Below are 72,089 nucleotides of genomic sequence, written 5' to 3'. Positions count from 1 at the left end.
ATATATATATATATATATATATATATATATATACACACACACACACACACACACACATACTTTTGATACATATCTATAGCTAGATTTTTATATCTTTATATAGATAATACAAATTCATTGAAGTACAAACTATATATGGAAACTTAAAATTAAATAGTAAGACCAATAACTTTAAATATATAGTGTTTTTAATGAATAAGCTACAAAATCTAATGTATTAATATAGTAACAATTAATTCTTAGTAGACACTATGTATTCCCATTGTAAATATTTATAATTTTAATGTTATATATATATATATATATATATATATATATATTCTTTTACTGATACATATATCTATTGATACATTTTTATATCTTTATATAGATAATACAAATTCATTGAAATACAAATTATCTATGTAAACTTAAAATTAATTGAAAAGTACTTGTTTTAAATCTACAGTAGTAATTATAAATATATTAATAAATATTTGAAAAAGATTAAATTTTAAATATATAAAAAAATTAAAAACATTGAGTTCATCTTCCATTAGATGTAATATATTAGTATTTTTTTTTAAATTAATTATCTTAAATAAATAGTATTTATGTTATTATTATCTTTTATTTTTTAAATATTTTTAATAATATAAAGATAATAAAAATCTACTTATAACCATTTTACTTATGTAAATCAGCAAATTTACATAACAACAATAATAATAATAAAAAATTAATATTAATAAAAATTATTAAACAGAACTCCTGCACGCTTGTTAAAAGTCTAACAAACTGGATATGTTAGATGTCGAAAATGATGGGTATGGAAATGACATCACCGGCCGGTGCAAATATGTTGCACCGTAGTCAGTGCCATACAAAACATGCCCCATTGGCTTTAAGTGACAATAACTTTGCACAAGCACGTGTATGGGACCGGCTATTTTTTTTTTTTGGGGTTTTTAATTTGAATAATTAGGTAAATAAAATATTATATGAAAGGAAAAGTTTATTTTAAAATCAAAATCAAATAGAACTAATCAAACAATTGTTATATTTAAAATAAATAAGGATAAATACTCACTAGAATTGTTATAATTATATTTAATAGCAATGATACAATATATATTAAATTTGTTTCCTATTTAAAACAAAAATAATCAATTGTCCACATAATTTTTTTTGATGGAGGGTTCAAACCTGCGAGGCATGAAGCTTCTCCCAACCAAAGCAGATGCACCTTTAATTTAATTAGAGATAATTAAAATGTTTCAGAGCTACATAGTATAAGTTCCATTGCTACAAGACCTATGCAAACTACTCACTAGAATTGTTATAACGATACTTAATAGCAATGATACAATATATATTTAATTTATTTTCTAATTGAAACCAAAAAAAAATCAATTGTTTGCATAATTTTTTTCTATGTTAGTGAAGGCAGATGCATAATTTTGAAATTAAATTCTACATTCATTTTCCTCTCACATACTCATGTAAAAATTCAAACAATGATCTACTTTACAAATCAAGTAAACACTAGACATAATAAAATCTATCATTTTCTTTCTTTCTAAGTTTGTTTGATTCATTTCTTATACATTACAAAAAATATAATATAAAATTATTTTATCTATGTTGAATTTTCTCAAGTTCCATATTATTTCATCCAATTTTAAATCTAAAAGGTAAGAACTTTGATACTTTGTTTATATTAGACTAGTTGTAAAATAATTGATTTTTTTTCATTAATAATATTTGTAGAATGTATGTGCACTATTATAAATATTTTGAACATGTTTAATGATATAAGTGCTACCTTTCTTGCACACAATTCTTAGTAACTTTTTCTAATGTATCTTATGATGATCTATTATTTTTATTTAAAACGTCACACTTCATCACTTTCAAAAATTATTTAGAAGTCATTTTATTTAATAATTTATTTGTGAAAAAAATTAAAACTCTCAATAGTGTTAATACTAATGATTCAGAGGTTCGAGGAGAATGTGGAGAAGCATTGGCTGCTGGCTAGGCTAGGGTTTTTCCCCTAGCCTGTTCTTGGTGTTTGATCTTTACTATTTTTCTGTTCTGTTTGGATTGCTAGCTACTGGACATAATTTGCGTCGGTGTTTTTGGAAATCTTCTGCAGTCAATTTTGGATTGGGTTTTTATTGTTTGCATGGCAAGGCCTAGGATTTCTTCTCCGGTGGTGAGAACAGATGGTTCTTCTCCAACTATGCATGCAATGTGATCTGAATCGTTTTATTCAGGGGAGAGCTCCAAGCTGAAAAAAGTTAATGGTTATTTTCCGCGTAGCCATGATCGCCCTGTTTTCGTTATTCCTCCAACGGTTGTAATGGAGGACATTGATTATTGGACCAAGCATGCTTTGATATGCAAATTTCTTGGAATCTGGATTTCTCTATCCGCTCTTGAGGCATGGATCCGTTGCTCATGGCAGGTGGAAGGCGATATGGAGATTATGTTGGCAGGGAATAGTTATTTTTTTGTTGTATTCTCTTGCATGTCTGATCGGGATCGTGTTTTTGAAGGAGGCCCTTATTTCTACAACCATGTGGGGTTATTTGTCAAACCTTGGCAATCAGGTTTTAATTCTGCTGAGGATCTCCCTTCAACAGTGCCAATTTGGGTTCGCTTGCCTTGTCTTCCCTTGGAATTTTGGCGTGAAGACATCCTTCGACAAATTGCTGCTTTGTTGGGGAAGCCGGCTGCGATCGCACATCAATCCCTCGATAAAAAGGTTATTTCTTATGCTAGAATTTGTGTTGAAATTAATTTGAATAACCCATTACCAGATTCTTTGGAAATTTGTACGGGGGATTCTTCTTGGGTGCAGCAGTTAGATTATGAATCCCTCCCTTTTCGTTGTCAAATTTGTCATGAGTATGGTCATTTACAGCGTCAGTGCCCCCGTAACTCGAGTTTCAAAGGAGTGGATGGTTCTATAGCTAGCAATGCTGGTGGTTTGGCAGATACTACAGGGAAAGGACAATCTCAAATGGCTAATACTACCAAGGGGATGAATCCGCAAGATGCTACAGGTAAGGGTAAGGCTCAAATGCGGGATAAGGATGGATTTACCCCTGTTCTCCCTCGAGCTAAGGGACGTGGTCAAAAGAGGCCTTTGAAAGAAAGATTATCTGATTTAGGTTTTAACCACTTTGAGGTGCTAGATAGTATGGTTCTAGAGGAGGGTATTCCTCCTCCTATCTCTTCTGATCTAGTTTTCCCAGATGAGAGATCTGTTCCTAATGATGCTTGTGGGGCATCCCAAGTTGTAGTATATCAGAACTGTGAGGTCCCTATAACTCCTGTGACAGAGGCTCTGGTGACTCCTGCAGTATTGGAGGATAATGATGTTGTTTTAGCTGACTTGGTTAAGGATGTGCTACCATCAGGTAAGGGCAAGGGATCTCCTCTCCCCTTGGGGTTGATGTCTCAACCCTTTAAGTGGGCTTCTTCTACTCCCCCTCTAAGGAGTGGGCGCAAAACAGACCAAGAGAAGATTAAACTCATAGGAGATATATTGATTGAGTCTGGTTCAGTGAAACCTTTGGATTCTCATTTTCCCAATTCTACCCAATGATGATTATTCTCTCATGGAATGTAAGGGGGTTTAATAGCATCCCTAGACAAAAGGCTATTCATAACTTGGTGGTTGATCATAGTCCTGATGTTTTTTGTATCCAAGAGACTAAGCTCTCTATGGAGTCTATGGTCCAACATGCCTCTAGTATTTGGTCTCGTGGCCAATGCCAGTGTGTTGGGGCAATAGGCAGTGTGGGTGGTTTAGCTATATTTTGGGATCCTTAAAAAATTTCTCCTCTTGGCTAGATGTCTTCTCGCTCAGCTCTCTCTATGGTAGCTTCTGCTCTAGACTCAAGAGAGGTAATCATGGTTACTAATGTGTATGCACCTGTTGATCTTGTGGGAAAGGAGGAACTTTGGGAACATATTCAATATGTTAGAAATTGTCATCCTTATCATCCTTGGGTGTTAGCAGGGGACTTCAATTCAGTTTTAAGTCTGGAGGAGAAGCATGGTGGTTTGGCTAGATTGGGGCCTTCTTCTGCTCTTCTTCGGCAACACATATCTCTTTTGCATCTCTCTGACGTTAAGCCTTCTAATGGTCTCTATACCTGGAATAATCGTAGGACTGGTGTTGCTGCTATCTCAGAACGTCTGGATAGATTTCTTGTTTCTTGCTTCTGGGTTAGTGGCACCCTTACTATCTCTTCAGAAATCCTTGATTGGAGGGGTTCAGATCATTGGCCAATCAAATTTTCCGCTATAGGGGCTTATGTTCCGAAGCATCCTCCTTTTAAGTTCCATTTGATGTGGCTTCATGACTCCTCTCTTCATGATTTTGTTTTTTGTTGGTGGAAAGATGGTGCTCCTGCATATGGTATTGCAATGTTCTCATTTTCTAAAAGGCTTCAATATGTTAAAAGGCAGCTCAAGATATGGAATAGGAAATGCTTTGGGAACCTTCACTTTATGAAGAGGCTTGCTCAAGAAGATCTTGATGTCATCACAAGGGAGATTAGAGATCGAGGTTTCTCAGAGGATCTTGGCAAGGCTGAATCCCTTGCTTCTAGAGCTCTAGAAGAATGGGAACTTCGAGAGGAAATTTTTTGGAAGCAAAAGGCTAGAGTTGATTGGCTCCAGGAAGGTGATCGAAACACTGCCTTTTTCCATAAAACAGTGCAATCTCGCTGGAATTAGAGTACTATCTCTTCTTTGGTTAATTCTCAAGGTATCCAACTGAATTCCTTGCTAGCTTTGTTCCAGGAGGCTATTTGGTACTTCTCTACCCTCTTCTCTGAGGACTCTCCTCCTACTGATAATGAAGAAAATCTTATTTTGTCTTGTATTCCTTCCCTTATCACTCAGGAAATGAATGGTTATCTCATGCATCCTATCTCTATGGAAGAGCTGGAGGAGGTGGTCTTTGGCATGCCTAAGGGGAAGGCTCCTGGTCCTGATGGCTTTCCAGTTGAATTCTTTCAAGAATTTTGGGACATCATTAATCATGATTTTTTGGAGGTGGTTAAAGAATCCTATGCTAGCAAGCAGATGCTTCAAGCTTTGAACTCTACATTTTTTACTCTTATTCCTAAGAGAGAGGGTGCTAATCAATTGGAGTTTTTTAGACCAATTGCCTTATGTAATGTGGTTTACAAATTTATTACTAAGTTGATTGCTGAGAGACTGAAAAGGTGGCTTCCCATTATTATCTCAGAAGAACAAGGTGGTTTTGTTGCTGGCAGACAAATTTTGGATGGGGTGGTTATTGCTACTGAGGCTATTCACTCTATGGCTACTTCAAGGGAGAGAGCCATGTTTGTTAAGCTGGATATGGCTAAGGCCTACGATAGAGTTAAATGGAGCTTCCTAAGGAGTATTCTTCTTTCTTTTGGATTTAGCTCTGACTGGGTGAGTTGGATTATGAGTTGTGTTACTTTTGGCTCTTTTTCTATTCTTATTAAACCTTCTCAACTATTTGGTGCTTCTAGAGGCCTCCGCCAGGGTGACCCTCTCTCCCCATATCTATTCATCATCATGGTTGAAGGCTTGGGTAGATTCATTAAGTATCAGGTGTCCCAGAATTCTATTCAAGGCTGGCGGTGGGGTAATGGCTTACCTTCTCTTTCCCATCTTCAATTTGTTGATGATTCTGCTCTTGTCGGTCTTGCTAGGATCAAGGAAGCTGAAGCCTTTTGACATGCTTTGGACGTTTATTTGGAAGCTTCAGGCCAGAAAGTTAATGAGCACAAATCTTCCATTTACTTTTTTAACACTCCTGATTCTATTCAGCACAGGATTGTTGGTATCCTACGGTTTCAGATAGGATCACTTCCTTTGGCTTATCTTGGCATTCCTATTGATGTTTCCAGGCAGCCACGTCTCTTCTGGAAAAATTTGATTACCAAGCTTCAGGATAAGGTAAATCATTGGACTCATAGATGGCTTTCTACTGCTGCCCGGGTTACTCTTCTTCAAGCTGTTATCCAAGCTCTTCCTACTTATAGAAGCATGGTTCACGCTGCACCTATTTACTTTCTCAAGGAGTTTGATGCTCTTTCTCGACAATTCCTTTGGAGTGGCAATTTGCGTAGTACTAAATGGAGCTTGGTTAATTGGGCAACTGTTTGTAGGCCTAAAAAGGAGGGTGGTCTTGGTCTTCGATCTGCTCTATTGAGTAGTCAAGCTTTGGCTGCTAAAATTTATTGGCGATGGTGCTCTGGACAACATCAAATTTGGGCTCGTATTATCACTCATAAATATTTTCATGGTGCTGATCCTTGCTCTATTTCTGCACTTCCTCTTGACGGTTGTGGCTCAATGGTTTGGCATACTTTGAAGACAGGTGCGATGTTGGTGAAGAGGGGTCTGTTATGGATATGTAAAGGAGGTTCTCAGGCTTTGTTTTGGTTTGATGCTTGGGATGGATTCCCTTCCATTTTATCCATATACTCTCATCTTCAGCCTCTTTGTGACTCTTTTCTTGCCGTTGGATGGGATAAAGTGGCTCATTAGAAGACTCCTTATCAATTGGGACCTGTTGTTGGTTACAGATGGAAGCATTCTTTTGATTGGCCTCCTAGAGGTACAGACACGGATCGTCAGGAGCTTTCTCAAATTCTAGCCTCTAGAGAGTGTTCTTCTTTGCTTGGTCCAGATGTTTTGGCTTGGGGCAGTACCTTGTCTGGTAAATATCATGTCTCTGTTGGGTATCAAGAGATAACTAGACAATTATTTGGGGATGTTGAGATCCCTTGGTGGAAGCAAGTTTGGAATAAATTTTCTTGGTCCAAGTGCAATTTTTTCATGTGGCTAGTGGCTCACAACTGTTGTCTTACCTGGGATAATCTTTGTAAACGTGGATTTCAGGGCCCCTCTTATTGTGTTTTGTGTGGTAATGGAGAGGAGTTTGTCTCCCATCTATTCTTCCATTGCTCCTATTCTACTCAGATATGGCACCTTTGGTGGAGCGCTTGGGGTTGCTCTTGTCGGCATGCTTCCTCTTTGCCTGAGTTCTGGGCTCGCTTGGGTAGTGCTCCCTCCAAGTCTTCTTCTCTCCATGCTGCTTGGATTGCTAGCCCATCTTTCATGCTTTGGCATATCTGGTTGGAGAGGAATCGTCGCATATTCCAAGATGTTTGGCTTGGTGTTTTGCATCTTTGGTGGAAAATATCACATTCTCTTCAAGAAACTATTCTTGTGAAGTGTGAGCTTGATGGGGGTATGGATCCGGTTGATCTTGCTATCATCTGCAGGATGGGGCTGCAGCTCATAGGTTTCCTTCTATGTCCAGGCAGCTTCACCATCAAAGGAAGGGTCGGGTTAACCAGGATGGGCACTGGACTCCTCCTCCTTGTGGAGTTCTGAAAATTAACACTGATGGTTCTTCCCGTGGGAATCCTGGTCCGGCTGAAATTGGCGGAGTGGCTCGTTGTAGTTCTGGGGATGTTAAATTTTTCTTCTCAGTTCATAAGGGTGATTATACTAACAATCTCATGGAAGCTCGGGCTATTTTATATGCTGTGGAACAGTGTTGCTTGCGGGGATGGAGTAAGATTATCTGTGAGTCTAATTCACAGGTGGTGGTGAACATGCTTTCTTCGCAAGAGCTTAAGGATGTTAGTTGGCAGTTGGCCACTGTTGTTAAGCAGATTCTTTTCTTCTCTTCCTCTTTTCTGTTCATTAGGTTCACGTATATTCCTCGTGAATGGAATAGAACTGCTGATTGTTTAGCCAAATGGGCTTCTAGTCATGATCCGGGTTGGAATATTAGGGATAGGAGGCAACTGTCCTTTGAGATGGTGCAAGAATTTGATGATCTTGTTGCTCAGGATTGAGCTCCTTGTTGAGCTCTCCTTGTTGTATTCCTTTCTGTCTTAATAAATTTTTACCCCTCTTTTTGCCAAAAATAATTTATTTGTTCATGTTAGATTGTTATTTTTGTGCTTATTCAAGAAACAAGTAATGTGTAGAAGAAAAAACTTAGACATGTGAGTGCCTCATTTTTCAAAATAATTTTCTATTTATCTTAGAAATACTCTTTAAATGATTTTTCTTATGACATGCCATTATTATTATTTTTTAATGTAAATAGTATCAGTATGGAAATAGCACCTTTTTTAATTAGAGATAAAATGCTTCAATGTTGCAAAGTATAAGTTCAATCACTACAGGGACTATGCGAACTACTCATTTAGATTACTAGTCTCTCCTACATTAAACAATATGGAGAGAAGTTGTCAAGCCTACCGGTGAATATTGTACTGAAAAAATAAATAACAAAGCTAAGAACAAATTATCTACAACCATTTATACAAAAAAAAGTGGAGGACTTGAAAAGTGAGATCTCCCAAATTGAAGACGATTTCAGTGGACCACTCTGGTAGCCACCAATCATTCGAGTCTTTCAGCACCTTAAACTCAAAAAGGTCTCCCTCCATTGCTCCTCCTTTAAACATAACCCATGCCTTGTGGATGATGTGTTCATGTTTGACTTTTACTTTATTTTCCTCCATTCCTTCGCCCTCATCTTGGATCACCCCCAAACCTGCTAAAACCCTTTTGCCTAATTGTGAATGATCATTATTTTTTGCATTCAAGACAAGATTGAATCCCATAGTTTCATCCATTGGGTAGTGACATGAAGGGTAAAAATAATAATTGAGCATACTATTCTATTAGCCCTGCATTTAATTTGAGCACTGTCTAAGCCATAGTGTTCCCATTTACTGGTTTCATAAAACTATCTATGAGTTCCATGCATCTTTCTTGAGTGGCGAATAGATCTATGAACTGTCATTCTAGGGGCTCCTCACAATTCATGCAGCTTAATCCAATGAAGGGCACCATGACTTTGAGTATTTGTTGAATGAATGTTGAGGAGTGATTAAATAGTTATCAAAGAGTTCTCCAAGGATCCAATCTAGATTGCATCAAATCTTTGCCAAATCTTCCATTTGGAAAGAGTGTGGATTAAATTATAATTTTCCAGTACATTTTGACCAATCACTTTAGGTCTTTATCTTGTCATATGGAAGATAGTAGTGGAGGTGGGAAGGACTAAAAAATTAGTTGATGCCTTCACATAGTAAATGAGATTTATCGGAATAGATGATATTGGTGATGGCCTCTGAAATACTGCCCTATGTGAAGTGAATGGTACCTTCTCCTAAGATGATCTTGGTGATCCTATGAATGTAGAGTGCATGAGTTCAATTGGTTAAGTAGATATGAAATATTGAGAATTCATTTTCCCATTTTCCAATTTCCAATTTAAGAATCTAGAATTGTGATTCCATTGATGATACTTTTTTTATCTCCTTCAATCACTACTTTCAAGATTTTTATATGAATATAGAGAGCAAGCCCTTCTTCAAAATTATTAAAAATTTGCATCATGGATGTTTTTAGAAAGGATAAGACTACCAAACTATCCTCCCAGAATTTCAGCCAAAAAACAAAGGTCAAGGTCACCTCGAGTAAATTTGACTTAATTGGCTTGAATTTTTAGGGATGTGAGATAATAGGGTTTACATGCCCGAAATACATTTTTTTGGAAAAAAGTTATATTTATATGTTGCAAACCTGTCTTCAAAATTTAAATGGGGCAAGGCATTAAAAAAATAGAATAGTATAAGATAAAGAGCACACTTAGAATTAAGGGCCCAAAGAATAAAGTGTCAATGTATCAAAGTGGAATATGACTCATAATTAGCCGATAGGCTTTCTTTTGGAGTTCACTCCAACCAGGTTTTGTCTCACACCATTCAAATTTTGTCTCACGTCATTCAAAATTTTTGGAATTTGCTAGATTTTGAATCACGCCCACGGATAAAATGCTTTCTAACGGTCAGGTCATTGCCCTAAAGAGAATTGAAAATTGCTCTATGGAAGTAGACGTAGAATTCTTGAATGAAGTGAAGATTATCAACAACATTAGGCACAAAAATTTGGTAGTTTTGAGAGGTTGTTGTGTTGCCAACGATGACCTAGAAGGGCACCAGAGGTTTCTGATCTATGATTTCTTGCTGAATGGTAACTTGTATGATCACATTTTTGGGCGAGAATCCAAGTTACCGTTGTCATGGCCATAGAGGAAGAATATTGTGCTCGGTACAACCAAGGGTTGGCTTATTTTCACTATGGTGTTTAGCCTATGATTTATCACAGAGACATTAAGGCGATGAATATTTTGTTGGATGCCAATTTGAGTGCTTGTGTCTCTGATTTTGGACTAGCTAGAATGAGCGTGGAAGGGGAGTCTCATCTGACCACAAGAGTTGCAGGTACTCATGGTTACCTAGCTCCAAAGTATGCTTTGTACAGGCAATTGACGGAAAAGAGTGATGTTTATAGCTTTGGTGTGGTTTTGTTGGAGATAATGAGCGACAGAAGGGCTCTGGATACTTCTGTGGAGAATGCTTTTGATTATCTGGTGACAGATTGGGTGTGGAATCTTGTGAAAGCGAGCAGAGAAATCGAAGTGGTGGAGAAGGGGATGAGGGAAAGTGGGCCTGCAAGTATCATGGAGAGATTTGTTCTTGTGGGAATTATGTGTGTGCATGTTATGGTGGCTTTCAGGCCTACCATTGTCAAGGTTGTCAAGATGTTGGAAGGGGATATAGAGATTCCTGACATTCTAGACCAACCATTGCCCCTCACGCACCAGTCTATTAATTATGAGGATGGATCATTCATGATCTCTAGTAGCTATACTTCTTACCAATAAAAGATCAGTTTCGACTTCTTCAATTGAAGAGATTCTTCATAGACGGGTGACGTTTTTCATGGAGCTCTTCTGTGGGTCCACTGTAAATGGCAACGATAACAAAGTGCTTCAAAATAGCAAGATTGCAAGATCGATTTTGCTTTTTTCGACTGTTTTGGCATACAACTAGGAATTAAAACTTGACGAGATATGAAGTTCAACACAAAAAAATCAAAGTGAAAGTGACTAACAAACAATTTAAGATGTATTACGAGGCACCTGGGGAGCACACACATGGCTCACCTCCATTGATGGGGTTTTACAAGGGAAACAATGTTCTTGTTTCCCCTCAGATCTGTAAAATCTTTGCTCTGACGAAATAGGCCGCTTGTTATAGGGTTTCTGTAAATTAGAAATTCTGTGAGGGTCCCATTTTATTCCTTCATGTTTGGTATATTTCAGCTTTCCTTCCGCCAACTTCGCCTGTGATTTCCCTGAAAAAACCTTCTACTATCACCTTATGGCAACAGCTACCTAGGCAGTAGCATCGACTACCTGGGTATGCCCCATCCTCATGCCCTCCGATGCATGGCATGGCATCCTATGGCCGTACTCTGACGGAGCGTGACAGACAACAAAACGCAACAAACCCTTTACTGCGACACTTTCTTTCTCACCTCATCATTCCACTGGTATTTAAATGCAATTTAATATCATTACAGGCTTTTACGGCGCAACAATCTGAAGTTCATACCTTCAAATTTAGTTTTACCTAAATGTAGATGATGTCAATTCAATGATTGCAATAGATTTATAAAATTATAATATTTTAATTTTTAAAAAGTTAGTTTAAATATATATAAATATAAATTTTAATAAAAATTGATATCACTTTTGTATTTAATAAACTTTTTTTATTTTTTATTTTATTAAAATCTATAAATTTTAAAAATTCAAAAAAATATTAGATTGTAAATTAATTAATTAATTAGTATATTTAATTTATTTAAAATATATATAATATAAATATTAGTATAAAAGAGTTAAAAATATTCTATCATGCAAATAAATTATATGTGATAAATCCATTTATTTTTAAATTGAATTAATTATTTATTAGTATATTTCATTATTTATTTTTAAATATGTAATGTAAATATTAGTAGAAAAGATACTTAGAAATTATTATTGAGCTCTAACTTAAAATTTTATATATGCTTTAAATTAATAAAAAAATTAATTTAAAATAAATATTTTTTGCTATAAAATATTACAATAGATTGTATAATTTTGTCATAATATATCTAAGTTTTTTATAGATTGTGAAAATTTAATTCACAATTGTTAAATTTAATCACATTATCAAATTTTGTACAAATATATATAAAGTGGGCAATTTCTTTTAAAAATTTATTAATTATTTTATTTTGCAATTAATTTCTCCTAAAACAAGTGCAAAATCTTGAAATAACATATTTTCTTCTTAGTTTAATAGTTCTTTTTTTCTACTTATTTTTATTAAAAATAATTATATGATATCAAACTATAGAAAATTCTATACACACAAAAATAGAATTAATGGTGAAAAATTGGACTCTATTTCTTGTTGGTACCCTACATATAATTATATGATATCAAACTATAGAAAATTCTATACACACAAAAGAGAATTAATGGTGAAAAATTGGACTCTATTTCTTGTTGGTACCTACATAAAATATTTAGTAGTGGATTTAAATTATATATTTTCATTAAGTCAAATTTAATATTATTTTAAAAAATTTAATCACAATATTAAATTTTCACAATCTATAAAAAAAAGTAGATATGTGATAACAAAATTACACAATCTATTGTAATATTTTATTTATTTTATAGTAAAAAATATTTATTTTAAATTAAATTTGTTATTAATTTAGCATATATAAAAAATTTAATTGGAGCTCAATAATAATTTCTAAGTATCTTTTGTACTAATATTTATATTACATATTTAAAAATAAATAATGAAATATACTAATAAATAATTAATTCAATTTAAAAATAAATGGATTTATCACATATAATTTATTTGCATTATAGAATATTTTTAAATCTTTTATACTAATATTTATATTTTTTATTTTTTTAAAATTAAATATACTAATTAATTAATTAATTTACAATCTAATATTTTTTAAAAATTTTGAAATTTATAGATTTTAATAAATAAAAAATAAATAAAAGTTTATTAAATACAAAAGTGATATCAATTTTTATGAAAATTTATATTCATATATATACTTTTTAATATTTTTATATATATTTAAACTAACTTTTAAAATTAAAATATTATAATTTTAGAAATCTATTACAATCATTGAATTGACATCATCTACATTTAGGTAAAACTAAATATGAAGGTATGAACTTCAAGATTGTTGCACCGTAAAAGACTGAAATGATATTAAATTAGATTTAAATGCCAATGGAATGATGAGGTGAGAAAGAAAGCGCCACAGTAAAGGGTTTGTCGTGTTTTTTGTATGTCATGCTCCGTCAAAGTACGGCCGCAAGATCCCATGCCATGCATTAGAGGGCATGAGGATGGGGCATACCTAGGCAGTCGATCCTATTGCCTGGATAGTCATTGTTGTTGCCTCATACTGTTCATTGCTACATTCGACAACGTTCAAAAGCAAGATTCTTAGCTCAAATTCTTACGATTGTGAAAATAAAATAATTTAAAATCAAGTACGGCTCAAAAGATTCAACACCCCTGCCAATTGTTTGACTTAAGTTTAATTTTATAATTCAAATTTATTTATCTTTTTTGAAATAAATTATTTTACATTTAAAGAGAAATAACAAAAATTAAGTCCTTTTATTTAAATTTGATTTGGTTCTTGAACTATGACTCCAAGATTTTCAAGTTTTCTAATGAATGAGAAAAAATGGCACCAAAGAATTTATTTCCACCTATGCATAAATTATTTTAGTCAATCTAAATAAAATACTTTTAAAAATTATTGTTCCAAACTAACTTGATGGAATATGAACAAAATAAATTTAATATTTGTATTTTGTAAGATAAATTAAAGTAATCATTAAATATAATTCATATATGTTATCTGTATGAAAGTTAGATCTTGATTACATATTTTTTATTTGATTATCTTCAAATATTTATGCAAATTTATAGAAAAATTCTAAATTCTACTCAAAATTATATTTGTTAATAATAAAAAATAAACAAAGTAGATATTAAAAATATTTTTGAAAAAATTATTATTATTCAAAAATATTATCTTTCTTATTGTTAATTTTGAAATATTTTTGAGCTCACTAATATAAAAATAAAATTATATTTATACTTATTATATTCAAAATATTATGTTGTTTAACAAATTATATTAAATATCATCTAAAATACATTTAAAAAATTATGAAATACATCATTAACTCAAAATTAAATTTAATTATCAATGAATACTAATTTACTATGTTTGCAATGGTTTAAATTTGTATTCTAAAATTATGCCGAAAAAAATGAATATGGTGGATGGCTCCAATAAAGGGGTCCCAAATTGATTGAGCAATCATAATGAGAATAGTTTATTTATATAACATTTATAATTAACGGATATTTATTTCAACTTTCAAATGAGGAAGAAATACTTGTGAGTGGTTTGTTTGTACAAAACTATTGAATAATTGAATAGAGGTGAATGCAATAGTATTTTCCTATGGCAAGTACAATAAGAGCTTTAGGTTTTCTTTATACATTATTTAGTTCAATAGAACTAGACATTCAATAGCATTTTAGCTAATAGGTGATCATATTTTGTATTTTTTACAAAATATAATGGTATAAAGAAAAGAGAAGAAAAGAAAATGTATTCACATCTTCATTAACTACAGCAATTATGTGGTTTAGGTCTCTTGTTTTAGGTTTCTTATGTTCTTGTCTTCATTAACTACATAGACAATATGGTATAAACCATTATTATTTGATACACATTACCATTACCTATTAAATTTGTGGTTATCATGATAATTAATGATAATAAAATGAAAATATATGATCAAAAAATACCTTGTTAATAAAAATTCTTACATAGCATCAATTGCATTAATTAAATATATTTCATTAATATAATATTTTTACAAACTTGATATAAATAATTTTTATATTTAATTAAATTTACATATTGTAATGTGTTTAAATTATGTAATACTTTAATAAGATATATTATTTGGAAAAAGAATGAAAATTTAACTTAGAGGCAATGGAGCATCCAAATTATATTTGCAATATAGATATGTAAGTATGATATTAGCTATATAAATATCAAAATATATTGTTAAATGTAAATTTAATATATATTTTTCACTAAATTTGAAGTTATAAAATCCTCACTCTTTTCACTTATAATATTTTTGAATAAATTATGTGTGATGGTGTTAGTTATATAAATATAAAAATATACTATAAAATGTAGATTTGATATAAAAATTTTACTCTTTTCACTCTACATTAAGTTTACCATAAAGTATTAATCTTAAAATATTTTTAAGAAATATTGTTTCTCTATATTGAAACACACAATAAAACATAGAAGCACCATTACTCTTTTTCCTTTATGTGGGGTCAAGTACAACCATGGATGAGTATTGATTGTATACATTACAAATGAATAACAAGAGAGAAGGTTCTAATCATGCACATGAGTTTAACATTTTCTTTTTACATTTGATCTAGTTTTGAAAGAATGAAATAAAAAAGTTATCTATCAAATAGAATGTACCAATAACTTTTTGTCTACAAAATCCATCGTTGGTGTTGAAGATGTTCCTACAAAATAATATTTAAGAAGACCTCGAACAACCTTAGTAAGTTCTTATCAAGTTGTTCATTTGAAAGATATTAAGTCTATGCTTGTGACTTCATATCAATCAATTGACTTTTGTCTAGCTTTGAAAATGTGGGATTTTTCTTGCTTTAAAATTTCAATATGATGGATCAAACTATTACAAATATTTAAGTTCTAATCTTTAGAGAAAAACATATATTTGAGAAAATACATTCTAAATATGATTGTTGACAATATTGTTATACTTTCTATTTGGCTCCTCTCTTCAAGTGCCCACACCCTCTCCTTCATAGCTACAAAGTCTTTCACAAAGATGTATGGGTACCACGTCATGGGTGTCCTCATGGGGTTATAATTATTTGACAGCCCATCCTCCACTATGTCCATTGCTTGAGAATTATTTGTCTTCCCTTTACCTTTGATATCATTAAACTACTTAACTATTTTGGAGATTTCAGTCGGCCTCAAACTCTGTTCCCCCATCTTTGTATTGTCTGGGACATGTGGTATCTAGAAGTATAGTTGTGAGTTTCCCTCTTTTTGTATATTTAATCTTTCATATCTTTCTCTGTCTGATTATTCTTTTATACTGTTTGGCATTCATTTAAATGTAGTTTCCTCCTGTAGGTAGTTCACTAACTTGTGGAAAGCTAAAAATGTTTGTAGGTAGATTTCCATTTGTTCCTCCAGGACTGAAAGGACTCATGTGTCCGATTAGGGGTCCTAGAAGAATGAGGAAGCTCCCTTTTCACCTTTTGAAGTGGAGACAATTTGTAATTAGGAATAAAACAATTTTTTTCATGTATTTTAGTACAATGCTTTCATAGAACCTACAACAATCACAAACTCTATTTGACGCTACTATTTAATAGATTGCTTTCTATAATTTTACCATGCAAAAGTTCAATTATACTTTCAAATTAAATACCTATCGGCGTACCTCTTGCACCTCTTTCTGGTGCAAGTGCTAGTTTAAATCAATATTTGGGTCTTATATTGCATAAGGAATGGGAAATACTAAAATAAAAGCTAAGAGAGTGTGAGATTGGACACTCTAATTAAAGGTGTACGATTAATGAAGATACGCCATGCTTTTGACATTTTAAAATAATATTCAAATATTCATTGAAAATATTCCACTTCTACCAAAAGAATCAAGACTACTAACTTGACCTTGAGGCTTATAATTATTTTATGTTTCTGGATTCTCTCTTATTGCCTCCACTAGTGGTTTAATAAGCAACTAATCCAAATCTCACCTAGTGTAGGCAATAAACCAAAAAGGATTTATGTGGTTTTCCAATCTTCTAATTTTGTTTATTTATATTTTGCAATAGATAAGGAATCTTCCACCTTCCTTGAATCTTTTCAAACCTACAAGTCTCCCAACTGAGCTTAGTTATGAAAATCAATTATCAAGCATATGTATTTTCCACTATCTCCAAAGGGAAAACCTTCAAAGATGAAGTTAATTTGTTGTTTGTATCTTTTCAAGAAGGAAAACATAAATTTTGTCTTGGTAGTGTTTACTTGCACTCGATATCTTTACAATAAAAATTCAAGTGCTTCCAAATGGTCTCTTTAATCGTTTAAAGTTTTTGCAATTAAAACAAGATCATCTACATATAAAAGTAGCTTCACTACATACCCTGCAAGTTGAATACCCTCCTCAATAGTTTTGTTGAGTCATGCTTTCAAGTTTATCAATGTGCAGACCACACAAAGTTAGGGAAAGAGGGAACCCTTTCTAAACACCAATGTTATCGCCAAAACATTCAGGCGTCCTTTCCCTTGTTCTAATTTTAGATATACCTTGATCATAGAGTTCATGCATTGCATCTTTAATCTCATTAAGAATCTCAATTTCCTCCATTCACTCCAAATTTTTTTCTTGGGATTTAAATGTATGAAAATCTTTCTTGAAACCAATGAAGCAATGAAAAGTCATCTCCCCTTATGTTTCGAACCTTCTCAATGAAGTATATCTAAGAGTGATGCAATGGTCAATTGTTGAGTGTTTTGGTTTGATACCTATTTGTCCTTTGGCTCTTTATCCTTCTCTTTGCACCCAATTATTGATTATAAGCTCTATCATGCTACCAAAAAGCACTTTAATAAAGGATTGATCATAGTAGTATGGTAGAAAGATAATTAGTGTCTCCACTTTTGCGAAAAGGAATCAACAACAATAAATTTTCACAGTCCATGATAATTGTAAATGTTGCTTATGGCTTCAACTATGTGAGATATTTGTATAATCAATGTTGCAAATCACTCTATGATCTTTTAAGTGTGATCTAAAATGTTGATGATAAAAGAATCTCACACAATTTTTAAGCACAATCGCTGCACATGATGTCAATTCAACCAAAAAGCCACATTGAGTGGCTTTGCTAAAAGAAGATGCTTTGAATATAGCTATGTTAAAAATTAATTAATTTGAATGGCCTTTTCAAAAAATTCTTAATGTGTGGAACAAGAAACTCCCTTCCCTATTTTAAAAATTCAACTTGTAGCCCACCAAAAAAATCCACTTTGAATGGCTTTGTTAAAAAACTTATTGATGTGCGAAGCAAGAAACTCCCTTCCCCATTTTGAAAATTCATCTTGTAGCTCACCAAAAATAATCCACTTTGAATGGCTTTATTAAAAAAAACTTCTTAAATGTGTGGAGCAAGAAACTCCCTTCTCCATTTAAAAATTCACCTTGTAGCCCACCAAGATATTGAGATTTACCACTTGCCCAGTTTCTTATATCTTGGTTGATATCTTCTTTTGTGAAGAGCTCTTTTGAATCACTAATTAAACAAGAGGTATGTTCTTATCATGTGCCCATTCATTAAGAATCTTTGCATAATAGATTTGTAATGTTTTTTTTATTTATTTATTTTTATTATTATTATTTTTTTCCTATTTTTCTATTTTTGAGTTGATAGGCTCATTCCTATGAGACTTGTTGTTGGATTGTTATGATAGTCTGGCATCGGACACTATGAAACTCCATATTTTGGTGCAAAAGGTAGGAAGTAGAAAATATTCAACATAATTATGACTTATAACGTGGATACCGAAATGTGGCATTAACTTCACCGTGCCATTTGAATGCATGGTATTTTTTTTAGATTGTCTTGAAATTCAAATTTGATTTACTAAGTACTTTTCATGGTATGGTTGGTCAGCTTACCGCCGTCATCTTTAATGCATGTTGTGTTGTAATATATTGTATTATTTTTATAGAAACCTATTTGGATTCCTTTACTCCCTGTTTATGACAATATATTTCTTTCTTTACCTTGGTAAGATTGGTATTTTTTATCATTAACAAGAGCTCTAGAGAGCTTTAGTCCCGCCTTGTGAAGGACAACAATAAACTCTAAAGATTTTAAGGTAAAATATATTTCAAAATTAACAAAAAAGAAAATATTGAAATTGAAAAATAGTTTAAAAAATTCATAGCACATATTAAACTAGATAATTTAATTAACAAAGTAATAAAAATGTAGAAGTTGTTCTCTATTTATTTAGTTTTAAAATACTTAGCAAATATAGACAAGAATCTAATGACATGAAAGGTTTAAGGTTAAGTCTGATTAGTTTTAACAAAATAATAATCATTAATTTTAATAAATATTATTTATTAATCTAAGCTTTGACCAATTACCTATAAAAAACTAATTAGAAAATATAATTAATATGTTTTAAAAGTTTTCAAAAGGTTAATTTATTATGTTTATATAATTTATTAATGAAACTCATTTTTAAAAATAAAAAATATGCAAGAAATTTTTTAATTACAAAATATTAATAGTACATATGTTTCTAAGTTTCAATAAGTATAATTACTTGAAATATTATTTAAATTAATAAAATGGTATTTTTTGTCATATATTAGAAAAAGCTTTAATTCTTTATCTTTTGTATTAGCAATAGCATTACTTTATAGTTTTTTTAAAAAAAATCATATGAAAAGAAATACATAAACATTTTCCTATGGATGATGGAGCGGATTGATAATTAAAAAAAAAATCTTACTGTTTAACCAAAATACAATGCTTAATTGTCCCTTAAAATATGCATCAATTAATTTGAAGCTCCCACAAACAAAAACATCACTATAAGTTGTTAGGTTTTACCATTAACTAGCCATAATAATCAGAGTGTAGATATTCTCTCATTAAAATATAATGGTAAAGACGCAAATATTAGAGTTAAAACACCTAGTGTGAAATCATAGTTAAAACACCCACTGTAACTAGTGTGACTCAGAGCTTTAAATTTCTAATTATTTTGAATTTTTATTAGTAAAGAATATTAACCTCGGCAAAATTATAAGGAACCAATCAGAATATAGAAATATTCTCAAACAAATGAATATAAAAATAAATGATGAACCAAACATTAAGAATCAAGTGAAAAAAAATTATACTAGCCAAACTAACTAATAGGAGAGGCATTCAATCAAAACATTAGGTGGATCCTAGATAGGCTGGAGTAATAAACATCTCTTTCTCGTTCATTTTTTAAATCTTATTTTAAATTTTAAAATATGGTCAAAGAGTTCTCGGCTTAGGTATTAAATGGAGAGAAATAAAATGTTAGTTGTTGTGAATGTGGTTCATTTCTTAGGGTGTCATATCACACTAATTTCCAAATGATCAATCATATGTACATAGCAAGAGTCAATTATGTGGATCTCCTCGTAACATTCTATTAATATCATTTATCATTTTTTAGTCCCTGTCGTAAGGCAGGAGACTAAAGTTTTCCACCTCTTCCAAAGTATTAGTTCATTGATTAGAAATAGTGTTTTTTTCAGATTATAACATTTAAGACTATAGTTTGTAAGATGTAATGGAATTATTTGCCGTCATATATGGAAATTAGAAATTTTCTATTGGCTATTGTTATTTTTGCTAGTGGTCTTTTCCTTTTTCTGTACAAATATTATGTGAAATATTTGAACATGGCAACTGTTAATTTAACAAGAGATCTACACGTCCATTGTTGTGATTTCCCAAACACACAATAGCTGCAAAGAATAAAACCTGTTCAATAGACATCCTTTGCATGCAATGAGGTGTAGACATTTTAAAGAGTCTGGTACCTAAATCTGTGTGCTAGCCAAAAAATGGCAACACTTGAGAACATTATAACATGAAAATATTCGATAAAGCATCACTTTGGCTCTATGTCATCAAATGAAATTGTGTTATTTTAAGGTTGAAAGAATTTGTTTAACTCTTTTTGAAGTAAGAACAATCTATTCTGATGTTTTCTAAATATTGAAAAACATTTCAATTCTTCTTGGAGAGTAAGAAGAGAATTCGAAGAGGCTCCTTTCATAAAGAGTAGTGGTTTTAGCGTAGTCTCAAGTATGGTTTCACTTGCCTTTTAGTTGTGTTCTATTCTTGCATAACTTTTTTACTTTTTAGGGCAGTGATGCTCTTCCAGGTGTTGATCAAAAAATCAAAAAAATATTTCTTAGTTTACCCTAATTATCAATTCCCCTAAAATATGGTTAAACCCTAAATCACCTTTTCCAATTTTGTTTTCATGCTTTCATTGGAAGATTATACAGTTTTGTTTTTTTTACTGTCGATTAGAATTCGATTTTATGCTCTCTTCTTAGCAAGAAATTACACAGACTTCTCTTAGAATGGCAAAATCCACTTTCCCTCAAATTTTGAATAAGTTTGTTATCTCTCTTCCCTCTTCAAGAGAAAAAGCTCAAGAAAAATGAGTTCTTTAAGAGATACAGATTGATCAGATCGCATAGAAAGGCTTTACAATGCATGTATGTCCTTGCATAGACCCATCCTTGTGGGTTTGAATATTTTGGGTTGACGAGTTACTAGCTACAAACCTTTCCCTAAAATAATTCTTACAGACTTGTAATCAAACTGATGGGAAGGTCTTTGCGAGCTTTCAATGAATAATGGTATTGAAACACCTTATACCATGGCAATTCCTTTTTGTATACTTAAGTTGCATTGATATCCTTATACCTTGTAGTAATCTACATCGATACTAATTTAAGAGCATGCATTGGATTGATGTCGATATCTTATTGTTCTCCTTGTGAACTGATGATTCTTTATAGTTCCATGAATAAGGATTGCTTCTTGGAAGCAATTACTTTAGAAATCCTTGAATTACAAGAACATAAGATATTCACCTCTCATTGATGCATGATGTCACTAATAAGTTTAGTTTAAGGAAAGGGAAAATGTTTCCTTTCCAAATATATTTGAAGGATAAAGGAAGAAACTTGTCACTACCATAGTTTTAAAAGAAATCTCAAATTTGAAAGTGGGTTTATCTCTACTAAAATGTGATGTCTATAGTTTTTCTAAGCTTGTTGCAAAAATTGGGCATAATTTCATCACACTAATTACAGAGGCATCAGAAAAAGCCAAGCATTTCAAATTATAGAACACCTACCCGATAAACAAAACTTGACTGTCACCTTGAATCTTGATGATGCACTAAACAATAAATTCTTCAGTATACATTCTTCAATATTTTCTTGTTTATTAAAAATCTGTTGAAAATAAGCTACACTTGGACTATTGTAGGTATCGATCAAATCACTATCTATTAGTAATTAGCCCTTTAATATCAACGTGACTCCTCCTCCAATTCTTGTTACAAAGCCTAAGCTCCATCTGATATGAAATGAAATGGGCATGTCAGATATGTACGATGAAAGAATGAAATAATTAAAGATAGTGTCTCCATCTAATATGAAATGAAATGGGCATGTCAATTGAAAGAAACTAGAAAGACATTGTGTACAGATGAAAGAACGAAATAGATGATTTTGGAGTACTTGTACGAGCACTCAACATTCATTGTGCACATATTATCATTCAAGATCAAATGGGTTTGTGGGATCGTATAACCTTCTGCTGCTCCAACTGGACACTAATGTGGTTGTATGTAATGCATTTCAAGTTGAACAAATCTTAGATGACAGTGGATGACAATTCTATGAACTAACATAATATTAGGATTTATTTCAACTGTGTAAAAAAAACCCTTCACTGCACTGTCATTCTTGCACTATAGTGACTCTCCTGCAAGTTGCTCTGCTCGTTGTCGTTCTTGACACTTAAGACTTTCGTATTCAACTGTCCAACGAACAGTCCTGTAATCTCTAGTACTATCTAAGGTCACGCCACTAATTTTTGATATCTTTAATCACTTTAAGGTCGTACTATGTTGTAACAACACTAAAATTTCATACTTTGTCAATTTAAAAATTAACTCTGGTTCCTTTCACTTGTTGATCACCTTCGGGTGCTTAGGGAAAAGAGGAAACTCTTTTCTCTCCCAATTAAGATTTATCTTGATGGGGATCTCACTAGATCGCAAGTAGTAGAACTTAAGGAGACTTGGGCCCTTGTTGTGGCTACCAAATAGGAGGGAAAATGGGTAGTGATCATAAATTTCAAGGTTGTGATTTGTGACACTTTCCCTGATAATTGGGAGTCAAGATCGAAGTAGGCCCTAAAAGGCTACTGACATTTCCTAGGTGGCAGCTTATTTGCCTTTCCTCTTTCTTTCTCTTTCACCCTTGGTCCCGACATTTCTCGCTCTCTTCTTCTTCTTCTTCTTCTTCTTCTTCTTCTTCTTCTGCTTTTGTTGTTGTGCTTGTTCTTTCGCGGACATCATTTGGTGGTCCTGTTGCCTGTTGGCCCCTACTTGTATTTGCAATCCCTTAGGCCCGTTTGTGACCTCTTGTTGGACATTAATAAATTATCTTATCTTATCTATTAAATTACTTCCCTCTATCATACATACTCCCCCCATTCCACCAAAGGTAGAGACTCTAGTTGCTCGCGCAACACTTGTGATAAAAGAAAAATCAATCATATGTATAGGGTAGGTGTCAATTAAGTGGTTTTGCCCTTAACATTCATTTAATTTTTATTTTTATTTTTACAAAAGAAATTTTTTAAGCAATCACAAGTGTTGTGTGGAAAGCCTCTCAATTCTAGAACAATCGAGAGTTTATTCACCAGATCAATTTTTATTGATTCATATTTGATGATGAGAGTTTTCATAATAAAAAATAAGATTATAATGATTATTTATTGTTTAAGAAATGTAAATTGTTAAGATTTTATGGCAAATTATTTAGCTTAATTTTTATGAAGTTGATAAAAGATTGACTAAAGTTTAAGCTTTTAAATCTAGTTAAATATTGTTTAATTTGAAATAAAATAGTTATATTAAGAAGATCTATAAAGAATCATAATTAAGCTATAATATTTATTGAAAGCTTCACAATTTGGAAAAACAAATTGAGGAAGCTAAAATTTTATAATTACATGTTCTTAAATGAGTAGTATTAGATGAGTTGACCTCTTTGAAAATGTAAATGCTTCTCTTTTGAACATTAGATAGCTGCAAGGAATGCTTAGTACACCATTTGCATTCATGAGAACTCTAATCTTATGAATCACTAGTCATTAAATATGAATTAATTAAAATTAAACTACAAAGTTTATAATTATTTTTTTGTTAAATATAAATTACTTGGATTTTGATCTTCTAATAAAAATAAATATCATACATAATTTTGCTTAAAATAATTATATAAAGTAATCTAATTTTAATACAAATTAATCTAATAATCAAATTGTAAATTAAGAATTGAATTAAAATGGACAATGAAATAAAATGCTAGAAATATTTGGCCAAGATTGCACATATGAATTAATTTGAGATGTGTGGTAATTATATAGGTGAATTAATGTCTTATAAATTTCTCGATATCATCTTCTTATATTTGAATCTTCAAGGAACTGGATTCGTAGATGCATTGAAGATGATGAAGCATGGATTCCAACAAACCTTGTCGATTGAAAAGGCATAAGCAAGCGATCCTCTATCTTATACAATGGAAAATGGCTAAATCAATCAAGAATGGAGAACGAGGACGATGATGCCCCCTAGGAGAATGGGCAAAGGAGGAACCTAAAGAAAATGTCAAGAAGAGGGCATGATTGAAATGATGGAAAATATAATGGCAAGGTTAAATGTCACTAGCAAGGGAAAAAGAAGAGGTCTAATGATTGATGAAGTGATGTAGAAAAAAAAGGAACCACCAATTAATGATGAAGCCATTGATAAGATAATGAGATGTTGATAAGAGAAGTCATGAATGTTGAAGCCAAACCTAAGGTAGAATTTTATATCTTTTCTAGAAGCCTCATTGGAAAAGAGCATTGGTATTTTGAATTTGAAGGAGTGGTAGAAGAGAAGAAAGTAATTTTTATTGTACGAGATTAAGAAGTCACAATTGCAATACAAGATTTAGAACAAAAACACATAACTGTCAGAGTTTACATGAACAATTTCAAAAGTTATGATATTGATATCAGGATTTAACTGTGTGATTTTGAGTAAAACTCGTTGACCCATAATCACACAGTTAAATCCTGATAGCAATATCATAATTTGACTTACTGTGGAAATTATCTCCTACTTATCAATTTCAAGAGTTGTTTATTCAATTTGTCCATAGTGAAGAGGATACACAAAAAATAGGTATACACAAAATAGCTAGATAAATGAATGGATTTAAGTATAATCTATATAGCGATTTAGTTCTTGAGCCTCCTAAAGGCCTTGACGAGGCTTCTTAAAGGAAGAAGATAGATTCTAAAGGAAGCAAAGTAAGCAAGAAAGAAAATTAGAGAGAGGATTTAACGATAGGGGAAAATAAAGTAGAAAAAAAAAATCAACATATAAAAAAAGGAGTTGAAGTTTTAGTGGAATAGACACTCATTATAGAGGAAGTTATCAAGATAAGGGGGAAGATCTTATTGACATGGTGGTTCTCAAGGAAGAGGTAGAATGCTTGTTGGAAATTGTTCTAAATGTAACCAATATGCTCACAAGAGTTTAGAGTTCTTCAAATCAACTCATGGAGATTTCAAAGACACAATCAAATTTCTTAACAAGAAAGTGTGGGGATCTCATGTTCATGTCAACAAGGAACCAAAAGAAGAGGAACCATTAATGTTAAAAAATGTTTTGTTGAGGCCTCGAAAAAAAAAAGTAAAGAGACTTAGTATAAGTCCAACTTTAGGTAAAGTTCGTAAACTTGTCGTAGATAGTGGTAGGATAGACAAATTTGTGGCAACTCATATGCTAGTTTAGGCTTTACATGAATCAAGGATTCGTCTCCTTATAAAGTTTAATGGTTTTAGAAAGGTCATCAAATGTTGGTAAATGAAGGGTCTCATGTTGATTTTTAAATTGGTAGATATAAAGATAGTGCTTAGATTTGGACAAAGCTTTTTCATTCTCTATGCAAAGTTCTTAGATTTGGACAAAGCTTTTTCATTTTCTATGCAAAGTTCAATAGAAAAGTTAAAAGATTTCAATTCTTCAATCTTCCCACAAAAATGGAATACTATACCCCCATTTTAGATTTGTCATATTCTCCAAAGCTCCACAAAATCTTTATTCACATATTTTTATATTATTTTAAAATTATATGATACCAAGTCATGTGATCTATACTCAAATAAGATTTACAAACATAAATTTATTAGTGTTGAGTTAGGGTTGTTGCAGTTCTAGTAATGGTTAAAGTTAGGGTAGAGTTTAATTAAATTCAAACAAATCAACAGTTAATATGGTTAGAGAATAAGGTCAGACATTTTTCCCAAAGTTAATATTCATTGCATTTGTCAATTACCCAAGCTTATATTAATCAATAGATTTATAAATGTTTATTTAATCTAATTTTATGGAAAGATGATATATTATATGCATTTCACAAGGCTAGCTTGTCAATTTCATATACAAAACATTAATTAGGAAGGAGGGGAGAGAGAGAGAAGGGAACGTGAATAAGATGAATAATATGAATAGAGCACAAGATAGAGAGGTGAAAAGTTTGGAAATGATAAAACATAGGCATGGAAAAACAGAAAAAGATATAGACTCTTTACTTCTTGCCACATAATTTTTTAAAATTTCATCAGAGAATAACATTTTACTTTGCTTCCTTTATTTGACTCGCTAGCATTTGAAAGTATTCTTCTTGAATCCTTGCACTCTGCATTGAACCAAGGATTGACTGGAAAAAACTCTAGACCCTCTTCTTAGGTTGCTCTAGCGTCTCGTAAATTACCAGAATCAACATACTGGTGCAAATGTAGCCTATTTCCTCGTATATGTCCTCGTGTGATATGTGATTTTCTGCTGCTTGAAGGTGTTTCTCAAAGGCTCCAACCAAAAGTTCCAAAGTTTCAGGATTTACTAGGGGATTTTACCTTGTGAATAAACGTTCTCTGTGCTTCTGCAGAGTCTGCCTTCCTTGCTGGTTATTTGTATGAATGAGAAAATTGATCCTCTAAACAAGAAAAAAAGAGCAGTGCCGGTGCGTTGTCACCATGATATCAGACAACTGAAAAGTTGGGCAGGTGTAAGAGGCTTCCTAGATAATCATAATGTTCAAGACACCTCTCCACCTGACAAGCAACCAGGAAGCCATTTTGGAAATGAATTCATACAATATTTGATTGGATATACAATAATCCACTTCATCCAATCCACACTACCAAAGGGAAGACAACGTGCATAAGCGATGAAAAACCTTTGCATTGGTATTAATGAATTACTAGATAAAAGGCGGTAACTTGAGAGGAAAAGCTTCCAGTTATCAATCATGTTGCTCAGCACAAATTGCACTGGACCTCTCAAAAGTGTAACATTCCAAGTTTGGAAAATGAAAAAAGTTTGACAGCCTAACTAGAGGAACGTGATCCATTCGGTGAAAGGTGTGGCATATTACTTTCAATCTATATCCCTCAATCATGACCACTCAGCTCTAGATCCATTTGCCGCATAAAATTATCAATCCCAAAGTAAAAGGTAAGGGAAAATCTGAAAAGCTAAATCTAAGCTTATTACACTAAAGTAATATACAGAATGTTTTTCCTTCATTCTTGTACACTATTAGCTCTGAGATAGAATTTATTATTTAGGAGTACCTGAAGCTATCCAATATTTTATTATTTTTTACTAGTATAATTCTAAAGATCTTGTGTCTTCTCTGCTGATTGACGACTGAAATAATTCTTGCTCCAGCACAAATTTACATACTAAATCATTCTGATTGAATTCTTCGAAAATATTGAGAATTTAGGGCATAGCGGAGAATTATGATCGAAGAAAGGTTACCCGTTATTACTCTAGAAATAAAAAATACAACGGGCCTGTACTTGATGCGTAACCTTGCAATATTGGTAACTGAAAACTTTATTGCCCAAATGAAGAATATGAATACAGAGTTTCAGATTCCATTTGCCACAGTTAAAAGAAATGGCCTTCTGAGAAAAATAGAGAAATGTGGAAACGCCATTTTTTTAGCAATCCATTGTCCGATTTCAACTTCCCAGCTTCTTGAAGCCTTTCCGCAAGCTTAGCTCAGGCCCACACGATGGTAATCCTTTCAGTTTCAACATGAATGATAAATATGCAAAACATGCATATTCTATTCCGAAGCTATGGTTGAATTTCCAAACAGAGGAATGCTCCCCTCAATTTACAAGTATAGTTTTTCCACATAGCTACAGCTTGTGTTCCTAGATTCAGTCACTTTGCTGCACAGAATTCCATCGCCCAAATCCATTGGGAACTTATAACTTAACAGGATTCCAATTCAGAAAATTATTTTTCCACGTTATATAGTCCTTTTACAAATCTCCGTCTTCTGCTGACTCTGAATTATCGGCTGTCTCTGGATCAGGATTGACTGACAATGTGCCTCTCGGAATTCCAAAAAGTGTAATAAATATTTCTCTATGGCATTCATCACAAAAGTAAAAATATGAAAAATGACCTTCACCAATCAGCTTATGAAGAATGGCACCAGGTACCATACGTTTTGCATAATCATTGAAGGGGTAGGGTACAATCCGGTCATCCATGCCCTGTCAATATTTCATAATGCCAAACATAAGTCATACTCTATGCCACTCCTGAAAATGCTATCAACAAAATCAAATTTGAACATACATTCAATGCAGCTACAAGGAAAAGTAAAGAACAAAGATTGCATTTAGAGTTTAACCCAAGCTTTTTCTGTTAACAACAAATACCTGCCAGATATGTATTGGTCCAAGAAATCCCTCCCACTCTTCATGGACTTCATTAAACAGTGAATGAAACCATGATTTGATTCCCTTCATCTGTTTTTTCCTTACTTGTAAATCTGCAAGGCTAAATCCCCATTTGTTAACTTGTAAAATGGTTTCGTCAACAAATGGTGTCAAAGTATCTTGCCGCATTGACTCTTTCCTGTCCATCAGCTGAAAATCAGCAAAGAACTTCTGTTCTGCCAAAGCTAAGTCCTGTATAGTTCAAAATTCTTTAATTAACTTTTATTCATAAGCTATGGGCACGCCAATATACTAAAAAGAATGTTTGCTTCCATGAATAGACAAAACCCCCATAGGGAACATCTCCGGACATGCCTTAATATTAAAAAAATACATGTAAGCTAATGGTCTAAGACTCTAAATTGCTAATGTTAGCACTCCAAATTACCTCCTTATCTTACCAGAGCACACCAGCTGACTGTAAAATAAAGGACTTGGGAAAGCTACACTAATCAGGTCATTCCTGATATTAAGGCTTCCATTATATATAAAATGAGTTTCTATTACTAAATACAACAATTACACATTCAAGAAGCGTGAGTTTAATGCAGCTTTAAATATATGCATATCACTACAAATGAAACATATGTCAATATGCACATGCAAATCTGTGTCTAATAACTTCCCTAAAAGAAAAATGACGTGAACAGCGTATACGATTTTAAAACTACTTGTTTTCTGTTGTTTTCACATTAGATTGCAAAGATACTTGAGCATTACTTTCTTTGAAAGAATAAAACCCTTATATGAGGACCAAAACTTGTAAATCAAAATGATAATGCTTAGTTGGAGTTTATATACACTTCACAAATTTAAAAACTATGTGAAAGGCATAACTTCTCAGAAGGGTGTTCTGCCATAAACAAATATCAATTCATCATTACATCTGCAAATTACCTGAAAACCCAAGTCCAAAATTCTACTTGGATGACAAGGGAATTACGTATTTGAAGGGAAAACTGAACCTTATACCAAATAAGGAATGATACCAACCACTGATATATATTACATAAGGGTACAAACACATCATGTACTTTTGGTATCATGGGCAAATGGAGCAATTGAGTGGGTTCGTTGATGTGGTCCTTTAAGGTGTTTGAACTGGAATTCTAGATGATGTGTGATGTGTCACACCCTACATGAATCTATAATGAATGGAAGAAAATTTCAAAGAGTATCAACAATGCTAAATAGCAGATATTAATGTTTGTCGGTATTTGACAAAATGAGTGATTCATTTAGAGAAACCATGAAAACATTTCATTAGTGAGGCTGTCATTAAAGTTCAAATTTCTATTGGATCGTTGTACTCAGAGTCTTTGTCCCAACACTGAATCATTATGCTCGCAAATGTGAATTTGTAAAATATAGACTGGTGTAATGTCTGACATTTCATAATGACTGCAAGCACTGTGAAGGCAGAAAGGTTTAATCATCCACTGATAAAAGATCAATGCATATTTGTCTCTCTTTATTTTTTATATTGAATATGCAATGTAAATTTTGCATAAACTCCTAACAGACTGCACCTTGCCACTATTGGGAGTAAACAGAACCAGCAAGCTCACACCCAAACCAGGGGACTTGGAGGTAGGAGCTCTCATAAAAATTGTTTTGTTTTTGGAAGGCTTGGGAGGATGAGCATGGGTTTCTGACCATGGTTTACATATATTCTAATGATTTTTAATGACTTTTATATTTTTAAGTATGATAGATATTTGTGTATTTATTACGATGAAATGCAGTGATTTTACTGAATTTTTTTCATCTAAAACAATTTCTTCGTACAAAATCTCTTGATGTATCTTAAGTGTGACGCTATTTTCTCTGCTACATTAAAATACTCTGTCAGCGTTATTTCTTTTACATTGAAATGGTGGTATGTTATTCTATTCTGTTTTATTTTAAGGGGAGTGAGTGAGCAGGGTAGGAGTAAAGGTCTCTGCCCATGGTTTTTAATATATTGTAATAACACTTCATAATTTCTAGATTGATGTAATTTGAAATTTGTACATGGCCAATGAGTTTTTTGTCTACTGGTGACCAGAGATCAAGTCTATCTGAGTGCAAGGCTCCAATATTATAAGGGATTGAGGTTAGGATCCATGACCCAGACAAATTTGGCAAAACGGATACACCTCAGTCCTAGCCAAACAGGTTCCAGCCTATAGACTCGTGCTCCTGTATCTAGTAGCGAACCCAGGAATGCAAAAGGATAAAAGATAATTAAAATATTATTGTATATTATTCATAAAGATTGATTACATAAATAGGTAGTCATATAGCAATTTAACAGCTACAGAAAAACAACTAAAACTGAAATATTTAAACTGACTCATAAATCCTATTGATTAATACAGTAACATCCCCCTCAATCTGAAGGTGTTATCATGAAATCAGAGAGTATTTTGAGCTCATAAAACTTAGATTTAAGCCAAGCACTTTGGTGGAAACTTTTGCTGGTTGATCTGAAGCATTTTCTGAAAGCCTGTTACTATATAAGGATTTATAATCCATTTGAACTTACTCTTTTATCTTGACATGGTTCAAAGCTTTATACTTGAGCCCATTTCTTTGGTGGCTCTCAAATATTGATAATGAGCCTATTGCTTTGATACATCTAAAATTAGGACTTAGTTTGTCCAATTTGAGTTGGCACATCTTAGGTGCAGAATTACTGAAAAATAGCACACATTGTGTGCAAGGAATTTGTTTTGTCCATGTTGCAATTTGATAATAGCACACATTGGTTGTTGTGAGCTTGTTTTGTCTATGTTGCAATTTGATAATAGCACACATTAGGTGCAATGGATTTTTTTGTCCATTTGTTTGAGAACAGTATACATTGAACTGTTGTAATTACCACTGACTTGAACTTGAATCTGACATATACATTATATTTCTTCCCTTGGAAGATGAGAGAAAAAAAATATTGACATGATTTCACTGATGGAGGTATTGGACAAGATGCAACATTTTTATCTTCATCGCCTCAATTAGGTGAAATGATAAAGTATGGACCAATATCATCATAATCATCACAAATTTGATCTCCAATGTTGGCAAAATCATTTTAACCAATAAGATATTTATCACCATCAATATTATATTCCTGACAAAATGTATCTCCAATGTTATCAAATCAATTTCACCAGTAAAATTAACATAACCATGAATATTGTTATCAACCATAGCCTTATTTGGAACTTCTAATTGAATTCCTGATAAAAATGCCACAATTGAGAACTCTAGAGATTAAATTTACTTTTGTCATTTCTGGTATCTTCTCCTCCTACCTTCTACCCAGTTTCTTGCCTGCAAACTTCTGCACTTTAAGGCAACCAAACGCGGACTTAAATTTTCCTTCACAAATCGAAACATTAAAAGCACATATTAAACAGCCAAACATAATCATGTAAGAGTCAAAATCCCTCCCATAACAAGGGTTGCATATTGGCTGCCGTTACAGCTTAAAGGTGAGGATTTAACTAAAAAACTTAATGTACTGATGGATTTTCTATTTCAGGGGGATCAGGGTTTTGAAATTGAGTTGGATTATGAGTACTGTGAGTCATGCACAAGAACCAGCTGCAGGAACTTGCTCAAAGGAGCTGTGTCAATCTCCCGTTGTATTTCTACATGCAAGAAGGCCCTGATCGTGCCCCTCGATTTAAGGTTGTTACTTTTAATGGCAAGACTTTCAAGAGCCCCAAATTTTACACTACATTACGACAGGCTGAGCATACCACTGTAGAAGTTGCTCTCTGAACACTTTCTCGATGAAGCCCTTCACAGTCTCTTGCTGCAAGAATCCTATTCGAAGTCAAGCTGCCTGAATATCAGGAAGTTCTGAAAATGAAGGGAGCAATGAACAAGAGCAGAATGCAATAGCTCCTATTTTAACGGCTAGGCACATGGAAGAACAGAGTAGAATTGTTTCTCATAGCCATGTACAGCAAGTTCCATCAAACAGAACAAGGACCAGAGTCAGCCCCAACTGGAGTCGTTTGGGAAAACCTGTTACTGATATGAATTCCTTCTATAATACAAAGGCCTGGGTTGCAGTCAAATTCAATGGTCATACCATTCAACCTCAAAGGTTTCTCGCTACACAGCATAATCCTTCAAGATGCAGGCCATTCTATTTTCTATACAATCTGCATGATGGTCAAACTTCAGTGTCTAGTTGTGGAAAATCACTTGAGTGTGTACTTTCAAACAGGTTAATTCCTAGAAATTCCAGGGAATTAGTTCCAATGCAGCTTGGCGATGCTCATAAGGTTTCTCAGAGCAGGCAAGATGTCCCTCTCCCATTGGACAAACACCAGTGAGATAAAGAATGGCTTAGAAGCTCAGGTTCAAGTATGACATTGAGGCCTGGAACAATTGGACCAAGCATGCTACTTTGGCCTATATCTACAAGTACATTATATAACTCTTCTAGTTGATCTCCATTACATCTGCACTCTAATGGACTCTAGTCAACCAAACACCAGCTTAAATAGATGATTCTGGCCTGCTTGCGCAGGATCTCCCCCCGCACAAAAAAAACAAATCCAAGTTGCATTCTAAATTAAAGGGGGGAAAGAAAATATTTAAGCATGAAACTCAATTACCCTGATCTCTACACCACAAATTACTTAAAAACTGGTATCCCGCAGAGTTAGGGCAGGCTACACGGAATCTCATTGGGCAGACAAACAAAACCTGCTCTTGGGCCATGTTGACTCCTCCTTTGAAGCTTTGCATGATCATGGGAAACTTGCATCTCTATATATGGCTCTTTTTTCCCATATTTCTTCATCTGTTCATATGGAAGCAACAACTTTTAACTTTCTCCAAATGCTTTGTGGCTTCTTTATCTAATTTCCCAATCTTTATTGTTAACTTCTTTTCTTTGGCACACATCATTTTTGACAAAAAACAATATTTAAATCAATTCTATTTTTCTTGACAAACAATCTCTTGAGCATCAACTTTCTCCAATACAAATTACCTCTTAAATTTCTTCTAGCTTTTTTTTCATTGCTGCGATACTTTTACAAACAACTTTCATTGATTTATCGATCTCCATCCACCTATGCTCTGATACCACTGTTAGGCCCAGGAATGCAATGGGATAAAAGATAATCAAAATATTATAGTATATTTTTTACTAAAAGAGGGGTTAAAATTTATTAAAACAAAGAGAGATACAAGAGGGAGAGCTCAACTAGGAGCTCTATCCCTACCAACAAGATCATTGAAGTCAGTAGCCAATTGAGCAGGTAATTGCCCCCATATCCATAATATTCCAATCATGCACATGATCAGAAGCCTATTAAGCCAAACAAACAGCAACTCCATTCCATTCCTAAGGAATGTAAGTAAATTGAACAAACTCTAGAGATCTACACGAGGAGAATTTGATTCACAACTGAAGCCAGATGCCAACTACCATCTACAAGTGCCTTCGAAGTAAGAAGGTTCACAACCACTTGGGAGTCAGACTCACAAATAATCCCGTGCCATCTTCTCAATCTTCAGACAACATTGTTCCACAGCATGTAAAATTGCCAAAGCCACCATAAGATTGTTAGTATGACAATCCTTATGCACTAAAAAAAGATTGGACTTCACCAGGGCTGCAGCGAGCCACTCCCCCAATAAAATATTATAGTATATTGTTCATAAAGATTGATTACATAAATAAGGTAGTCATGCAGCGGTTTAACTGCTATAGAAAAACTACCAACCTGAAATATATAAACTAATTCATAAACCCTAATGATTAATAATAATACATTAACAAAATACTTCGTGATGGCCCTCACAGGGTTGGTTTTCTCTTCACGCCTCTGCTAGACAGCTATACTCGCCAATTGAAACTCCATTAAAAAAAATTGTGCACAGATTAAGTTTAACTAGAAATGCAAAACATCTTATTGTATTAAAATATTTGAGCTAAAATACTTTATATTTTTCTTTTCATAATTCTCACCATATAATCTCTTATTATTTCCCCATGCTTCATTTGAAGTTTTATTAATACTAGTCTTGTATAAAAAATTTGATATTTTTCTCTACATTTCTGATAAGATTGGCTTTCACATAAAAATTAAAAATATAAATATGAGATATTTCCAAACTGTGTATAAAAGGATATTTGAGAAAAAGTCAGTTCAACCAATGTTATAATAATAAAGTATGATTTGTGACCTAAGATTGCTAAGATGCTAAGAAGTTATGATGTTCTAGAAATGTAGGAATTTCTTCCAAATATCATGCCTGGGAAATAGAAAGCAACACTCTCCACAATATGTACTAGGAACAATAGAAATCGCACGATCTTGAGGCCGTAATTGGTAAGCTTGCAACCTCATGGGCGGACAAGGAATGAAAATTCAATAGTGCCCTTGTATAATCAATCAATCTAAATCATGAAGTTGGTGCTCATATACAACTTCGGCAAAGACTATATTCTATTGTAAGGAAAAAAGTAAGTGTGCCTTTGAGTAGCCTGGGTACATCCAAGTATATATTTGGGCGTACCCAAATGCCTTGGTATGTACACAACTCATACCTAGCCTTACCCCAAACAAACTCGTACCTAAACATATTTGATACAAGTACAAGATGTCTTAAGAGTGTACTCTACAAACATAGATTTTAAATATATTTTCTAAAATTATTTTTTCTATTTTTCAAATTTTTTTTTATCATTATTTACCTTTTTTCCATCTTTAGATTAAATTGAAAATAATTATCATCATACTCATGTTCCAAAAAGGATATTTTCTTTGTGATCTAAATAGCTAATGATTTCAAATATTATTAGTACAAGTACCATATAACACATTTCACTTTTTACTACCATCGTTTGGGGACAATTCTTCATAGGACCTATGGCTATTTGGAGGATTTGTTGCTGACAATCCCTTGCTAGAAATTTGTGTCTATCTAATGATCTATACTTAAGCAAGCATTGTGCACAATGGCAATTCAAAGAAGAATGTAGAATAAGACAATATGAAGATGATACTAACAAAGAAGCTAAGGACAGTTGAAGGATTATTGTCAAGCTAAAGTCCAAAATTCAAATTAATCATCAATATCAAATCTTGAAAAAGCCAAAATTAGAATTTAATCAACAGTAATTCTTGAATAAGCTAATCATTTCTTAACCTAGAATTTATCAATTGCATCCACCCTCTAATAAGTGCTTATTATTGATTTTATCAAATTATGGATAAATGCAGTTATGAGATGCATACATGCAATAATAAGCTTTGATATCCCACACTTGAAATTAAAAATGGGGCATCTCTCGGTCTCTCATACTCAACTGAAAGCACAACACCGAGGTATCTAATATGTACTTCGTTGGCAGCTTTATGCATATTCCAATAGCATCATCCCTTACACTCAGTTAGGGATTGGGAATAAAACTCCAACTTGTGTTTAAAATTTAGTGAGAAGCAAATGTTTTATCACAAAGCCACATTCTTAAATTGATCCAAGCAATCACTTTTTTCTGCAATAATTATCTTTCACATCATAAGTTAATTTAGTTAATTAATATTATTTAAATATATTAAAAAAAGTTGACTTATGGGAGAGCACATTCCACCTCTACCTCAATAACTTCTTGATTGACCACATCTCCCTCATCAAGACATAAATCACTTGGTCACCAAGATGAATTCATTTGACACTTCTACTATTACAATAGAATAGGTCAAGTTAACTACCCTCTTTAATGATACTTGTCACCTTGACTTGTGCATCCTAGAGTCTATATATTGCAGTCTATTTCTTTTCTTTTCACATCTTGAATACAAATATTGGAATTGTTATTTTAAATTTATCATCATTTTATTGTAAATCTTAAATTAAAACTTGGTGTTTATGTAAAATTCTAACATGGTAACGAAGCAAAAAAAAATCGTCAACTATTCTACTTTGGATATTGATTTTAGGTTTTTATACTAAGGTCTATCTCTTTAAAAATTGTGTGTTTTTTAGATCCACTCGTTGTAAGAGACCTCTTGGGAAGGAATGGACTATTCCATTACATTTAGAAGGATAAATAGCTAGGTTAAGCTTTTGTTTCATCCAAACTAGACATTGTGAATCAAGGAGCCAAAAAAAAAATTGTTGTTGGTTTTGATTGGGAATTTTAGCAAATACACATATTTCAAGACAATTTGGCACAAAATCAACATCATTATTACATTTAGACCAACTGAAAATCTATAAATTGATTCTTGAATCATCAAATTTGATGCAATGCAAGGCAAGGAAAAACAATTAGGACCAAAACATGCAACCCAAGGCCATGCAATAGGCTATAGAGGATGATGTGCACAGTTATATGTTGAAAGGGGAGGGGGTGAATCAGTATAACAACTTTTATCAATTTAAACTTTCATCAATCACAATATCATTATTTATTAAATTTCAATAGTGATTCGCATGAGAACTCAATAACACCATATTTATGTGGAAACCCTTTAGAGAGAAAAACATGGCAAATTACTTGGTTAAATAATAATCTTTTACAAATTTTGTAAATTTACCTACTAGAGGAACCAACCCCTCATTCAATTTGTGAGCACTCGCCCAATAGAGGCATCAACCCCTCATTCAATTTGTGAGCACTTGCCTAGTAGAGGCATCAATCCCTCATTCAATTTGTGCACACTTGCCTAGTAGAGGCATCAATCTACTCATGGTTTCCCATATATCTGGTGTATATGCTTCATTGTCTTCTTCAACACACTACAATCTTTTTTTATAAAAGTAATTTGGATCTTCGTTAAATTTGGATCTTCATGAGTGGTGGTATCTCTTAGAAAAGACAGTCTTTTGAGTAGACATAATTTTCCTTTTAATTGATGCTTGCTAACATATAGCTTTTGGTCATTAATCATCTTTAAACTAATTACATCTCAATCACACTGACTCCATTGCAACATATTAAAGTCATAATGAATTGCTGCATGTTATATTGCTAATAACTATAATGAATCGCTGTTCTATCCTTCCATAAAGTTCCTGCCTTGCATTAACAATTTTCTTGACAAATAATAATGAGTTCTATGATATTGCCATCAGGATTCAATTGTGGACTTTCCAGGAGGTCACCCATCCTACTACTACTCCAGCTCGAGTGCTCTTAACTATGGAGTTTCTTCCATGATCAAACTCACTCTTCTTGCAATCCCATTTGCAAAACCTTCAGCAAGTGTTGTGCCTCATGAACCATTCATTAGAAAGCTCCTTAAGATCATCAATTGATAAGCAAGAGATATTTTTCAGAACAAGTCAATTGTCATATTGCTATCAGGATTCAACTATGTAGTTTTTTGAGTGAAACTCATTGACCATGTTTCATGAGTAGTGGTTCGCATGAACCCATCTCTCATGAGAATGAATGTAACACTTAGCACTCATTGCATCTACGCAATGCTTACAGAGGTGAACAGTCCGGACTTCTCGAGTGGTCACCCATCCGAGTACTACTCTAGCTAGAGTGCACTTAACTATGGAGTTTCTTCTATGGTTAGACCCACTCTACTTGCAACCCCATTTGCAAATTCTTCAGCAAGTGTTGTGCCTTATGAACCATTCATTAGAAAGCCCTTTAAGCTCATCAATTTCCCCTTATGAAAGCCCCTTGAACTAATCAGTTTTGTTTGAGCGTTTCCATTCCTAGACAAATTGTCACTTTAAGGCTGATCTTGTTCATGCCATAGTTCCAAGAATCGCAGCAATTCACGTGATTCAGTGATTCAATTCAAGCCAAATGTTTTTTTGTGAATTGGTGAATCGAATCAGTGATAAAGGGTTTATGAAATAAGTTGCTCACTAAAATTCAAGGGTTTTTTAAATTTGTCGATTTGATTCCAATTCATGCCAATTCACGATTCGATTCGGTCTTGCCAATTCCGATTCTTGTTACTTTGGTTCATACACATTGGTCAGGCCACCTTTGTAAAAGGTTCACCACTTATAATAAATCTTTTAATGAGATTGCTTAGTGCTTCTTTCATGTCTGTTGTTTATAATAAATATAAACAATGATAATTGCTGTCATGATCAAACAGATCACCACCTTTATTTATCTCTTGGCTCCACTCTTCTATCCATAATCAAATCATTATGACCATACAAATTTCTGTAATTGAACTGCATGCTGCCAAATAAATGATTTCTTATTGATCATACAGACCCTAAATGGTAAAAGGTAATCCCATAAATGTTTCTCATTTTTCCCTTGTTCTCATAATGTTTCTTGCTTTACTTTCTAGCCTTGTGAGGTCAATGTATCTCATTCACATTAAGTATCAATACAATGCTCCTATTTGAGATTTACCCTAATTTAGTCCTGAAATAGTAATTCCAAATTGAGATGAGAATTGCAATACATTTACAAATATAATTATCTAAAAAATGGAGACAATATGTAAAACTACAGTATAGTTTTCTACTTGTAACTCCGAAAATTAATTCCTTGACTGGATACCAAATGATTCTCCTTCCTTGATGGACCAATACATACATCTTATTTGCTGCTTACCTTTGATTCTTTAATACTGCAGGACATTGTGAAGTCTTATAAATAAGACAATTTTCTGTATATATACCCTTATTTATGAATATATGATATCATTTGGTATTTGTCTTTTCTTAATTGCTGGATATACCTTTCAATCTAGATGTTATCCTCTCTTATGATCACTGTAACTGTTTCTAAATCCTTATAGGCAGATCTGCCTGTAGTTATCTTCTTACCTTTTTACTCTTTCCCTCTCCAATGTATTCCTTGTGCAATCACTGATGGTTATTGCTTTTCATTATGAACTCCCCTATATAGCATATGAAAATCAAATGAAAAGTGATCTGATCTCTGTATATCAGAATTTGTAATGTATGTAACTTCCTATTGCTTCCAAAGGCCTGTGTAGGTATACTGGGTTTGTATCAAAGTTCCAATTATTCAAGCACTTCATTGCATCAAAAAGTTGTTTCAATCTTTCTTTGAGAGGTCACTGTGTCTGAATTAATCAATAGGTTACATGCTAAGTATCATATAGTTCTGATCCGCTATCAGAATTCTCTTAATATTGATAGCAATCTTCCACGTTGTCTTATATCTTGCTCTTCATCCTTGCATTCCCACCTTGTAATGGGCAGGTATAACCGTCTCCCCCTTACTCAGATATGAGGCTCCTTTAGCACCACTGCTGTGACATATAAAAACAATCAGATCCAGTGCATTTAGAAATTCTCCCCAGGGTCTCTAACATCCTTTGATAAGACTTGATATAAAACATTGCATCTCATCATCACACCACTTTGTAATTACATACTCATACATGCCTCTTCATTATTTTTTGTTTTTTGTTAGTTTGTCCATTAAGGAGGAATTACACTTTCCCCAATTGGTAAGTGATTTTGTTTAAGAGATTTGTTTCCCCGAACTATCCTTCTTTGAGATAGGCACCTAAAGAACGGCCATCATATTCTTTCATTCATTTACATGACTTTATTAAAAAAGCCATCATTGTATTTCTTGTATAAGCTTGTACTTGTATTGCATCTTTTCAACAATAAATGGTTCCTTTTTATTTTTTAAATAATCAGGTTATATTTCCTTTGATAATTACACTTCTTAGGTTTGCTTGTGTTAGTTGACACTTTATGTATTTCTTATGCGTTAATCCAAATATTGATTGGTTTTCCATCTAACTATTTCTAAACATCTCTCATACTGTCTTTAGTACCATATGTGTTTTTGACTACTTCAGAACACCAGCCAGAACATTGCCATATTGTGCCTTACTTCTGACACCGATGACCAAAAGGTTGTTGGCTTTTCAAGGGGGGTTTTGTTGATTTTGCTAAGCCTTCAATATGAGTTTCCCTTGCTATTTTAACGACCATCATGTCTCTTCCCAAGTGAACCAGATTAAAAAGAACTACTGTTTGTACATATGCTTCTATGTTGGGGAAATGACAATCAATGACAAGTACACCTTCAGCATTAATGACAATGATCTTGCCCATATCTTTCAAAACTAATGACAAGAACAAATCCATTTGACATCAACGATAATATGTCCAACAATACTTGAAAAACTAAGCTACCAGATTCTCTTGCAGAGCTACAAATTTGCTGCAAATCTTGTCAGAGGAGCGCAGGCAGAATTCGCACCGAATTTTGAAGAATTTGCTATCTAGATCTGGGCTGAATTTGGTCTTAGAACATTTTTTTAGACTTTATAAAAGTGTTTTTTGTCCTCCCAACCCTATTGTGACCACGAAAAGACCAAAAAAGATGTTTATGTCATTTATTCATTTGTGTATGAGAGTTTGTTTGTAAAGGAAATCCAAATTGACAATAGGTGACATCTAAATTGATGATTATAGAGAAATGTCTTTAAAAAGATATGATATCTTTGAATCTGGGACTTCAAATTTTTATCTCAACTTTTGATATAGCCTGGTTAGAAATGCTCTAACCGATACAAAATTAAAATTCAGATAACTGCACTTATCTTTTGACAATTCCTTTCATTATCAAATTGTCCCCTTGATATGGAAATATTTTCCATGCATTTTGACCAAGCAAGTGTATCAAGTTGTATGTATGGCTAAATGATGCAGTTAATGTCCTATTGAACTGAAACATAGATTTGGTTGTGTATTTTGCTATGTTCCTTTACTATTAGCAGATTCAAGTATGGATTTATTTCTTGTTGCATATATATACAGACATACATATTTTAAAAAAACATATGTTTTTGTACGGATGAACCCAAAACAAATCTGAGCCCAACCCTAAAAAAATATAGACGAATTTCGAACCCGAATCTCAAACCCGCATTCATACCAGAATTTGAAACGGCAACTTAGTTGAAAAATGTGACCTAGTACCCGTATAAACCTTGCTATGGCATGACAGGATTAATAACCTGACTAAGGGTTTTCATAACCACATGCCCCCACCAACTGATCAGTTGGAGTTTCAAACTCCAGCAATAATTACTTAACTTGAGAAACGTGTTGTTTGACTTGCATTAGTCCAATGCCACCTCTGTCAGGCCATCATCGTACAACAGTTGAAGCTACTACTACCACCATCCCACTACTCAAGCATACCACCTGCACTCCACTTGATAGCCAACTATTGCATTACCCAAGCAACATCTGCACTCCATTGCCACCTCTGCTTAATAGCCACTGTTACATCACCCAAGCAACAGTCTCGCATTGGTGACACCATCAATCCACCGGCTATAGGGCACCAAGCCATATCTAACAAGCAAACACTCCTCCAATTGTGTTTTCAATCAGTTTGGTCAACTTCAGTATGCCACCTCTGTCAGTCCATCATTGTACAACTGTTGAAGCTACTACTGCCACCATCCCACTGCTCAAGCATACCACCTGCACTCCACTTGATAGACAACTATTACATTACCCAAGCACCATCTGCACTCCATTGCCACCTCTTCTTAATAGCCACTGTTACATCACCCAAGAACCATTCACATTGGTGACACAATCGGTCCACCAGCCATAGGACACCAAGCCATTGCCAACAAGCAAAAACTCCTCCTCCAATTGTGTTTTCAGTTTCTTTTGTCAACTTCAGTAGACCTTTTCATAACCATATGAAAGGGCCTTTTTAGCAAAATAAAAATGAAAGGAGCAAAGTTTCATTCCTTGCAGTAATATAATCCATTTCCACGCAAGTCCCTCAAACTTGGATGTGTGCTTGGGCAATTTTTTGAGCTTCAAAGGCCTTATTTTTTCATAGATAAAATCAGATTCGGATTCCATTTTTATAATTTTTTGAGCACTAAACACTGTTGCATGCTATTTTATCTTTTCTTATCATGTGATTGCACTTTCAACTTTATGGTCCCCATGAACAATGTAGGACTCTAGAAAATCAGCTTACACTTTGTAAATCCATTTTATTTATAAAGTGACAAACAATGTAACTTGCTAAGGGTGTCTAAATTGAGTCATTTGGAGAATGGGTGGCCTTCTCCAAGTAGCTATTTGTTATCATTTGATTGTACTTTCAACTTTGTGGTTCCAATGAACATTGTATAACTCTAGAAAATCAGCTTTCACTTTGTCCATTAATTATAAAGTAACAAACAATGTAACTTGCTAAGGGTTTCTAAACTGAGCTATTTGGAGAACAGGTGGATTCACAAGTGGAGTTTTATTGTACACAAACTCACCTTATAAGTTTCATTTAGTGTACTACTCTTGAGTATTTAACCATATGTCATTTTGTAACTACAAAACCAAATAAAGTTCTAAATCTACATGGGATATTCAATCTAAGTAGTTAATGGATATAAACAATCATCCCTCTATCCTTACCTTGGAAGAAGGAAACTACAAGTCTTGGCATGATAGCAACTTCAAGCACTATCAATGGATTCATTTCTTGCCCCATCTATATTAACTTATTCTTAAACCAGGTACTCATTGGACAAGATATATATGAAAATACAAGAATTGTCATATTCTACAATTAGTTGATCTTATTGTTGGTGACCACAAATCATGTACTGTCCCAAACATTTTTATTGCTTTGCATTTAGTGAACTACAGTTGGGAGATTATGGAGACCCCAAAGAACCTCCATTCCTAACTAATCCTGCCATGGGCATACTTCGCTCCCTTGATGAATTTTAAGAATTATTTGTATAAAGATGATATTAAAGACTTGGAATTTGCTTTTTAGGAAAATCCCAATTTTTCTGATGACACAAAGAACTCTCTTATTGCTTCTTCTCCACCCCTACACCTCTTACATTAACATAGATCTCAGCTTCTCTGCATGCTGCAACAAATTCTCTTTAACTCATACACAAATCTTTGAGATCATCAGATATCCACTTATAACACACATAACAGTTGTTTACAAATCTCACATTATAGAGCTTGATAACAACATTGAAATGTGTCTTCTTTGATAACAACTCATACTAAGCCACATATATTCTCAATCCTTTTTTGTCATCTCTGCGCCACATCATGCTAGTATCTTGACACATCCTAATTGACATTGGTTTAGGTATCACATTTTGGTGGACAAGATTAACAAGTCTTTTATGGAGTAGCCACAATTAAGGATCAACATCAAAAAACATGAACAACTTTCAAAACTATAATCTTAATTACTTCCTGCAATCCACCATTTGAGTGACAATTTCTTTTGAAAGAAATGTGCATCATTTGTTGCAAAAGGGGCCTATCATAGTATTCACTATGCAACATTTTAAATTGACTTTCTCTCTTATTTGTGGAGACACACATGAGCCTTATCATACAAGAATTTTAGGACACTCACTTTTGGAGGGGTTATCTTGTCCTCCTTTCCATACTTCAACTGAAATATATTATGAAGTAATTGGTAAAATACTTGATATTAACAGAGACCGAGAGGTCAATATATACAAAAGAATGAAACAATGTTTCCTTAGGAAACGATCGTAAAGAAGAGAAACTTTCTATTCTAGCTAAAAACAAAAAAAGTCATCTACATCCTAACTAAATATTAGAAACATTCTAATATTTGCAATAGATTAAAAATAGATAACCATTTACTAATAATAGAAGCTATCTATTATCATAATACCCTCCCTTAATGTTTAATCTATCCACAACACCAAGTTGTCCTCTGAATTTAACAAACTTATTAGGACTAAGAGCCTTGGTGAGAATGCCAGCAGTTTGATCCATTGTAGGAACACACTGCAAAAGTCTATTGTCCCGTCTTCAACCAACTGTCGTATGTAGTGACAGTGAACATCCACATGCTTGGTTCCTTCATGGAAGACTAGATTTTGTGCTAATTTGATAATGTCTTCGTTATCAACAAAGTGGTTGGTCTTGATGATGACATATCCATATCCCCAAGCATCCAAAGAAGCCAAACAGCTTCACAACTTGCTTTGATTGTCCCTCTGTATTCAACCTCTGTAGAGGAGGGAGACACTGCCTGCTACTTCTTACTGGTCCATGTGACTGCACCTGATCCCAAACTGAACACATATCCAAAAGTTAGTTTTTTATCGTCAACAAAGCCAGCCCAATCTCAATTTGTGAATCCATTGAGTCTAGGATAAGAGCTCCGAGAGTAAAGAAGTCCATAATCTGAAGTGCCCTTCACACAACGAAGCAAACACTTTGTTCTCATCCAATGATCAGCCTTGGGAGTTGTCATAAAGTGGGAGATATAGCTAACTACGAAGCTAATATCAGGCCTAGTAGCAGAGAGGTAGATGAGGGTACCTACTAGTTGCCTATATGTAGTATCATCAACGGGAGGAGAATCAGACTTAGCTGATAACTTGAGACCTTTCTCCATGGGTATAGATGTAGGCTTGCAATCCTACATACGAAAGTTGTCAAACAGAGCCTTGGCATATTTGGACTGAGAGATGAATATACCAAAAGATTGTTGCCAAAACCTCAACACCTAAGCAATAATGCATGAGCCCAAGGTGAGTCATATCAAAAGACTCGAATAAATAATGTTTGACTCCCTGAATCAGTAATGTCAAATTGTCAATGATGATCAAATCATCCACATAAATAACCAAAAGGATGATGTCACTATCAGTAGTCTTGATGTACAAATTCGAGTATGAAGAACTCCTCTAGAAGCCTTGATCACTAAGGTACTTATCAATTTTCATGTACCATGCCCTAGGGGCCTGCTTCAAGCTATAGAGAGCTTTCACTAATCTGAGAACCTAATGTTCTTTACCAACAACCTTGAAACCAGGAGGTTGCATCATATAGACCTCTTCTTGGAGATCGCCATTCAGGAAAGCACTCTTGTCGTCCATCTGATGGACCTTCCAATCAAACTGTGTTGCCATGGCTAGGACTAATTTGATTGTGCTCATCTTTGTAGTAGGAGCAAAGATCTCATAATCCATGCCCTAACACTGAGAAAAGCCCTTTGCAACTAAACAAGCTTTGTACTTATCCAAAGTGCCATCATATTTGTATTTGATTTTGTAAACCCATTTGCAGCCAATGGATTTCTTCCCAATTGGAAGATCAAAAAGGACCCAGGCGTTATTCTTTCAAGAGGCTCTGATGTTCAAATGTCATTGTATGTTCCAACTTTGGACTTTCTTTAGCTTCAGAGTATGTTTGAGGTTCAAAACAAAGTTCCGAGAATCGCCATGAAATCACCTGAATCGCTGGTTTGGCGATTCGATTCAACCTGGGCGATTTTTCATGAGTCGTGAATCGGATCAGCCGATTTTTTCTCATGAATCGCCGATTCATGTGATTCATGGAAAATATCGCCTGAATCAGCTCCATGAATTGGCAAGGCAAGGCATATAGCAATTAAAAAAACATACAAAGGATTAAAGAATCGTCATTCATGGTATGTTTGAGCAAACTTGCAGGAGATTCATGAAAACATAAACAGAACAAACATAACATCCATGGCATTGTGTATATTACTATATAATAATATATACTTCACTTACCAGATCCAGAACAGGAACTCCAAAGCTGGAGACTCATAACTAGTAAATGCAACGCAGTGCTAAAGGTATATGTATTGCATTCTTTTTGAAAGCATACAGGTGATGGAATATTGCCCAGTATTAAAGAAGCCTTGAAAAATATAATGTACACAATAAAAATATTGTAGCAAAACAAATATTCCAATCAGCATATCATGAAGTATTACTAGAAAAACATAATACTAGATACACATCATGCCATTTACAACACTAGTTTTGCACTATTAATATGGAATAAAATAAGAGGATGAAATCAGTAAGATATTCAACGATTAGTATGAACAATTCAATATACAAGCAGAGACATACACATGGAACCTGATAAATCTAAGGATGTGGCAATAAAAGTTAAGAAGTAATCAGCGAAAACAATAAAATCTCCCAAGTTTGATCAACAACAATAAAAAGACTGGAGATGTTGTGTGTATATGCCTATGCAGCGATAAAAGTCTAACCTGTTGCTTTAGCAAAGTAATAAGAATGTCGAGTAATTTATTGTGTATCTAATATTTTAAAAGTGCCATTTATGGCACCATTTAGAGCAAGGATTTTTGTATGTTTCAACTTTAAATCATTATGATCATATAATTTCTATCTACTTCAACTACAGCCTACAATTTACACTTTACGTGTAACATAGTTACATATGTGATGGATTTATCATTTATGTTCCATGTTTATGTATGTTAACTTCTATTTGATGATGTTATAGTGTGTTTAAGTTATATTCAATAAAGGGTGCATGAAATAAGTGTTAAATTGTTAAAATCTCTAAATTTAAAGGACTTTATTAAATTTGCTGATTCATAGCCGATTCATAATTCAATTTAGCCTTGCTGATTCCGATTCTCGTTACTTTCGTTCAAACACACTGTGAATGTTGGCCATGAGAGTAAAGTTAACGGACTCTGTTGGTTTTCTCTTTTTCCGAGCAGTTCTTCCATCAATGAGCTCATCATCACAAAGATCAGCAAGTATCTTAGCCCACCACTTAGGCCGAAGAGAAGAATGACCAACATTAGTATCAAGAGATGCTCTATGATCAAGTTCTTCCTCAAAAAAATTTGGATCAAACACAGGTGAAACATCTACAAATCTAGGTGATCCCATAGGAGAAGCTGGAGGTGTTTGTACAAGGATCACTGATATAAATGGAGTTGCAGGAGCTATTGGAGCCCTCCCATCAGGTGGACCTAACGGAAGTCTAACTCCCAAATCATGAGCCTTCATAGGCTGATCTGCTAGATCAGGAATAAGACAAACAAGCATAAATGGCCCTCATTGCTCATCAAAGACTACATCACGATTGTACAGGAGACGAGATGCCTCAGTGTCGATCAAGCGGTAGGCTTTGTGAAGATTACTGTATCCAGCAAGCATGATTTTTGACTCTTGACATCCAACTTGGTGTGTAATGTAAAAAGGATCCAAATAAAAGCAAGAGAGCCAAAAGCGTTCAGGTGACTAATTATGAGCTTGCCACCTAACTAGGCCTCTTCTAGAGTCTTACCTTTGACTGTCATTGTGGGTGACAGGTTCAAAAGATAAATTGCAGTATTAATTGCTTCTGCCCAGAACTTCTTCGAAACATGTATGTGTTTGACCATGGAGCGAGTCATCTCGGTGATTTTTCTGTTCCGACATTTAATACATTGTTCTATTGTAGTGTGTAGGGCGTGGTTAACTGGCGTTTGATGCCATGAGTATCCAAGAAGCTAGAGAATTCATTAGAACCAAATCCCCCCCCCATTGTTTGATATCGGCATTAAAAAGTTGAAGTACATGAGAAGCTTGCCATGAATCGCCACTAGTAAAAGGTGTGTGATGTTGGTTCCTAGCTTGGCATGCACCACAAACTCCAAGCTATTGAGTCTAAATCCATGGCAAACTGAGGACAAGCTCGTCCCGAACAAGCTGAGAGAGATAATGCACATTTAAGTGCCCATATCGTTGATGCCAAAGCGTGCTAACAGAAGACTGCAGAGCAACCATAGCTAAATCTCGAGAATCACCAAAATTAGTAAGTCGGAAAAGACCATGATCCTCAAGACTTACTACAAAAATAGACTTAGTTACCCTATCAATGATGGTACACTAATGTGAACTGAAGGTGACATCCAACTCTGGAGAGTGTCACAGCAACTAACTGACTAAAAGTAGATTTAGTTTCATCTCTAGAACGTAGTACACATCAAGGAAAATGAGATTCCTCCCAACTGACTGAATCTGAATGTTGCCTTTGCCAACAACGGTGTGCTCTTCTCTGCCACCAAAAATAACAGAATCTGAATAAGACTAGTAGTCAATGAACCAATCTCTACGGTGGGTGAAATGACCAGAGACACCTGAATCAATACACCAAGCAGATGACTTCACATGATCTACAGGTCTTTTAGCCATGACGGCATAAAAGGCAAATTTGTTCTAGTCACTGTGCTCTGCACTGTTTGCTTTCGAATGCAAGCCCAATTGCTTAGTTTGGGCAGCTAAGCGTTTCTGACATTCAACCTCGATGAAGGGCCACACCACCCTACCAACTCATAACCAAAAATGCAACAATATGGAGACCAAGAGAAGACAAAATGCTTCCCAAGCAATTTTATTATACTTGAAAATCCTTACACAAAGCAATTACAATAACAGTTTTGCAAGATCCCTCAAGATCCAACCCATACATTAGCTAGTACAGATCCACACTCTGGTAGAAACCTTCGAGATCTCAACTTGTGCTCGCAAGCCACCAAGCAACCTCCTTGTTTCTAAACCGTAGATGCTAGCTCTTCTCACAAATTCGCAACTCCACCACAATCCTGTCGTAAACTGCCTCACATTCGGCGCTCTATCCACAGACTCAGGAAAAATCACTCCTCACTTCCTCCTTTCCAAGCTTCTACAAAGAAGAGATCACACCTTCAAGCTTTCACACCTTGAAGCCTTCACACCTTCCAGCTTTCACACCTTGAAGCTTTACCTTCCCAAGCTTGATTAGAAATGCTCATATGCCTTGCTTAAATAGACACTTACCACCCAATGCATGATTTATCCACCTTCTACAATATCCACAACTTTCTAGAATTCCAGCCACACACCTCGATAAATGGAATGACAACCATTTTTATTTTATTTTTCCATTACGCCACCTGTGCACCTCGAAAATAGAAATTCCTTTTGTTTCTTTTCTCCCTTTTTCCCTTATTTTACTTTTTTATTATTTTTCCTTCTATTTTCGTCACTTTCTCTCTCCTCCACAATTTTTTTTTTTTTTTTTAAAATTCCCATGCAAGATGCTTTTGCATCAAACTCCCCTGATAGATAGAAAAGTGTCCCACACTTTGACGCCAAAAAGAAAGATCTATGACTATCTTCATCTTCACCAAAGGCTTCCACCTCAACAGGGACAAGAAAACCACCATGCAAATCCTCCACATCTGTATCACTCTGTCAAACACCAGAATCTCAACCGTCCAATCAGCATGCTCACTCTTAGGAACAAACCGAACATGATACTTCGTCAACAAACCCTCATCCACATCAGCAACTAGTGAATCCACACCAGCAACAACAAACTCCACATCAGTAGCAACAAACTCTTCATTAGCAACATGTAGATTTCCATCAACATGAGCCAAACTCCCAACACCAACAATCTCATTGCTCACAACAAGATGCTCTGCAACATACAAATCATCACCAATAGCAACTAGATCATCCACGACCGAGTGCTCTACAATATCCATGTCAGACTCAACCAACAGATCATGAAAACCAATCTCCAACTCAACATCAACAAGGTTAGGAATATCTTCAACAACATCCTCCAACTACTCTACAAGTTCTGTATCAGACTCCACAATCGGATCAACAAAACTAACTTCTTCCACCTCAACCTTGCGATGCCATCTTCTCTCTCAAACATCCTTAACTCGATCAGCCAAGCTAGCTTCAAGCTGAGTAGACATCTTAGAAAAATTCCTCTCCACTATATCATGGGGTTTTGCAATCATCTCAGGGTCCAATCCTCTCGGAGCCATCTTCCAAGATCTTTGTAAACCCTCTGCAACAAATCCTTCCCACACTCCTTGTGACAACCTCGAATTGTTTGCAAGTTAGATCGCAACCTGCCACCTCGCATGAGCAATCAGGAACCACATCACAAGTCTAGGACAACGGATCTATAATCCACAAGCTCTCTACAATTATGCCTCAACAAGTTCAATCTTCCATCTCTGCATCCATCAACTCATCTGCAAGCCCTCAAATCAAGACCAACTCAAATCTACTTCTCCAACCCAAGTCCTGGTGCAAATTGCCTCAGCTTCGGTGATCTGTCCGCACACTCAGGAACTCCTACTCTGATAAACTTCGCCCAACCAAGGTCCTAGTACAAACTGCCTTACACTTCGGCGATCTGCTTGTACACTCAAGAACTCCTGCTCTGATACCACTTGATGAAGGGCCACACCACCCTACCAACTCATAACCAAAAATGCAACAATATGGAGACAAACAGAAGACAAAATGCTTCCCAAGCAATTTTATTAAATTTGAAAATCCTTACATTACTTGAAAATCCTTACACAAAGCAATTACAATAACATTTCTGCAAGATCCCTCAACATCCAACCGATACACTAGCTAGTCCAGATCCACACTCTGGTAGAAACCTCTGAGATCTCAACTTGTGCTCGCAAGCCACCAAGCAACCTCCTTGTTTCTAAACCATAGCCACTAGCTCTTTGCACAAATTTGCAACTCCGCCACAATCCTGTTGTAAACTGCCTCACATTCGACGCTCTATCCACAAACTCAGGAAAAATCACTCCTCACTTCCTCCTTTCCAAGCTTCTACAAAGAAGAGATCACACCTTCAAGCTTTCACACCTTGAAGCCTTCACACCTTCCAGCTTTCACACCTCGAAGCTTTACCTTCTCATGCTTGATTAGAAATGCTCATATGCCTTGCTTAAATAGACACTTACCACCCAATGCATGATTTATCTACCTTCTACAATATCCACAACCTTCTACAATATCCACAACTTTCTAGAATTCCACCCACACCTCAATAAATGGAATGACAACCATTTTTATTTTATTTTTCTATTACGCCACCTATGCACCTCGAAAATAGAAATTCCTTTTGTTTCTTTTCTCCAAGGTTGCATGGGTACTCGTACCCACACCCCTGGTACTCGTACCCACGTACCCAAGTACCAGGTACACGTATCCCACGTACCGGGTACTTGGTGGAGAGCATCATAGCTAAGGACCTTGATTAAGATTCTGATTTTTTTTTTTTGGTTTTTTGTTTTTGTATTAGCTTGTTGTTTATCAAACTTAATTCAATACCAAATCAGTTTGAAACTTTGATACTCATTAACAATAAACTTTATCACTGTTCAAGTCAAAAGTTTATCAATTGCAATATGTCATTGTCATATGGTTTAGGATCTTCTTGTTCATGTTTAAAGTCTGCCTTCTTTGTTATGCATCTAAGCATTTATCATGTATTATTATTTCAAACATATAGCAAATCTGAAACTGAAAACAGTACATTACATTTGCAAACTTTATCACTATTCTTGTTTTGAAAAACCATTGTCATGACTCATAAAATCAGATTTTTTATAAATATAAAAGAGTAATTTTTAAATAAGTTTGACATACCCAAGTACCTCCATCCCCTATTATGAAAAATACTTTAAACATTCAGCAATAGCATATATATATATATATATATTTGACTTATGGCTTATATTTTCAAATTTATTGTTTTGAATGCTCAATGTCATGACTCATGACAGATATTTTGATTTTTATATTTTCTATAAAATATTAATTATATAGAAAAAATTAGGCACACACACGTACCCCCGTCCCCTATTTTGAAAAATATGCGTACCCGTACCCGCTCCCGTACCCGTTCCCGTTCCCATACCCACGTACCCATGCAACCTTGCTTTTCTCCCTTTTTCCCTTATTTTATTTTATTATTATTTTTCCTTCTATTTTCGTCACTTTCTCTCTCCACAATTTTTATTTTTTAAATTTCCCATGCAAGATGCTCCTGCATCAAACCTTCATGTGACCAAACTTGTGGCAATAGTTGCATTGAATGTTCTTCTTCCTGGAGCCTTTTAAAGCTACAGCAAAAGACTTCTGCTAATATTCTTCCTGGAGCATTCTAAAGCTAACAAAAGACTTATGCTGAGAAGATTGTTGAGAATGACGCTTGCCTTTATCCTTCTAAAAGGATTTAACAAAGGCTAGCTCTATAAAGGTGGAGTTGGAACTGTTATCGAACTATTGTTTCCGCCAATCTTGTTGAAGCAGTAGTGTGCAATGGCCTGTGAACTGTTTTAGATCAACACCAGAAGAAGTGATGTTGAGAGTCCCGATAAAATGCTCATAGGACTTGGGTAAACTCCTAAGAGTGTGACCACAATGTCCTCTTCCTCCATCTTGCGACCAATGGCAAGCAACTGATCGCGAATTTCCTCAGTCCTATTTAGGTGAGCCTGGAGCGACGTTCACCCATCCATGATAATAGAAAGCAGAGTGTTCTTCAAAAAGAAAGCTCTTATTTTGTCTGAAGTCTCATGAAGATTCTTGAAATGCACCCATATCTCGGCAGTTGTCTTGTCAAATGGAATTTGAGAGGCATCACTGCCTCCCGATTATTTAGACCCATGTACCCTAATCAGTACCAGGGGAAGTTGGACGCTGTGTAACACCCAGAACAATCTGATCAATATTCTGATATTCAAAAATTGATATTATTCATTGCTTCCAAGTGCCATAATTTCGACCATTGAATTTTGAATTGTTCTCGAGCAAAATGTTAGTCAGAAATGCCATAGCACATCTTTCAATGAAAAAGTGTGAAAATATGTGAAAGTGCGTACTTCAAGGCAAAAAATGGAAGAACCAGAAAAATTGAAGGGGTACCCAGAAGAAAGCTCAAAAAACCCAAAAAGACTATGTTGTTGGTTTCTGAATCCGTTGGTTCGAAAATTGAGGCACCAAAATCAAGGCACCTAGAGAAACGGACAAACAAGCTGACATCTCAAAAAACCCACCAAGAATCTGTAAATAAAATTTGGATCCAGTACATAAAATTAGGGTTTCAAGAAAAAACAGCCCTGGCTGCAAAAAACTTCAAAAAATGGCAGAAATGTATAGAAAAGTGGTGTTTCTGGGCACGAAACTGGTATTGAGGGTTTCAAAAACCATAGATGTCACCCACAAGGCATAAAAAGCCACCAAAAATACTAAAAATCCCATCCAAATCTACGGTTTTAAAACAGGTGCAGCTCCAATAGAAGAAACACAAGTGTTTTTGGTGTTTTCATTGCCGAAAATGTGCTGATCATGCCAGGAAAAACACCACTCTTTGAAGCCCAATTTTTATCAGGAAAACTGATATGATTTTCAGACACAATTTGCAGAAAAAAGGTCGCAATTTGCAGAGGGTGAATGACACAATGTGAAAATACTAGGCAGATAATTTCGAGCACAAAATTATAAATATTTTCGAAAAAAAATTATACTGGCTCTAATACCATATTATGAAGTAATTGGTAAAATACTTGCTTGATATTAACAGTGACCGAGAGCTCAATATATACAAAAGAATGAAAAGATGTTTTCTTAGGAAACGATCATAAAGAATAGAAACTTTCTATTCTAGCTGAAAGAAAACAAACAGTTATCTACAGCCTAACTAAATATTAGAAACATTCTAATATTTTCAATAGATTACAAATAGATAAGAATTAACTAATAATAGAAGCTATCAATTATAGTAATAAGATGAAGTTCTGTCCTAGTGTTTTCTCTTTTGTTGTACATACATGGTTACCTAATATTGCTTGTCTTGTCAAGGCCTAAATGATCTGTGTAGTTGCATTTAATAAAGGGCGTTGGTGAAATCCACCAGTATCAATATATCATATACAACTACCTAAAAATGCTGCAACATATTAGCCTTCAACTATTTCTTTAACTCGGAAGATTTATTCTACTTTTTTAAGAGTATTCAAGAATTAGTTTATTTTATTTATATTTTGTCTAATATATTTTATTTGAAAGAGTTAATCCATTTTATTACTCAGCAATTATTTAATATTTTATAATTTAAATTATATAGATAGATGTGTGTGTGAGTTGTGTTTCAATTTCCATGTGCACGATGACAACAGGGTGCTCCATACCTTGCTACAATTGTAGAAGGCCTCTCAGCATACTGATTTACTTAAGTAATCTATATTATATACTGGAGGAAATAGAAAGTAAGAGCACATGTTACTTCCTTGATGGAAGCCAAGCTGCCTCTGCTTATTCAAGTTCTTGATTAACAGTAGTCAGCGCTATATCTCTTTCATCAAGATGAGTTCACTTGATACCTTTGCTCCTACATTAATTCAATCCTTAAAATAACTGCTCTCTTCTAGAACACTTGCCCCCTTGAATTGTACATCCTAGAGCCAATTAAATTTATTTTTCCATTTCCTTCTTTTACATACTGAATATTAGTGTTGAAATTTTACACCTTGAACAATTTATATAAGTATTGAAAATGCTGTTATTCCTATTGTTTGCATGTGAATATAAAATCATCTTGTTGTGGTTCTTGGTTAGATTATAGTGCTTATGCAAAACTCAAACACTCTTTCATAAGATAATTCAGATATAATGAATTTTATTGTAGTCCCAATTTAGTAAGCTTGAGTCCTAGCAAAAAGAAAGCAATTAACATCAAGGCCTCCCTATATAATTGATAGGTTTGGTATTGGCGGTATTCCATGAAAGTTAATACACATGCATTCATACTAAGGCTGAAAGAGGCATGCATTAGTAAGGCTTAAATATTGCACATTTATATTCCACAGGCGTGAGCTGATTGTCTTGATCATGTATGTAAGGTAGTAAATCAAATGGAATCCGTAACACCACAGTCCTTTCCTTAATAAATAGGAAAACTTATATAGCCATAAACCTTTTAAGGATTTCTACACTCTGAAAGCCCTGATAAAACTCAAAAATGACACCTAAAGATGTGGACAAGGAAGTGGTTGAGAAAATGTGTCAAAGTATGTAGAGCACTCAAAAAAGATTACAAATATTCAGATGCAACTTCTCTTATTTGCTATTTCTTTGTTTAATGACTCCGCACCAGTGATTCTGACAATTTCAGATAATAAATTTATCTTATCACACTACAAGTTATGATACGGCTCATTTCAACAATTAATGGAAAATTAAGGAAACTTAATCAGTCCCAAGTTGAAGAGATGTACCTTCTTTCCAAAAGTGAAAGACAGAGCTTTATCTGGATGATATGTATATTTCAGGAGACTTCGTTTGTAGAAAAATGGTAGAAAATAAGAAGCCCGCTTAGCAAGAATGAAGCCCAGCTTCCTCCTCAATGTCCATTTCTCCCAAATTTTATGGGTTTCATCTTTGATCATGTCTGACTCATATGGATTACCCATAGGAGCAATTAACGCAGCACCTTGAATTTAAAAGAAAACCAAAAACATTCGTAGATAAGTTATCAAGAAAAATAGTGTAGTACCTAACAATTGGTCAGCATAAATCAAAATCTAATCTAAAACAGGTTCACAGGCAATGGATCTAACAGTTTCAATCTCATGAAAGGAATACAAACAGTACTATTACAAACTGCTTATCAAAAATCTTGATGAGAATGTTCATGAAAAGAAACTATCAAACAAAAAATATTGTGATACACTACAGAATGAATAACTGCCAGGAGATTCACCAAGCTATAAGAGGAAGCAGGCAGTGACACAAACAAAGAATTATTATTCCATGTCCAATATGGGAAGAAGGTTCTTAAGAAATGTCCAGAATAAAAAAAACAAGGTTAACAAAAGACAACTAAAAACATAATTTTGCATTCATTATCGAGATTTGCAACAGCCACTGAACACCAGTAGACTTGTGTATACAGCTGTGAAACAGTTAGCAATCTATCTACCACCCCAATGCTGTAAAAGTTTCCTCACATTAATATGACACTACACCGTAATTATAGATAGATAAGACTCAGAGAGTAACTTTCAGGTGACCGAAACCAACTTCAAAGGACAAACAATATAGAAGAAAATGAAAGTTCAAATATAGTACTGGAGATCAGTTATGGTCAATCATTTTAAGTTGTGGGAATAAATAATCTACTTTTGTTCTCTAATTTTTGCTTCTCTTGCTTTCTACAATAGATAAGTGTGGTTATTGAAATCGGCTATATTACTTTAAGTTTTATAGCTTTGGAGTTGCCAGATGTTGCAATCTGATAAGTTTCCATAGGCCGAATTTCATTTACTCTTCTTCAGATCCCAAACAAGATTATCATCCCTGACACTAAAATAAGATCATGTCCATACAAAACCCCTCACAGAGCACAATAACATGCTGCAGAGAACCATAGTTACACCTATGATTATTGAATCACACAATATTATCCAATTACAACCTGAAATCAGGTACCACAGAACTGGACGATGCCAAGACAAAATCCATGACACAGTAGAATTAGGCAGAAGCAATAAAATTAAGATAATAGGAAAAAATACACTAATTATGAAAAAATGAACATCAGATGAACGAAAATGCCAAATGAGACTCTGAAGTCCTAAAAGAAATTAATATGAAGAGAAAACCTCCCTAAGAAAAAGAGGTTTTTGCAGTATATATGTACACTAGCACATTCTGAAAAATGTGTGGTTAATCTAGGTACAAAAGAGAATCGAAATTGAAAGAAAAGCTTGGAAGATAATCTATCACTAAAATTTCTAAAATACACTTGCTACCAAATAATAATACCATCAAAAGAAGGAATTAACACTTCTCTGGAATCAGAAAATATGAGAAAGGAAATGATCAAATGTGCATAGAAAACAAAACAAAATCAAGTATATAAACCTGTGTTAGAAGGTTCTTCCTCCATGCCCTTACTATCCAAAACTGCCTTCACATCCCAGGTTTAACAAAAATAAGCCTAGGTCCCTAAATGCTTTCATAGGAAATTCATCATTAACTTTTAAAAGCAAACAAAAACTGAAGTAAAAAGTTAAAACTAATGGGAAAATACCCTGAAACTGGTAAAATATTGGTATACTGTCACCCCTGGTCTCCACAGTGTACACAAACTTGGACAGGCAATTTAGATGTAAGGAGAGTAATATTTGAAATTAAGAAAAGAAACATGAAAAAACCAAAGAACGTGTGTATGCAAAGAAGCAATGCATGACACAAGCTTAAGAAGATGTCTGTGACAATAAACAAGCAAACTTTTGTAATAATTTTTATTACAGAAAGATGGTATATTGATGTCCAAGATCGACCAAGGAAGGTCACTGAGACTTGGAGTGATATTATTACAGTACAACGGTTACAAAGAATCCAAGGAATCATGAGGTAACCATACATTGAAACAATGTAAATATAATTAAAGGAAAACTTGTAAAACCCAGCCATATGGTACAAGTCACTAGATATATGAGAAGGAGAAACCTAAAGGAACAAGGAGGCAATAAAGATCAAAGGTGAGAGACCAGGACTGGAGATCAGCACTGCTATATGCCTATATCAAAGTTCACTGTAGAATAACCAACAACATTGCAACAATAGGGCTAGTAAGCAATCCGATTATCCATTGAAGAATACTGAGGGCTAAGATTAGAGGTGTGCCAAAAAATCCTGAGAGGAGCTACAGACATCTGCCAGCAAATCTAAATACAAAACGTCCAAGATCATTCATAGATAGATAAATAGATAGTAAATGCACAGAAAGAAGCAACCAAAGGCCACTTATACCTTCATGCATAGTTTGCAAACTCGGACTCAGAGAGTACTCGGGGAAAACCCGGAGAAAACTCAACAATAACTCAGCAATTCAGAAAGAACTAAATATTAAATTCTCTTAAAGAAACATATTTTGTTTGAAAAAAATCAATTACAAAATGTATTAAATTAAAAATTGACACCTTGAAGGAGAAAATACATGGTTTTGTAGCAACAACAGCATGTGTAAAACACAATCTAACCAACATTTTACTTGCATCGACATTTTTGCCCCTGGTTTTTTGTGTCTATAAAAACACAAGAGTAAAACTTGAGAGTACTCGCACAACAAAAAAAAATGGAGAGTACTCGGCAACTCAGGTAGTACTCGGGGAGTTTGCAAACTATGCCTTCATGTTCTGAAGTAGGCCAAAAGAATAAAGCAGTCAATTGGCAACCCTAAAAGTCCTCTATTACAACCCTATGTTTGAATGTCAAGAACTCTGTAAGGACAAAGCAGTAACCAAAGCCCACTTATAACTTCATGTTCTGAAATAGGGCAAAAGAATAAAGCAGTCAATTGGCAACCCTTAAAGTCCCCTATTACAACCCTATATTTGAATGTCATGAACTATGTAAGGACAAGGACCAAGGACCTCTTATCTAGATGATGAAAGGTGATTTCATACCTTCCACAGCCATAGATGAAAATCATGAAAACAAAGTGTTCCTCCTTCTCCACCCCCAACTAGAATAAACAGAAAATATCTTACCACCTCATGGAATATGGTTCTCTGTATCAGCTTGTAAATGAAGGGAACAAACACTTAGCAAGACAAGGGGAATCCCTGGGGCATACAAAATGTGACAATAAATAGGCCAATGATGGTGCCATGAACAGTCTATAAGAAACACTTGGTCAAGAAATCCATATTGTGGTTTAAAGGATGCAAAGAAGAGGTTGAAATGTCCTCAACATGTTGCACCAATGTCTTTTCTCTCATGTGGATAGCTCAAGGGAGGAAGCCTATGAATAGCTATGAATGAACATAAGAAGCAAGGGAAGAAGGTGGGGAGAGTTTTCCAATGACAAACTAAGCGGAGGAAGTTGAAAACCCAGGAAAGTATTTGAAAATGATTGACTCTAGAAACATTCTTGGTGAAGCAAAACATCATACACTAGAGCATGATAAAACGAAGACTCGAAACATGTGTCCCATCATTAAACACTTCACTACAACCCCACATTATCTCCCCAAATACAAGCTATAATTTCATGTAATGTCCCCAAATAATTATAAAGTAACTTAATTAAATTAATTAATTCAGTTTTCCAAAAATAAATAATATTTCAAAAAGGGATGACTTTAAGAGTTATCAATATAATTATAAAATAAATTGAAATAATAAAATAGATCACTTTATTAAATAAAATTCTCCAATAACTTAAGTCGGCCTAATCTTCCAAATTTATCTTGGATCTCTTTATAAGCGTGGGTTTGCAACGTATTTGAAATGTTTAGATGTTTTTATTGAAATTGATATATATGATTCATTTCCTTTAAGAAGTGAACTACCAAGGATGAAAACTCTTGGAGTTGAAGGTGTGGACGAAAACCATCCCTTCGATGGAGTTTTTGCAACGCAGCAGGCACTATTGAGCAAATTTGTGAAGTTTCCTCTTGAGACAAATTTGGCAATCAATTCAGAAAGAAAAAGAGGCTTTACGAGGTTTAAGCAAGGTTCAAGAAGCATTTGATAGGTCTAACACTAGGGTTGGGAACATCAAACTAAAGGATTTGAGTTAAATATCAATTTGAGTTTGGGGTTTTGATGCAAACTTTATGCAGGTTGCCTGGGATTTCATTGATCACCATTTATCATCAATTTTGGCATCATCTATGAAGGAAAAAGAAAGATAAAGGTGGCAGATCAGATCTATAACAGTATATCTCGTTGGGTGTTTGTGAAAAGTCTATCTATCCTGCTATATCACAGCTGTGGCATTTGTTAAGGATTGCCAGTTTTTGGAGAAGGATTGCTGCACATTCAGAAGTTTTATTATCATATCGTGACAGGCATCGGCATAGGGACTGAAAGATAGCACTGCTCTAATTGGAGTGCCCACCTGAAAGAAGCAATTTGGCATTTTCGCAAATGATTCATTTACTGTCTAGGGTTTCTTTAACCCTAATTCGTAACAGCCTTTGGAGCAGACCTGAATGCCACATCTAGAGTAACATTATTGATGGTTAATGTTCACTTTGCATTAGGGTTTCATGCCCTAAACTTGGCACCAGTCCCAAGAGGACGGTTTCATCATTTGTTGTTCAATTTGGCATGATTTGGCATGTATAAATCCCAACTGATATGGGACTGTAGCATTTATAGGGATGATTGTCATGTTTTTGCCCATGTTTGTATGTACTTTCAGACTTCTAAATTCTGATTTATGACAGCAAAGTTCTCCCAAATTTCGGAATATATTGTGGTTCATGTAGCATTTCATCTCTGATATTGGGCCAACCATTTGGAATAATAATTTGATGTGCTTTGATATTATATATTGGCTTCCAAACGCGTCTGATTTGTTTCAAAATAATAGATCAGATAAATGAGATATTAGGGTTTCAACAGAATCTTAAAACCAAAAATTAGAGTAGAAATCAGAACTTCAGAAAATATCCTATTGGGAATATTATATTTTAATGATTGAATTTAAGAGACGCCTATCAATGGGTGTTGTGGAAAAGAACATTAATGCTTATGCTGCAAATAAAAAGAGAGGCATATCCCTCATGGAGGAGAAATGAGAATCAAGAATTAAATTGAGAGATGTCGACATAAACTGAACCTCCAAATTTGTATTGGTTGTCATAAACTCTGTAAGTTGTCCTTTACAGATCTAAAACCAGTAAAGAACATGTTTGGATGGCATTGAAAATGGTACCCATAGTCTTAGTAAGTTCCACACCTAGCTTATATATGGCTTTAATATATAACAAAGTATGCATAGATGTTGAACAAAGTCCTAGACCAATCCTCACAAACTAATATATACAGAACCACAGGAGAAAAATATAACTTGAAATGGCTTTGACTTGCAATAAGAATTTGAACTGCAAGAGCATATCTCTAACAAGCCTATTATAAATACATATAATCCTGCAGTGCAATCCACAAACAATCTACAACACTTAAGTGTCTAAGGCCAACCTATGAGTTCCACTCGATGTCTAATTTCTGTCAATCACAGATTCTAGGCCGTGCAAGAAAAAGGCCTTGATATTACTAACAATAGTAGGTGAAAGGAGTTGGCAACAGGGAATAAAAGAAACAGATTCAATCCAAGAATTTTAGCTTAAAAGCTCATTAAAAATAAATATTCTCAAAACCAAAATCTAGCTGTGTGATGAAAATGATAGAGAAGAGCAAACAGAACTCTAATTGATCAATGATAGATAAAACAAACTTATAGCTATAGAAGAAAATTAAGCATAATAGTTATTTGAAATTTCAGATGTCACTGCAAATGTAGAAATAACTCAATTTCTATAATGATAATTGCAGGACTAAAAGAGATCTCTTTGGTCAAACGATGGACTTCATATCAAGTTGATCTGAGAACAAATGCAGAAATGCATTATAAGGAAGCATCCCAGGACCCATATGGTACCAACTTGCCAGACAATTCGCGAAGATAATTAAAGGAAAACTGAAGGTATGTCTAAGCTATAATGGATAGTTTATAATATAAGCTCATCTCACTTGATTTAGATGTACATTATTGTTTAATGTTAGCAAGTCTATAGCACCCAATCAATCTGGTTCCCTATAAAAACTATAGGCTGCATTTTACAGAGTGTCTTATTGTTTTGAAAGGAATATCTTAATTTTTTTAAGATACGTGGTTTAAACTTACTCCTTTATTATTTGAAATTTCAGACTGAAGTGCTGATATATTGGGGGCTCTAGTGGTATTCCATGCAGATTCCCACTCTGCCAATAGATTCCTTAAAAACTAGTTCCTGGTAAATCACATGTTCATCTATTTTTTTGGAGAAGTTGGACAAACTTTTGAACATGTTACAAACCTCAACTATAATAGGGGCCACATTCAAGAAACCAATTTAAACAGCAATAGGTTCAGAAAAACTGATCAATTCAATAATCTTTTAATCCTTCACTATATCTTATTCCCAAACATCAATGGCATTGATCACACAATTCAAAGTCCACAATAATTAATATGGTATGGCCTGCTTTCGCAATATCTACAATAACTGTATGGAGTCTACAATTGCTTCCAGCAATTTTAACACTTTTAATTTGACCGGCTCTACCATGTTCAAACTTAAATAGGTTTAAACTTCAACCGGTAGAGATATCAGCTGAAACTGCTTCATCCTTCAGGATATTTTAGACACTTCACAGATGTCAGAACAATGGTTTACATCTTGGAAATGATTGTTCCAGAACTGAATCAGTAATTATTGGACAATACATGTATCCATTCTTCATTGCAATTTCAATGATGCCTTCACTTGTTTTCAACAACTTCTGTAATCAAAATTTCACATACTCTAGAAAGCATCGTATGTGACTCCTCAACTTCAGATTCATGAACATCAAGTAATATTTGTTCTTCATAATATTCAGTAATTGTAATAGTCATAATGTAACCTACTTCGCATTCTCAATTACTAGGTTATATTATACCTTGTCTATCGATAGTTGGGCAGAGTGGCCTCTTAATAAGGTAATAAAAGCTTGAAGTCCTTTGTATGGGGACTTGAAGAAGTCACAAAGGTGGAGAAGTCTTCCAACCGAGATAATGCTTTTGACAAGGAGGTCTAGAATAGATTTATGAACGAAGATGAAAAAGAAATCAGTGATAATTTGGGAAAAGACATGAAACTTCTGAGAAAGCATGCCAAACATAAGCAATTAAATACTATGTAATAGAGATGTCAGGAATACTCTTCCCTAGAAGTACTCTGATATGCAGTATAACTATGATATAATAGACATTGCATTGCGTTAGTCAATTATCAAGGTTATTCCAGTTAATAAACCTTCTATAAGATAACATAATGTATAAGCCTGTCAATTTGATTCTTCACAAAAGTATGTTTAATTGCTGCCACAATTTGTGTCTCGTAAGCAGGATATCGTTTTCATATAGTATAGTATTTAAACCTGCATTAGTCTCATCCTTATAACACATAAATCAGGAAAACTGAATTCTGTGGTGACTTTGAGATGACTGGATCCAGGATTTTAAACTCACAAAAAATTAGAATAGTCCTTTGAACGAGTACACTAATGATTCCTCTGTCTCCCTGTTAGGAGACTCCTACTGAGGCACCACTCTATTCAACTGTTACTATGTTGGAAAGCTTGACGCTGGAAGAGAATGCTTTTTCAGTGAATGCTCATCTCCCTTTCAAAGTGTATAAATATCCATTTTCAGAAAGAAAAATACAAAATAAATTATATTAATCTCCATCAATAGCTTAATGTAGGTTGGAATTTAGCCTTACAATAATTATCCAGTTCTTTTACATTACCCTAAAAAACTGTCCACTTTAGCATGGAGATGGAACTAATCTATTTTGTGATTGTATTATGTAATATTGATTGAAGGAAAAGATTTGAAGGCATGTTTTACATCATAAATGGGTGGCAATAATAATTTGAGTGTTGGTCATACAATCATTAGATCTGGTCAGGTTTGGGCAGATAGTAACTACTATTGTACAGGTTCCCGACATTCTAGAAAGCTAAAAGCAACACAGTGGTTGAAGATGGTTTACTTCTCCCAAATGCCAAACTTTTTAGGGGCAAAATCTAGGTCAACAGAAGTGCAAGTATTCAAGTGTAACACCGGAACTGGGGTATGTCGGGACACCAGATCGAGTTTCCAGGATGGGGGGACAAAGGGCCTCGTTTTTGGGACTGCGACGGGGGGCCCGGGGGTTCCACGGGTTTGTTGTATACTACACATGTAGAACTTGAAATGGTAGTTACAAAAAGATGTTTCAGTATGACATACCAAATTGAAATGCTTGAACATAGCAAAATCGCAACACTAACCAGAACCATTTAATATTTAACATAGTAACATTGAAAAATCAAAATTCAAACGGAAATGTAAGTATCCATCTTGGCAGCATCATGGGTGCAGAATGACAGAGGTGGGGGTACTCGGGTACGCAAGTACCTGGTGCAGGGACATCTCGAGGACAGGTACTTCGAGGTTGGTGGGGATTGTGAGACCCAATGTTTTGCTGAAATATTCCAAGTTCTTGGTGTCTACAAATGGAGCTAGTTCTATGATTATATATTAATAGCTATCATTATTCAGTGTTCATGCAAGTCAGTTTTTAAGAAAAGCTTGCTTCTCACCACTTGATGTCTGGTCACTTTTCTAATTGTGATGACAAGAGTCCCTGGAGTAACTACAGACAAGATTCCTTGAATAAGGGGATGTACTCATTAAAAAGGCTATTTTCAGATGGGCGGGTTGAACAAGGAAGGGCATCAATTGCCTTGATGCTCTTATACAGAAAAACTTGGGCAGAAGTATATTAATGTCTGTGAATAAACAAAGTTCACAAGGATTCAATTGTACACCAAGTCAGGGTGCCAGAATGCCTTCACTAACCAAAAATAAATAAAATCTACAGCTGAAAGCTGAATTAAACCTAGGAAAGGCAAAAACAATAAAGAGGATCAACCAAAAGTTAAAACAATTAAATACTGGACAAAGCAGTACATACAGATCCATTATGTCAAAAAAAAAAATCCCATTTTGAGCAAAAGGTCAGAAGAGCCGGTAAAAGAAAATTAAAGGAAAACTCCGCTCCTATTAACATTAGAGCCCACTATGAAGAAAGATGATGTACTTCAACGAATGGGTTGAGTCAAGCAAGCTCAATGAGCTTTTATGGGAGGATGTGAGCTTCTCCACATAGCCCCCATCTTCTAACGCACATGACTAATGGAATCTCTAGATGTTAAAAGGAAATTCACAATGTACCAACCACTTTTGTATAGATTGTTAGAGTGCAAAGGAGCCAATCTTCAATATCCCAAATGATGACATGAGTTTGGCAAAACCCTCATGACAATAGGTGAGGTTAAGTTGTCTTAGAAAATCCCTTATTATTTGCAATTGCAAACTCTGAGGCATGCAAGCACTTGAAACCTCATGAAGTTGGGGTAGGCTAAAAGAAAGAATCAATCGATCTGGTGGGCAGTGGCTATGCATTACCTGAAAAGCCCAGCAACTAAAAGAAACAGCTCACCAAAGATGAAAGGACAGACACCATTAAGCCTCTAAGCAGAAAGTGAAAACTGTGTCAAAATCTTAAAGTCAGCATAGAACCTGGACAACAGTATCTTCTGTAAAGCAAAGATGACAAATCATTTCATCACTTCAAATATGGTGCTCTGACTCAACTTTTAACTGCTGAGAATATAGCCTCAACTTCCCAAGGAGAATCCTTATTTCATTTATTTTAAAGTCAAAGATGGTCTGCCCAAATAAACTTGTTATGGAAAATCTGTAAGGCTTAACAGAAAAAGCGAGCTCTGTGCTCAAATGAGGAATCGATGTGATCTAAATATATTGCCGGGATAGACTGAAATTGGGGGAAACCATGTGTCCCCAACTCAGTATATCGCCAGCACATATCCTATTTGACATTGGCATTAATGTTCCTCCTTTCCTTCCCAATCCCTTCTTCATGAGAATAACGCAAGGCACGCATCCAAGAACCATCCGAATTGAAGACCCACCTTGAGGACACTCAAGAGAGTGCAGAGGCAGTTTGATCTAAGGATCTATGAGCTAATTATGGATGTCTTTCTCAACTTGATGCTTTATAAACAAGGCTCTGAATCAATGAAGAAAGAAAATAAACCTGGAAATGAAATCAAGATGACGAGACTGATAACTAGATGTAGTATTGACAAGAAGTCTGAGAGACTGTCCATTTACAACAGGTCATGGATTGGAGTACCAAAGGATGAGCTACAATTAAGTTTCTAATTTAGTATAACCAGTGGGAGACACCTTTCTGGACCTGTGAGGAAATCAGCTAGAAGAATGGCTACCCTACATATCCATATTTAATCAATCTTTGAGCTCCATGAAATCTGCAGACTTGATATTTAAACTGAAATTCCAAACTTACAGTGTTATTGTTGCTCTTTTGCTTGCAAAATTTTGTTTTCGATGCAGATCAAGGATACTGTAGGTTGAAGCCTATACCAAAATGCCCATTGCAATATTAGTGAACACTCAGCAACATGTTACTTCTAGACTTTTGTTCATTAATCTTGAGGGGACACTCTCAATATAAAAGTCAAATAAAAAACCAAGATCTTGCATGCCTTATCAGTAAACTAAGCAATGTAGTGTGACATAATTTGACACCTCTTGCTCTCTCTTCCTGATGATGGATCACGTAGTGTGATTCGAAACGTTGATGAAAAATCTCTACACAATCTATTCCAGAAACTTAGCAGTATAAGCAATGTAAATTTATAATTTGTCTTCCAGCAAATGCAAGCTGTAGCACTAAAAAGTCTATAACATAAGAGATGACATTTAAATACTCATTATTATCCAATCAGAATTTGGTTAGATCTGTCTTAAGAATTTGAAATGGAGGCAATAATTCTAAGAACTCCAGATTCTGAACTAAGACTTAACGAATGGAAAAACAGCTTCACACTACCCATTGCCTTTCAACGTGACAATTCAGAAGCATGTTGAAGAATGGAATTAATAACTGAAAAATCTTCCTAAAATTAATAATGCCGAATTCTAATAATTAAAATTTAAAAATACAGTCTACTGTTTTTTCAGATATTATTGCAAAGATCATTCACACCAGTCCAAGATATCAGCATCACCCTTTACAAACTGTCTTGGGAACTGTACAACTTGTACCTTGTTGAACATTGACCTCTTAAATAGGTTGACTGGCTTGGGTTGCAATGAGATATTAAGATAGAATTATGATTATATAAATAATTATCCAAAATACTTCATATTACTTGCCATGATCCCCCATCACATGAGTTCAAGCATAAAGTGAGTCAACTCGATATATAGTACCTTCTAACAGATCACAATAAAATTTTAATTCTCATGATGGGAGAATAATTCATAAACAAAACCTTTAAGTTCTCAATTTGAACAAGAACTTATAAGCAAGATGTATGGTGATAAGATACAAACACCTTACCAGCCAGTCTCTCTGGTATATATCTTACAGCAGCCCAAGCATGTATTCCTCCCCCTGCATGGCCTAGCACCCAAAACTTTTCACCTAAGGCAAGCGTGTCGGCAATATATTTCATGTCCAGAGCAGATGACGTAAAATTACGATCTGAATGAGGATCACTTTGACCAAATCCAGGCAGATCATATGATATAAGCCTAACTCCAAATTCTTCAAGCAATGAGGGTTTGATACCAGGAATACCTGCCATGAGATTAGCTTAAATAATTTAACCACGATGTCTACTGTTAACTGAGGATTAAATCACGAAATTATGAAACCAATGCATATATCTATATAAGAAATACAAGTTACAGGAATATGCAGCGAAAGAGAACATAATAATTGTTATTATCAACCAAAAGACTGTAACAAGATCCATACACTCCTAAAACTTGAGAATTTAGTATCTACACTCTTTTTGTTTAATAGATTTAACTGTAAGCATATAGAGAAGCTGCCTGATAATGAATGAAACACAACCTTTAAGAAGCAAAATAAACAGTTGAAACAGATATTGCAGCAAATTCAACAATTTACAGTCTTGTGGAAAGGTTAAAAGCTTGTGTAATACTTTTTAATAAATGATTATCACCTGCTAGACGAGAAGAAAGAAAGGAGTGGACAACTAAGACCGAATGTCTAGCTATGTCTGCTGAAACGCCTTCTTCTCTATATGCAATGTGCCTTCCATCAGGAAGTTCAACACGTTGAGCAGTAACGGGAAGGGTGTAGACCTCCTTAGCTGGTATAGGCTCTCTAGTACCACTTCTTAAAACTGCAAACATACACAGACTAAGAGCTCTCTTCCTGCTTGCAAATTCCAATGCAATATAAATCTAGTCTTTGTTAATCCTGTAGTAAATCTCATCCAATTAATTTGTGAATATCATTTATAAACTAGCAAATTTGCACTAATCATCCAATTAGTTTTGTGAGTATCCTTCAAATACTTGCAAAATACATTATTCAACCAATTAATCTCACAAATTCACCTCTTATTCAGACTATATTACGACTCATCCAGTTAGGTTTAAAACCCTCCTCTTATAGATAATGCAAATTAGAAAGAAATTGATATTTCTATAGATTTTACATAGGCACATACAAAACCTGGTTGCATACTTAATGTGATGATACATAAGACCTGGAACATCTTCGCATTGTAATATTGCTCTAACCATACAAATTATCTTGGAAAAAATTATCCTTTTTACTGCAACATATGTTTTTGCTAAAGCATTTAAGATTATATAAATTAAATGTATGCAAATTATTTTCAAGTAAATATAACTGCAGACCTTACTAAAACAAAACTTGCAGGCATAACTAAAAAATGTATACCTCCAAATACAATTCTTTTGTAAATTTATTATATAAAAACTATTGAAGTCTACTATAATACTCTTCGAGGAGAATTTTGCATATACTCTTGTTGAATGCAAAGAGTTAAAATTAGTAAATCATTGGGCGTTTATAGCAGATGCAAATCCTTACCAGACATGCTAAATGTTAATATTGAGTTAAATGTTTCAAAAACTCTGAATGTATCAAAACAGCGGAGACCCAAACTACTAGTGTAAAAGCAGAAAAATGCTAGTAAAAGGACAGGGCAAAATATATTACAATTGCATATGTAGAAAATGCTTGAACATTGATAGCATCAAAAAACTGTTTTGTTCACTTGTAGCAGTGGTATGTTAAAAAGCTTGAAAACATATAACTAAAACGCTTTCAAAATTCGAAGACAGTAACAAAAAGAAACTTCTTTTAAGTGTAACAGTGATTGTGATATTGCAATCAGGATTTAACTGTGTAGGTTTTGAGTCAAACTCATTGATTCGTGTTTCATGAGTAGTGACTCAATATGAATCCATCTCTCATGAGAATAAATGGAACACTCAGCACTCATTGGATCTAGGTGATGCTCACAGATGTGATGCAACAGTGATGTTAGTATAAATCATAACAATTTGGTTTGTTTTTCACATTCTGGGATTTGAATGTTTTCAAGATGAAAACTTCGTAAGTTTATTCTTGAAGCCCTTCCAATCGACAAATTAGTTGACATTCTTGCAAGCTGAATACATAGATTTTAAAATATCCAAATAAATGTCTTCAGTTTATCCCTTCAGCTTCTTTCACGTCCAGATCCAAAATATAAAAATTAATATTTTTTCTTGCCAATAGAAGCCATAAATACATACAAATGATGAGAAAGCTTGCAGATTGACACTATAAAGTTAAAAAATAAAAGATAATGTTGCAACATACGTTTTCTAAATTTTTCTAGCCCAAAATCTGTACATTAACGCTAGAAATGCTCCCTCAACATTCATTAAAATGTTTACAAAAGTCAAAAAAGTTTAAGAATATTACCTATTCAGAAACACAGAAACTCCACCCGAAACAAAACATTGAAGCACGCGGCTTCTAAATCATCAAAGGAAGAAAAGGGGCAGACAACGATCGCCTCCCTAAAAGCTAAAAAGCTTTTCCAAATTAATCGTAAATATACATGTAGAGCAAAACGATTAACTAACCAAGCATCCGCGAACTTTGTACATATAATCGCATAACTGTAGGCTTCTGATAAAAGCTTAAAGGCTAAAACGACTATGAAGCTCAACACTAAAGTTCTCGTCAAAATGATATTTTGATAAATACTTCGTACAGATCTTCAGGATAAAATAAACTTTGCCAATCTAAACGGTCAATAAGCTCCTACGTGCTAAAATATGCGTAATTTTGTCTACTTTAGAACTCTGTAACTGTGTATAAATCTTATCGAAGTAAATCATTAATAGACACTATTGAAAAAATATATATATATAAAGAAAACAAATTTGCCCACCCAAACACACTGAAGATCTTGTGCGTGGAAAGATTTCCGAATAAAACTGTATGACTTTATGCAACTTATAATTGAGGAATTTTAATAAAAATTTATTGAAAATTATACACAGTTCTATCCAAAACAAAACTGTACACTTCATTGCCAAAATTAGACATTTACACACACTTCTCGCAATTCATTTTCAGAAAATTTCAAAATTTGGCCATCTGAACAGTAAAATCTTGCCAAAATAAGATTTTCATACAGACTTCTTGCAAATTCGTCAAAAATATGTACATTTTGCACAACAGAACTCAAAATTTCTCACCAGGAGAAACCAAAGCTGAAAACTTGTAACGGGATTATGAAAAACGAAAGTAAATAAAAAACGATCGTGCACCTGTAAGTGTCAAAAAAGTCACAAATAACACAACGCTCCAGACATGTACAGGACTTCGATCTTCCGGCAAAAATTGGCCGAACACCTCCAGCTTGGGACTAATTTGGTCCCACATTTGGCGGCATCGCATGGTATTCTCAGCGCCAAGACTCTGTTCAGCCACATCTCGCACTCCCTCGCCAAATTTCTCCAGCAGCTCCCCTGTAGATTTAAAGAACCCCTTAATCTGCTCCTGCAAACCCTCCACTTCATGCCCGTTCTCACCGTTGTAAGTAACATTATCATCATTATGATGCTGACTCTTTCTACTGTTTGTTCTGACCACATTACGATCTTCTCCTGCAACTTCTCCTGCTCCTGCTCCGTCCTCAACTGCTGTCACGCCCGAGTCCAGAATACCTGCAAGCTGTCTCAAATGCTCTGTCCATTTTCTCTTTTCTTCATCCGTAGTCATCGTGGTGGATCCCGTAGACCAATCCTCCATTGATACTGTTCCTCCGTGCTGCAGCAGCTGCTGCATTGAAGAGTAAGAGCTGGGGAAACGGAGAAAAACAGGCAAAATCTTGTCCGGTGGAAAAGATATATATAGTTGTGTGCGACGTGGTTGTGGGCGTACAGATAACCGATTAGTATTAAATGTTATTTATTTTAAGAAATTGAGTGGACGTAACTGTTCAGTATTTAACCTCGTAGGGTATGGTGGTGGCGATGATGCTTATGAGCTCGGTGTCCATGTGAGGCTTCCATGTATTTAGGGCGAGTGGGGTCTGCTTGGGCCCACCACTTGTGGGATCTGGTTTCTTCCCAATAAACTGTTCGTTGGATGAAGACTTTTGCATTCTTTTTTCCTTTGAAAAAGACCTTAATTAGGTGGATCCTCTCTCTTCTCACTCATGGCTCACTTTTTCGGTGGAATCTTCGAGGGAGTAGATAATTTTAGGTGGGAATACCAACCGTTATTCCTGGGGAAGGAAAATATATTCCCATCCTATTGGTTTTTTTTGTATGGGTTAATCTTTTGGATTATTCCTTTGGGTTTAATTAATATATTTTATCTTTGGTTAAAATGAAAAGTAATATTTTTCTTCAAGTATACCAAAAGACAAAGAGTTGAAGTGAGATTTCAATATGAAATAAATAATAAAAATAATAATAATAAATAAGTCTTCAAGAGAAATAATACAAAGAATAAATAAAATATTTTAATGTTCCAAGGTCTTCTCTTATTTGGAAGTTTGTCATAGATTACTATCTCAAAGAAAAAACAAGTTGCATTAAAGAAATAATAAGGTAAAGTATTTAGTAAAATATAAAATATTTGAAGAAAAGAGTTGATTGTGTATAATGTTTATAAGTTATGAAGGTTTAAAGAGTTGTATGAATATATGAGGATACAAAAGCATC

The 72,089-nt window shown here is 34.3% G+C and overlaps 1 protein-coding gene and 2 pseudogenes across 1 annotated transcript; 2 read left to right on the top strand and 1 right to left on the bottom strand.

Annotated features, from left to right (window-relative positions):
- Positions 1–9,869: 9,869 nt before the first annotated feature.
- On the top strand, positions 9,870–11,187 carry LOC149568658 (putative receptor-like protein kinase At1g11050 pseudogene; annotated as a pseudogene).
- A 16,673-nt stretch (positions 11,188–27,860) lies between these two features.
- LOC149568656 (uncharacterized) lies at positions 27,861–71,242 on the bottom strand. The gene is made up of 6 exons (XM_089821529.1): positions 70,686–71,242; positions 68,045–68,227; positions 67,414–67,653; positions 55,645–55,859; positions 28,719–28,970; positions 27,861–28,550 (listed from the first exon to the last, which is right to left on the bottom strand). Exons 1-6 carry the CDS (start codon positions 71,203–71,205, stop codon positions 28,314–28,316), a joined length of 1,647 nt encoding a protein of 548 aa, XP_089677655.1. The 5' UTR covers positions 71,206–71,242; the 3' UTR covers positions 27,861–28,313.
- On the top strand, positions 32,352–33,259 carry LOC149568657 (uncharacterized; annotated as a pseudogene).
- Positions 71,243–72,089: the final 847 nt, after the last annotated feature.

The sequence above is a fragment of the Cupressus sempervirens genome, chromosome 3, assembly GCF_028749045.1.
Source record: "Cupressus sempervirens isolate cs-2001-9-10 chromosome 3, ASM2874904v1, whole genome shotgun sequence".
Lineage (NCBI taxonomy): Eukaryota > Viridiplantae > Streptophyta > Pinopsida > Cupressales > Cupressaceae > Cupressus > Cupressus sempervirens.
This window is presented reverse-complemented; position numbering and strand designations above follow the sequence as displayed.

Coding starts and splice junctions, on each gene's coding strand:
- LOC149568656 (XM_089821529.1), bottom strand. CDS start 71,205: ATGCAGCAGCTGCTGCAGCACGGAGGAACAGTATCAATGGAGGATTGG. Junction 68,228..70,685: donor GACTTTTTTGACACTTACAG/GTGCACGATCGT, acceptor GTATGTTTGCAG/TTTTAAGAAGTGGTACTAGA. Junction 28,551..28,718: donor GACCAATACATATCTGGCAG/GTATTTGTTGTT, acceptor AAATATTGACAG/GGCATGGATGACCGGATTGT.